This window comes from Bidens hawaiensis, unplaced genomic scaffold, assembly GCF_021521415.1.
Source record: "Bidens hawaiensis isolate Kalapana, Puna unplaced genomic scaffold, B.hawaiensis_p1.1 tig00025808_1, whole genome shotgun sequence".
Classification (NCBI taxonomy): Eukaryota; Viridiplantae; Streptophyta; class Magnoliopsida; order Asterales; family Asteraceae; genus Bidens; species Bidens hawaiensis.
In genome coordinates, this window is record NW_027494145.1 from 198919 (window position 1) to 271007 (window position 72089).

General features: G+C 34.0%; 5 protein-coding genes and 3 pseudogenes across 5 annotated transcripts; 4 read left to right on the plus strand and 4 right to left on the minus strand.

Moving 5' to 3' along the window:
• LOC143572346 (protein STAY-GREEN homolog, chloroplastic-like) overlaps positions 1–1860 on the plus strand; it is a 4611-nt pseudogene extending 2751 nt beyond the window's left edge.
• Positions 1861–3377: 1517 nt separating this feature from the next.
• LOC143572334 (expansin-A7-like) lies at positions 3378–4689 on the minus strand. The gene is made up of 2 exons (XM_077057525.1): positions 4494–4689; positions 3378–4000 (listed from the first exon to the last, which is right to left on the minus strand). Exons 1-2 carry the CDS (start codon positions 4687–4689, stop codon positions 3378–3380), a joined length of 819 nt encoding a protein of 272 aa, XP_076913640.1.
• A 9691-nt stretch (positions 4690–14380) lies between these two features.
• Positions 14381–15373, plus strand: LOC143572347 (uncharacterized). The gene is made up of 5 exons (XM_077057532.1): positions 14381–14629; positions 14699–14992; positions 15063–15119; positions 15204–15265; positions 15334–15373. Exons 1-5 carry the CDS (start codon positions 14414–14416, stop codon positions 15371–15373), a joined length of 669 nt encoding a protein of 222 aa, XP_076913647.1. The 5' UTR covers positions 14381–14413.
• Positions 15374–15475: 102 nt separating this feature from the next.
• LOC143572335 (uncharacterized) lies at positions 15476–20522 on the plus strand. Its single transcript, XM_077057526.1, has 5 exons — positions 15476–15890; positions 16514–17002; positions 18081–18230; positions 18310–18860; positions 19866–20522. The coding sequence occupies exons 1-5, from the start codon at positions 15485–15487 to the stop codon at positions 20415–20417; spliced, it is 2148 nt and encodes a 715-aa protein (XP_076913641.1). The 5' UTR covers positions 15476–15484; the 3' UTR covers positions 20418–20522.
• Positions 20523–23417: 2895 nt separating this feature from the next.
• On the plus strand, positions 23418–25413 carry LOC143572336 (uncharacterized protein At2g39795, mitochondrial-like). Its single transcript, XM_077057527.1, has 3 exons — positions 23418–23660; positions 24454–24785; positions 25254–25413. The coding sequence occupies exons 1-3, from the start codon at positions 23418–23420 to the stop codon at positions 25411–25413; spliced, it is 735 nt and encodes a 244-aa protein (XP_076913642.1).
• A 14567-nt stretch (positions 25414–39980) lies between these two features.
• On the minus strand, positions 39981–44610 carry LOC143572338 (cytochrome P450 76T24-like; annotated as a pseudogene).
• An 18108-nt stretch (positions 44611–62718) lies between these two features.
• LOC143572348 (putative steroid-binding protein 3 pseudogene) lies at positions 62719–63434 on the minus strand (annotated as a pseudogene).
• A 5407-nt stretch (positions 63435–68841) lies between these two features.
• On the minus strand, positions 68842–69494 carry LOC143572349 (uncharacterized). Its single transcript, XM_077057533.1, has 2 exons — positions 69349–69494; positions 68842–69244 (listed from the first exon to the last, which is right to left on the minus strand). Exons 1-2 carry the CDS (start codon positions 69492–69494, stop codon positions 68842–68844), a joined length of 549 nt encoding a protein of 182 aa, XP_076913648.1.
• Positions 69495–72089: the final 2595 nt, after the last annotated feature.

The window sequence follows — 72089 nt, forward strand, 5'->3', positions numbered from 1 at the left end:
GGCACCCAATCTGGAGAAATTGCACGTCCGTCTTCTTTTATTAGCATATTGTGCAATATGATGCATGCATATAATATGCTAGAGATCATGGGTTTTTTCATTGCACGAACCGGTCGACTAAGTATGCACCATCTACCCTTTAAGACACCGAAAGCTCTCTCGACATCTTTTCTTGCTGATTCTTGCAACTTCTTGAACGCCTTTTCCTTGACCTCGACAGGAAACGAAAAGGCTTTCACAAAAAACAGACCATGCCGGGTAGATACCATCGATAAGAAAGTAGCCACGTCTGTAATATCTCCCGTTGACAAAATACGGACAGAAGGGTGCGGTACCATCTGTCACGCTTTGAAACAACGGTGATGTGTATAGAACACTGATGTCGTTGTTTGAGCTAGGAACACCAAAACAAGAATGCCAAATCCATAAATTATTTGACGCAACCGCTTCAAGGACGATAGTCGGTCATTTGATATCACCCCTAACATACGCCCCTCGAAACTCCCGTGGACAATTCCTCCATTCGATATGTGTACAGTCGATGCTACCGAGCATCCCTAAAAACTGTCATCTAGCCTCATGCGCGGCGTAAAGACGTGTAATGTCGTGTCTTGTTGGTTTTCATAGAAACTCTTTGCCATACAATTTAATAATCGCGTTACAAATTGCAGACATTCACGTGAAGTTCTCTGAGACATTTGTAAGTATTTATCGAATTGATCGGGTGGGTTACCTGTCGCTAATTGACGAATAGCGGATGTGCATTTTTGAAGCGCCGTAAAACTTCGTTTGCCCCTCGCGTCGTAAGATTCTTGAAACCCGCTACAATCTTTAAAAATAAAGATTTTGACAAACGAAACCGATCCCTGAACGTCTCGTCATTGTATTTCGGCTCCTCCACAAAATAGTCGTTCCTTAGCACTTCGTGGGCATGTATACGATCACGATCCACCATTTTTTTCTTTGGATGGCTCGGGCCTTCAAGTTCGTTATATAACAATGGGAACCATTCAACAATGTCGTCGTCCGAAGACGAAGAGCTATCGGTGTCTAGCGAAAACGAGTTGCTCGGAAAATCCATATTTTTTTTGTTTTGAACTGAAGTGGTGAAGAAATAGGTTTTTGTAGTAGAAGATTGAGAGTGTTTTGAGTTGGATTTGATTTTGAGTTGGATTGAAATGGTTGTTAATTTATATTGTTTAATATTTTTTTTTAATTACCCAACCCCAACGTTCAAATTTATTGGTATTCACCCCGTGATGGCCATCACGGCCGGACCCCCATCACGCGTGATGGGGGGGGGGGGGACCGGCGGCGGTGTTCGTGATGCCATCACGCATGATGGCCGTGTATAACGGACCACCCCCACTCCCCTAAGGGGTGGCCATTTGCTTCTTAACGTGTGTGCTCGCCATAGTTTCCTCATCTTCACCAAAGAACTCCTTTTGGTAATTATTTAGTAATTCCCTACACAAGTATTAATCCATAGCGCAAAACTCTTAAGAGTGTAAACACTTTTATAATCGTTGGTAGGTACTAAAGGCGTTTGCTTATAGAGATGAGAATTTGTTAAAGAACTACCCAGAGTTGCAAGAAGCTTTGGTTTGGGTCTACTTTCACTCAAATGTTCGAGAATTTAATCGAGTTGAATATTGGGGTCCACTTATGAAAGCGTTGTTGTTATCGTCATCGAGATCCTCCATTGTCGATGGAGGATCGAGCAATTGGGAGGTACCAAAAACATGCATAGAAGAATGTTCATGTTGTTACCCGTCAACGAGTTCAATCCCTTGGTCTCATGATCTTGTGACGAATCAACATGATGATGAGACCAACCAATGGTTGCAACAAAAGTTTTGATCAAGATTCTTTGGTATTGTTTATTTGTGAAGATTATGGTGATGAATAAAATAACAATAATATTTGGTGATGAGGCCAACAAGTGGTTGTTGGAAATAATGGAAATAATGTCTAGTAAATATGGTCTTCTAGATCATTCTTTGAACCTAGCCAAATGACAATGAAAAGTCTCCATAAATTAAGTAGTTATTAGTAGTTATTTGATGGATGTAACTACATAACATGAAAGGACACTTGCTTTTTGATGCCTTGCTTGCATATAAATAGAGAAACAATCAAACACCATGACCATCTCATATATGCACACAATCTCCATCAAAACTAAGGCATCTAAAGGAAAGTAAGAAAGATTAGTATAATGGCTTTATTATCTTCAAAGATAATCATTCCTACAAGTAAGTATGGTTAATAATTCGTTTATCTAAAGTTTATGATTGAGCCTGCATGTTAGTGGTTCTTAACATTGCTCATGTTCTTACGATATAATCAACAGTGGTTGCACAAATCTTTTGATTAGGGTTCTTTGATTTGGTTTATATGTGTGTAGACTATGGTGATGAAAAATCAAAAATGAAATAACAATAATATTTTAACAAAATTTCAGTTATTGTCTAGTAAGGAGGACTATTTGCTATTAGATATATGATTGTGTCTCCAAAACCAAAACGATACGTTTAGTTGTTTGAGGGTAAAGTTAAAATGTAAAGGAAGACAAAATGAGAAGTGTGAGAAGCATTTGTGGCAACAAAGAAAACCCTTTAAAAAATTTTAAAAATAATAAAAAAAATCATAACTCAATATATAAATAAAAGAAGAAAAAAAATTTAAAAACTAAAATGTTTTCCCCGTCATTCCTGTTCCAAAAAAAAACACCGCGAAAAGACACAATGCCGAGAAAAAAGACACAATAACAACATAATGATAAACAAAAAAAACACAATAGATCGCAAAATATAACACAATGCTGAACAAAATATGACACAATGTTGAGTAATATAACACAATATCAAGAAAAAAAAGCACAATGCCAAGAAAAAAAATACACAATCAATGACGAAAATAAACACAAAACACAATGATAAATAAAAAAACACAATGATCTTTTTCATTCAACATTGTTTTTTTAGAACGAGGAAGACGGTGAAAACATTTTGGTGTTTTTACATTTTTCGTTTTTGTATTAAAATTTGAGTTATGATTTTTTTATTAATTTTTCATTATTCATTATTTTTTTGAGAGTTTTTTTTATTTTGCTACAAATCCTTTTCATTCTTCTTATTTTTGTCCCTCTTTTATAGAATAATCTGACCCGTTGTTTGAAACTTAGAAATTATTAAAATTATTCTAAAGCAAAACATTATATTATTAGAAACGTTATATATAGAACTATACAACAAACAAAAAAAAATGCATAGTTTTCTTATTATTGAACAAGTTCGATTCTTACATATGAGAATCAATGACACAATAGCAAAAAGTCACCGCCCCAAATTTTATAAACATATTGAGGTGACTGGTTAATGAAAGTTAACATTGCCTTGGTATGTCAATCCAACATTCCAGTTAGCCGGGGCGACATTGTACGCTGTTATGGTCTGTTTGGTTGTGTACGAAGTTAGTCTAAACGACAAAGCTTGACCACGAAGTGTCGCAAACGCTTGATACGACGCTCCCCAATTATGGCTCATGCTTATCCAACCCGTCTCGGTTCCTTTAACCCACATGCTCTTGATGTCACCCGCACCACCAACGTTCATCACATACACCAACAACCAGTACCCATTACCTTGGAACGAAAACCTAAGACCGCCTTTCCTCACACAAGGTACCCTACGATACATAATGGGTACAACGCCCGCTTTCCATTGGGCTATTTTCATGAAAGCGGGTTTAGCCATGTCAAAATGGGTTCTAGGCGGGTTGCACCATCCACCGTTGTTGGAATCCTTGGACCAATTTGGCGGGCAGAGGTTGGTGGCCGTAACGGTGGCTATGCCTTTTGAACACCATGGAGATTGGACACACCGTATTTGGTAACATTGTCCACACGCGTAACCATTGTTAAACATTGTTGAGCTTAGCGCGGCCGTGTTTGTACCATATCCGTTAGTCATCAAGTTCCCGTATCCACAAGCACCTCCTGACATAATCAAAAGAGTCGTTATGCGAATGCGATTATAGTAACGAAGATTTTTGGACCCTATACGGGTCCAGGACTCGACAAATAAATCACCTGAATTTGCTATGTAAAAAACTCGTTTTTGTTTAAAGAAAAGATGAGTTGAACCTCTAAAATTATTTTCGGACAGGAGAAAATTAAAGCATAATTTGTTATTTTATTTTTATTAATAACATGAATTTTAACTTAGGACAACATGAATGTTCATATGAAAACATAAGTATTTTTCTAAAGATAAGAATATTACTTAGAACAAGACAAATTATTGTTCTAAGTCTTACGCTCCCTTAACCAACTGAGATACACGGCGGGGACAAAACAAAAAGAAAAATTATGAACGTTGTTTTTGTTAGTTTTAATAATTCTACCTTTAAGAATTAGAAATTGACACTCTTAATGCATCTATCTATGTGTGTATACATTTTAATGTCATGTACACAAAAATAAGTAGTACCCATGGTTGAAGACGCAGACTCGTCTCCATAAAACGTGGCATGGGCGAGAGTCCAAGCACTTGGACGGTACACAACCGGTGCTCGTGCATGAGGGACAGGAGCATACGCAGCTCCAACTAAAACTGATCCAAATGTGACGAATATCGAAATAACAAGGAAGAGGCTAAATATTTTTGAGTGATGAAATGAAGCCATTGTTGTGCACTTATGTTGTTGCAATATTGCCTATTGACTTCAAAATTATTAAGAGATATTTATAGGCACAAAAGTTTAAAACAATGCTACAAAAGAGTTGGTTTGTGACCCTCACGAAGAGTTGTGTTTTTTTTTATAAGTCAACTTTGACTTGTTTTTATTAAATTCAAAATATGAAGACTTGTACGAAGTAAAATTTAGTGACAACGTGCGAGCAGGTTTTAATGTTATTATATTGGCAAAGCATAGGTTGTCGGGTGACAAAATCCATAAAAATGATTATCTAAAATAGGCTTGTGCTTATGTTAGTTATTAAAGTAATATTATAGCGATCATAAAATAATTAAAATCATACTTGGTGATTAAAAAACTTAAAATTGAGGTAATCCAACTTCGTATTATTTATAATAAAGAAACATAAATTGTCATAGTAAGTATATTTCTGACTATATCAAAATATTACAAGACTTGCGACACACAAATCAAATATGTATAGACAACACACATATATAGACAGGTTCATGTGTGAAATAATTTTCCCGTACAAAGCATAAGGAGTTGCTAGCGATGTGACATGGGTATTTTGGACGATTGCATATATGTTTGTATGATTACGCAACATGATTATAATTACACAATGTCATATATGTAATTAGTCGGCATATTTATAAAATTATGCATGGTTATAATCAACATCATCAATATATGAATAATTACGCAATATACTCATATAGTTAGACGACGTTCTTTTTTTTTAAAGGAAAATCATATTTAGTATAAGAATACGAATACTATACTTGATTAATATAGGAATACCAAGTTTAAAATAATTTGACTCTAAAAAGACTAAAATATATGTTCCTTTGTACAATGAACTATATAAAAGTCAATACAATTATAAAAAGAAAATGATTTAAGTTTTATTTAATCCAAGTAAAGTCAACAGTAGAGACTTTTTTTTGTTTTTCCCTTTTTAATCACTTTAACTATACATTATTATTATTATTATTATTATTATTATTATTATTGTTTTTGTTGTTGTTGTTGTTGTTCGTCAATGAACTAGTGATGAAGTGGTAAGAAAGAAACTTGGTGTTTCATATAACCCAGGTTCGATTCTTACCTCATCACTTAATTTCAACAGCACCACCAGATGATAATAGGATACTAGGCGAGTGAGTAATGTTCACTAGTTAGATCTTCGAACTAAACGAGTTTTATCTCACTACCGCACTGTCGTGCCTTCCAGCAAGTGTTCACAAACATTAACCTTATGTGAGGATTTTTTCTAGATACGAAGACTAGTGTTTCCCGATACGATGGCGTTAAAGTAGTGTTTCCCGATATGGTGGCGTTAAAAAAAAAAAAAGAAAAAGAAAGAGAAAACATGAAGTTAGGGACAACGGGGGCAAATAAATCAAAATTAGGGCACACTTTATCCACTCTCCAAATCCACTCACTCACGCTATCGTTCGTTCTTCGCTAAAGGTAATAATAATAATACTTTTTCATTCTGCAATCTGTTGATTTCGTGATCCGCATCAACATATTTGTGCTGAATTTCGTCACATTTCGATGTGTAAGTTGTTAGTTTTCACTCGAACAATTTGATAAATGTGTTGCTTGTTGTTCGAATCTAATTGATGTGTTTCACACTTTCAGTAGCAATGCGGTTAAGTAGGTTATCTGTTGGTTAGTAGGCGGTGGTACTTGTAGTAATCTAACAGTTATCATCTGCAATTTGCGTCAATTTAGGGTTTAACCGTTGTTTAGGGATTCATTAGCATTTTTACTGAATACTGGTACTGTACGGTCCGGTAGTTTTCGTTTTTCATGTTTTTGGCATCGGTACCATTCGGTTTTGGTACTTTTAATAGTGGTTGTAACTGAAAAAAGTCGGTAGTAGTGTTGTAGAACTCGCTAGGCGCGTATATATATGCATATTTTTATATGTAATTTTCAGTTTTATATATACATACAACATATACACGCATTTTTATATGTGATTTTCAGTAACATACACACACAGACAAACACATATATTTGACTTAGTTTAGAGTTTAAGTGTTGTTTAGGGATGAGCAGTTTATACAGAGTACTTGTACTGTACGGAACATAAGCAGTAGCGGTATCGGTTTTTGTTTTTCATGTTTTCTGCACCGGTACCATTCGGTTTTGGTACTTTTAATAGTGGTTGTAACTGAAAAAAACGGTAGTAGTGTTGTAGAGCTCGCTAGGCAAGCGTATATATGCTCACATTTTCGTATGTAAGTTTCAGTTTTATACATACATACATACACACGCATTTTTATATGTGATTTTCAGTAACATACACACACAAAGAGGCAAACACATATATTTGGATTAGTTTAGGGTTTAAGTGTTGTTTAGGGATGAGAATATTTCACTGAATATTGGTACCACTAATCGTTTTTCATGTTTTCGGTATCGGTGATTTTAATAGTAATGGTACCGATCAGTACTGAACCATAAAAATCGGTAACGGTGTTATTGAAGTTTTTTTTTTTTTTTTTTTTTTTTTGACATATTAAGATTTTTAGGCACAGTGTTTTTGAAGTCGCCAGGCGCGTATGTATTCACATTTTTATATGTAATTTACAGTTTTATATATACATGCATGTCATGCATACATACATATATGCACACATATATTTATATGTAATTTTTAGTATTATGCGCACACACATTTTTATATGTAAGTTACAGAGTTTGGTCGGAAGTTTGGTCCGATTAGACCTGTCTAGGGGTGATTTGGACATACTAGCGACTAATTTGGCCGTCAAGTAGGTTATGTGTTGGTAATGCGCAGTAGTTGTAGTAATTGTTAGGTTCGGAGTCACACACAAACACGAATACAATAGTAAAACCGAAAGAATAAACGAAAGAGACACAAGGATTTAAGTGGTTCGGTCACGGTGTATGACCTACGTCCACTGTCGATAACTAGGGTTTTCTTATTATTGAGTGATACCAACTTACAAGTACAGGAGAGAATATATAGACTAGACAATTAGGGTTTAACCCTTTAACTAAACTGGGCCTGATTAGAGCTTTTGGGCTTGGCCAAAACTCAAACAGCTTAATCTCCTAATTCTGTCTATTCGTCTAAACCGGACCCGACCCATGATGGATCGGAGACCACAACATAACAATCTCCCACTTGGGCTTCGAGACATCTTCTCTAAACCACCACTTGGATGCGTCAAACATTTCAACCTGCTCCCATTTGGAGACGTAAAATGTCTTCACCAGCATTGCCTTGTACATGTAAAATGAAACCCATCTGGTTTTGCACCTCCTAGTTACCCTTCGCCTTCTCAACATTATTCCTGAAGGCCTGCTGAAGCTCTGCACAGCTTCAGCTTATCCAGCATCACCGGCTTGGTGAACATATCTGCTGGATTCTTAGCACCTGAGATATTTTTCAAACTGAAAACACCATCACTGATCAAATCTCTGACAAAGTGATATCTCCTCCCGATGTGCTTAGTCTTCGAATGATAGACTGGATTCTTCGCAAGTTTCACTGCACTCTCATTGTCACAATATAAGAAGAACTCTGCCTGTTTCTTTCCCAACTCTTCAAGAAAAGTTCTCAACCATACTAATTCTTTACTTGCTTCAGCTGCTGCCATATATTCTGCCTCAGTGGTTGATAAAGCAACACTTTTCTGAAGTCTGGACATCCAACATACTGCTGTTCCCCCAACTGTGAAAACATAACCAGTAGTGCTTTTAAACGTCTTCTTACATCCACCCAGATCAGCATCTGAATAACCCCTGAGAAATGTATCCTTCCCCTTAAAACATAACCCCAAACTGGAAGTACCCTTTAAGTATCTGAGTAACCATTTCACCGCTTCCCAATGTTCCTTTCCCGGATCCGACATAAAACGACTAACTACCCCGACAGCATGAACAATGTCTAGCCGTGTACAAACCATGGCGTACATGAGACTGCCAACAGCAGATGCATACGGAACTTTAGCCATCTCTGTTCTTTCTTCCTCTGTTCTGGGAGACTGGTCTTTGGTAAGTTTGAAATGACTTCCCAGAGGTGTGTTTCTCGGTTTAGTCTTCTCATCATTCATCCTGAATCTTTCTAACACTTTCCCTATGTATTTCTCTTGGGATAGTGTTATGGAGCCATCTTTCTTTCTGGATATACTCATCCCCAAAATCTGTTTGGCTGGACCAAGATCTTTCATCTCAAATTCATCAGACAACTGTTTCTTCAACTTGCGAATCTCCTTCATATCAGATCCTGCAATTAACATATCATCTACATAAAGAAGTAGAATGATATATGAGCCTTTAAACTTCTTTAAGTAGCAGCAATGGTCGGCCTCGCATTTCTTGTACCCAGTTCTCACCATAAAATCATCAAACTTTAGGTACCATTGCCTAGGTGCCTGCTTCAGACCATACAAGCTTTTCTTCAATTTGCAGACCCATTTTTCTTTCCCGGCAACCTGAAATCCCTCAGGTTGTGCCATATAGATCTCCTCGTCAAGATCACCATGTAAAAATGCTGTCTTAACATCTAATTGCTCTAGATGTAAATTTTCTGCAGCAACAATACTTAAGATCAATCTGATGGTGGTCATCTTCACAACTGGAGAGAATATTTCATTATAATCAATTCCCTTCTTTTGCTGGAAACCCTTGACCACTAAACGAGCTTTGTATCGTTTAGACCCATCATGTTCTTCCTTGACTCTATAGACCCATTTATTCTGTAGAACTCTTTTATCTGGTGGAAACTTGGTTAAAACCCATGTCTGGTTTTTACTCAAAGAGTTCATCTCCTCCTTCATAGCATGCTCCCACTGGAGCGAATCTTTCAACTTAAGTGCTTCATAATAACTCTCTGGCTCACCATTTTCAGTTAAAAGGAGATAATTAACTGAAGGTTTGTAACGTACCGGCTGTTTAGAAACTCTGGTGGACCTCCTAACCCAGTGCTGAGGCGGGTCAGGTTCTTGTGGAGACTGTTCATCCTCAGACTCTGAACTCCCACTGTCAGAGACTCCCTCTGACTCTTCATTTCCACCAATATCATCATCTTCAAATTCAGGAACTGTGGTTTCTTCAGTTTCTGTCTCGGGTTCGGTAGCTGACTCAACTGTCTTTTTCTGAGCATCAATTTCATATTCAACCTGCTCTTTCTGAACCCTTGATTTTGAAGTGTTTCTATCTTTGTATAACTCAGCCTCATTAAAAGTTGCATGCTTGCTTCTGACTACTTTTCTGCTTTCTAAATCCCAAAGCCTGTAGCCCATTTCGTTTGACCCATATCCAATGAAAACATATTTTTTAGCTTTAGCATCTCGAGGGATGGAGAGGATGGCCATTATAGCCCTTCTTGTAAAGTTATCCTTGCTTAGCAAAGAAGCGAAATGCCCTTCTTTTCTTTATTCCAACTACATCTTTTGTTTCAAAGGGAAGCTTGTCATTTTTCACTAGATCATAAGCGCTACACCCAAAGACTTTCAAATGCTTATAATCTGCAGCTTTACCTTTCCACTCTTCTTCTGGTGTCTTGAAACCCAACGGTACTGACAATCCCCGGTTAATTAAATAAGCTGCAGTGTTAACTGCATCTGCCCAGAACGTCTTTGGAAGCCCGGCATTAAGTCTCATACTTCTTGCCCTTTCATTTAACGTCCTGTTCATTCGTTCTGCCACTCCATTTTGTTGAGGAGTGCCAGGGACTGTAAAGATCATCCGAATACCGTACTCTTCACAATAATCACGGAATTCTTTGCTAACGTATTCACCACCGTTATCCGACTTCAAGCATTTCACCTTCAAATCAGTTTCCAATTCAACAGCAGTTTTCCATTTCTTAAAAGTATAAAAAACATCAGATTTATTTTTAAGAAAGTAAACCCATACCTTGCGTGTCGAATCATCAATGAAGGTGACATAATAGTGCGATCCTCCCAAAGAAGAGACTGAAGTTGGTCCATAGACATCAGAGTGAATAAGCTCCAATTTCTGAGCTTTCGGTTGTTTTCCGGTCTTCACAAAAGATACTTTCTTCTTTTTACCGAAAACACATGGTTCACAAAATTCAGATTCAACCTTCTTCAGTTCTGGAATTTTTCCTCTAGCAACGAGCATTTTCATCCCTTTTTCACTCATGTGGCCGAGTCGTTGGTGCCACAAACTAGACTGACTCGGTCCACTGGTCACTGCATTTACCCCATCAGCTGGAATTTCAACCATGTATAAAGTGCCCTTCTTTTTACCTCTGGCGATCACAAGATTCCCTTTCACAAATTTCCATTGACCCCCACCAAACATAACATCATATCCTTGGTCATCTAACTGCCCAACAGAAATTAGCTTTCTTCTAAGGCTAGGAACGACCCGAACATCCTTTAGAGTCCATGAGGTGCCCAATGAAGTTTTTAGTTCAATATCCCCCATCCCCGTGATATCAACAGCATGATTATTAGCCAAACGAACTTTACCAAAATTACTTGTTCGGAGATTCTTCATCTTCTTCGTGCTATAAGTGGCATGAAAAGATGCACCAGAATCCATAATCCATGAATCTGTTGATTCTTCAACACAGCAGATAAGAGTCTCTTCTGAACCTTCTGAATCATCTGAACCGGTGGCCAGATTAACTTCCTTCTTAGATTCTTTCTTTTCTTTTGAAATTGAGGGGTTAGGGCATTGGTTTCTGAAATGCCCCATTTCTTTGCAATTCCAACACTCAATGTCTTTTCTGGGCTTTGACTGACTTCTTCTTCTAGACTTTGACCTACCCCTGCCATTACCTTTCTCTCTTCTCCTACCTCTCCCTTCGGTGCTCAATATAGAACTAGATGTCTCACCAGAATTCCTTCTTCTTATGTCCTCCCCTAAAATCAAATCCCTGACTCCTTCAAAAGTAAGCTTAGTATTCCCAGAAGAACTACTAACTGCAGTAACAGTCCCTGACCAACTTTCGGGTAACGAGGATAACAAGAGTAACGCTTGAACTTCATCATCAAACTTGATATCAACAGAAGACAAACGAGAAATAATAGTGTTGAAGTCATTAACATGAGAGGTAACAGATGCCCCTTCCTTCATTCTGGTGTTAACTAGCTGTCTAATCAGAAATACCTTGTTTGATGCAGAAGGCTTTTCATACATATTTGACAAGGCTTTCATAAGACCATACGTGGTAGTTTCATTTACAATATTGAATGCCACATTCTTAGCTAGTGAGAGTCTAATAACAGCTATGGCTTTTCTGTCAAGTACCTTCCACTCATCATCTTTCATACTTTCCGGTTTCCTCTCTTCTAGTGCTTCCATTAAGTCTTTCTGACATAGCAAATCCTCAATTTGCATTTTCCACCATCCAAAATCCTGACCATCAAACTTCTCAATCTTGATCTTTCCGTCCTCAGCCATTATCCAAACTGAGTTTTGATTACAGCAAACAACCAAACTACCCAAGGAATAAAGGACTGGAAACTGATCAGAAAAAACGAACCAGCAGCTGCGGAACCCTAATCAGCGGCGGCGGAACTGTAGCGGCGGCGGTACTGTAGCGGCGGCGCGGTACTGTAGCGGCGGCGGCGGAACTGTGTGTATAATCGAGAACCAGGCTCTGATACCAATTGTTAGGTTCGGAGTCACACACAAACACGAATACAATAGTAAAACCGAAAGAATAAACGAAAGAGACACAAGGATTTAAGTGGTTCGGTCACGGTGTATGACCTACGTCCACTGTCGATAACTAGGGTTTTCTTATTATTGAGTGATACCAACTTACAAGTACAGGAGAGAATATATAGACTAGACAATTAGGGTTTAACCCTTTAACTAAACTGGGCCTGATTAGAGCTTTTGGGCTTGGCCAAAACTCAAACAGCTTAATCTGCTAATTCTGTCTATTCGTCTAAACCGGACCCGACCCATGATGGATCGGAGACCACAACATAACAGTAATCTATGTGTGTGTTGATGAACAATTACTTGCATCACTTTAGGGTTTAAGAGTTCTTTTAGTAGAATTTGTTCCGTCATTGTAGAGGTGCAAACCGTGAGAAACCGGTAGGCGGTAATAACAGATTAACAGGTATAGGAGAAACCGGTTACTAACCGATGGTTAGGAACTGGAGGGTTTTTCACATAGGAACTGCTTAGGAACCAGTTAACGAACATAGGCTAATACGATTAGTGCTAATAAGGTTAAATTCAATTGGGTATTATTGGTTAACCGGTTAATAACCGAACCGGTTACATAGGTTAGGGATTTTCTACTCAAAAACCGACTGAACTATGCCTTGTTCATGTTCATTCGTTCGCTAAGATTTTTGCTGAAAAACGAACGGTTCATGAACACCTAACTGAATGGAAATTTCTTGTTCGTGTTCGTTCATTTTGAAAATGAACTTACTAATGATTTCACGAACACAAATGAACGAGCACAAACAATGTTTTATTTGAGTTGGCTAACCGGCAATGTTCAGTGCCAACGATTCAGTCATGCTATCAAGTTTGTGTTGGTGTTTTTTTAACATTCAGATTCATATGTTAATATTACATATAAGTTATCACATAATACTCGTATGCATATTTTTGTTTTATTGTTTATATTATTGCTTAAATCTATATGATAAGGTTAGAAAAGTTAGCCATTAAAATGTATTAAAAACCTTTACTGAACAAGCATAAACAAACAAACATTAACGAACATAAGTAAACGAATGCACTAACATTCACTAACACAGTTGAAACTTGAAGAACATGTCTTCTGTCTGGATCTGTTCATTTAGTTAATTGAACGAAATTCTTTGTTCATGTTCGTTCATTTATTGAATGAATGAACATTAACGAACCTCCCGCTGAACAGTTTGCCTAACGTTCAGTTCATTTATAGCACTAGTAGCAGTTACAACAGATACCAAATGCCAATCTTTGTTATGTAGTTACCTGTGGCCTAGTGCTATTAAAGGTTATAAGTTATATCACAATATCTTCTTTAAATTGAACACTTGACATTACAGTGATGCCACTTTATCTTGCTTTTGAATGCTTGTTTTACTCTCTATATGATATCAGGAAACAAAAAGGTCATGTCTGTTGATAATTCTGTTGTTGATTCTTCGGTTACTGATTGGAAGCTTGATGTGGAGAACAAGAATAATCAAGGTATCTTTACTAAACTTAATCACTTTTACAGAGAATCTTATTATTAGTTAGTCACACTTGAAAATTGTTAAAAGAGGAAAACAATTAACAAGTGTCATCTCTAATCTCATTAAATATGATAAAATTTGATCATTTATTCAACTATTCTTTTAGTAGTTAAAATGAATGAGCTAGAATGTTGTTATAGAAAGCCCAAATGAGAAAGTAGACAAGGATGCATATCTTTCTGGTGCAGAAGATCAAGACCACTCGTGTGAACAAGTTGGAACATCAAATACAAATAAAAGAAGTAAATCCAGTGATTCGAGATATTTCATCATAAAGAGTTTAAACCTTGAAAATATCCAGTTATCTATCCAGAGAGGAATCTGGGCCACCCAAGTAATGAACGAACCGATCTTGGACGAGGCTTATCGTGTAAGTTCATTATCCTTTCTAGAACCTTCCAAAATGTGCAATACTTTCTAGAACATTCTAAAACGTGCACACACATGTTTTGCAGAATTCTGGTAAGGTGATATTAATATTTAGTGTCAATATGAGTGGCTATTTCCAAGGGTACGCCCAGATGATGTCGTCGGTTGGTTGGAGACGAGACAATGTTTGGAGCCACGGTTATGGCGGAGGCAAACCGTGGGGCCGCAGCTTTAAGGTTAAATGGCTGCGTTTACAAGACTTGCCTTTTCAGAAAACTCTTCATTTAAAGAACCCTTTGAATGACTACAAACCGGTTAAAATCAGTAGAGATTGCCAGGTATGGTTTAATATCATACATACATACAAACAGTCATACATATGTACACACATATATTATTTGTTTCAGGAGTTACCTCAAGATATTGGAGAAGCACTTTGTGAACTGATAGATGGAGAAAATGGAGCGGATGAAAACCAGAGTTTTTGTGGTTTTCAAGATACGGGCCCCATGCATTTAGGACCGTTGATGTATCCTTCATTGTTTTACCAGCATACTTCACATCAAAATCCGTTTATTAACCGAAGTGTTGCTGATGTGGATACTGGTAGTGATGGTTCTATGTTATATGACGGGTGGGATATATCTGCAGAAAGAAGCTTACATGCTAATACTTTAACTGATGATGACATTCTTGAAATGGTATAATATTTTTTCTTGGATTTAATTTTCCATAGTTTATGATAGTCTCATTGTTCTTGCATTCATGCAGACATATGAAGAGTACCTTGAAGCTCATGGCCGAGGCAACCGAATTTCACATCAATCGGTTAGTCACTAAACTAGTTTAGATATACATTTAGTAAATATTATTTCCGTGTCAAGTGAGTTAGTAACAAGATGATTTGAACAGGGGAACGAGTCTTCTCGAAAAAGTCGAGATTCATCTGTTAGCAAAGCGAATGATGATGACTCGTAAGCATCTTTCCTTTTAAATTTTGTTATAAAAATGGATTTATATTAATTATGCTATGACTTTACAGCTATTCGCGGTCCCGCTCAAAGAAGAGGAGTCGTCATTAATCATCACTAAAGTGATGTTGACATAAGGAATAACAATAATGGAGTTGAATTTAATAAATCCTGTCATAAAAATATCTGATAGCAGATTTATCAGGTTCAGGTTCATCTCTAATGGCTTCCTCAAACACTAATATAGCAGTAACACAACAATATCTGTACCCGTGCCATGTTAATCCATCCGGGTTTGTTTCTATCAAGCTTTCTGGTAAAACAAATTATGATCGGTGGCGGGAACAGATGATGTGTCTCATACAGAGCCATGATATGCAAGGTTTCATTGATGGTCGGTTTAGAACACCTAGTGAGGCGAAGTATGAGGCGTGGAAACGATCGGACTCACTTGTCAAACGATGGATGTTTGGTTTGTTAACTGAAGGAGTCATGGATACTGTTGTTGGACTCCACACTGCCATGGGTGTATGGAACAAGCTAAACAATACTTATAGTACTCCGCCAATGCCTGCTTCCAGTTCAGCCCCCGCCCCAGCCACCACCACCGTCACCAACAAAGGAAAAGGTATATAGAGACTCGGGTACTGTGCTATCCACAAGCTGAACATTGGGCAGGTTATATGCATGCCACTGATATATTATCTACACATCACTGACATGCTATATGGGTCATATAATATTTTTCACGCACCATATAACCCGCATAACCTCATACAACCCGTAAAAAAAATAGGTTTTATACACGTTATACGAATTGTTTAAGAATTTAAGATGTTCTGTAAAAGTTATGCGACTCATATAACTTTACTAAACTAGCTGATGTGACTAGGGTACGCATCGGTTAGTTTTGGGCTCCAACCAAAAGCTCGTTTTTTAACCGTTCACTTTTTTGGTTTTTACAATGGCTTTGGTTCAGTTTTGACTTTTCCGGTTTTAGCATTTGCGCTTGAAACATTTGGGCGAAAGGCCGAAAATAATAAACTTGGACTTACATTCTTTTGTTAATTAATATATAACCGATTATAACAAGTTCGGACCTAAATTTTTTGGGGTAAACCACATATTAGTTTCTTATGGTTCGGTTAGGTTTTTCGGTTTTCTGAAACATAAAACTAAACCGTCAGTTTTTTATCGGGTTTGGGTATTTATAGCAACACACCAACACCCAATTCTTTTGTGTGGCACTAGATCTTGCAGAGTACATACCGCTGTACCGAGCCATAATCGAAGGCGACTGGGAAACAGCCCAAGAACATTTCAACAAAGACAGCAACACATTAAGTGTCAAACTAAATGCAGCGAGCCATAGAGCACTCCACATTGCGATTTCTCGAACCGAAAACACGCAGTTTGTTAAGAACCTTTTAAAAAAAATAAACCCAAACTCACTTCCATCAATGGTAAACAACTATGGACAGAACCCACTGCACTATGCTGCAATGGTTGGGAACACTGCGGCTTCGAAAATGCTTGTGGAGCGCAACCCGCATTTGCTATCCTTTCCAGACCGAAAGGAGTACTTACCGATCCATAGAGCAGTTTATAGTCCGCATAAAATCACTTTTATGTATTTGCTTGAGGCCTGCAAGCTACATGTTGGGCTTTCACAACATAGTCCATTTGAAGGCAAGAATGGTGCTTTGCTTCTTACTGGTGTAATTAATCAAGGCATTCTTGGTGTGTTTTTTTTTTGTTATACGTCTTCTGTTGCGGTTTTGATTCACCGTGCCACACTTTATGTTATTTGTTATATGGATATTATATAGGCCTGTAAATGAACCGAACGCTCAGTGAACTGTTAGTGAAGCGTTCGGCGGGAAGTTCGTTTATTTAATAAAAAAAACAAACATGAACAAAAAATTTGTGTTCGTTTAATTAAACGAATGAACATGAACACATGCTTCATTCGCTACATATTAATAGAAAAAATTTAAATATTATTCGGAAGAGTCAATCCACTTAATGGTTTTATATTTGTACATTTGTGTTCATTTAAGTGTGTTCATATATGTCCGTTTACGTTTGTTTGTGTTCATTTACATTTATTCATATATGTTTGTTCATCTTTGTTCAGTTTTGCTCATTTATGTTTGTTTATGTTCGTGAACTGTTCGTTTATGTTCATGAATTGTTCGTTTAGATTTTAAACAAAACAAACATTAACGAGCATGTTAAATTTTAAACAAACGAACATGAATACAAAATGCGTTCGATTAAGTGTTCGTGTTGGCTTGAAGTTAAATGAACGGACATGAACATGCCCGTGTTCGTGTTGTTCGGTTTGTTTACAGGCCTAATATTATACTTTACATGTCATGAAAAATTTTGGAGCAGTGGGTCTTAGCAATGGGTGTGAATGGTTTGTTTGGGTCAGTTTGGGTCGGTTTTGGGCTAAAACCGAAACTTTGGTTTTTTTTTTTTCTGTTTTACCATTTCAGCTTGAAAATTTTGCTCGAAATAATGAATTTGAGCCTAAATCATTTTGCAAACTAATAACTAAATGATTATTATGCATTTGGGTTAATATATTTGAGTTACATATTCATTAAATTCTTATAAATTAATTATAATAAAAGTTAAACAATAAACTATAATTTTGGTTTGGTTAGGTTCTTTTCGGTTTTTATTGCATGCAAAACCAAAACTGAACCGTAAGTTTGTCCTTTCCGGGACCGGCTTCTCTATCTTTCCCCATCCTACCCTCCCAAACCGTACACGTGAGATTTTACTAGGTACATTTGTTTGCTATTTACAGATGTGGCTTATGAGTTGATTACAGAGCACCCTGACATGGCTAGAACAAAGTACAAGGATGTCGACACTCCATTAATGCGCATCGCGGGAAAGTTGGACTTATATTATAGCGGAACACGATACAACTTCTACCAAAGATTTGTATATTCTTGTTAGTACATTCTAAATCATAAAACTATAAAAGTTATGTTGATATCTATGCTTGATCATTGTGTTATTTTGTTTTTAAGACGTGACGATAGATAGTGTCTTTGGAAATACTAATAAGGCCCAAGATATCGAAAACCAAAAGATACACAAGAATAAAGTTGTCTCAAGATGCAGCCTCTACACGGGTTTGTTTGCAGCTTTGCAGATCAAGCGGCTCAAGGACGATAAAATAAAGCACAACGCGGCTCTTACGTTACTCACAAGCATATGTGAAGAAGTTAATAAAACAAAATACAATGATATGGGAGACCACTATTTTAAGGCAACTAATGCTGCCGCCGTAAACGATACACCAGAGGCGATAGAGGAAATGGTCAAGTATTTCCCTCAAGCGATTTGGTCCAACACAAACGGTTATTATATTATTCAGTTGGCAATAATAAACCGTACTGAAAAGGTTTACAACTTGTTGGTTCATGAGATGAATATCAACATGTTTTTACATAAAGTAATGAAGGACAAAGATGGAAACCACTTGTTGCACGTGGCTGCACAGTTGGCACCGATACACAAACTCAATATGGTTTCGGGTGCTGCTCTGCAAATGCAAAGGGAGTTGCAGTGGTTTCAGGTAAAGCTGTTTAGAAAATTAGTGGCTCGGCCCGACTTGGTTTGTAAGCAAGCAAGCCTAAGCCAAGGTAAGCTCGGCTCGTTGGCTCGCTTGTTAGGTTGGTTTGATTATAATAAAGCCCGGATTTAATATGTAAAGTATAACCAAAAAGTATAACTCAAATTTAATATATAAGTTATAAATTTTGTTGTTTATTAATCCTGACAGGTCAAAGTTGGGAGTATTAAAATCCAATAATCCTTAAATATGCATTGTATTATGTTATAAGTTTTTTTTTTCTTTTACCTTTTATGCATATTGCAAATATATAAAATTAACCATTTCTTAATAGGAAGCCACTTGCCTCGAGTGTTTTACGAGTAGAGCTTGAACAACATATCAGCTCGTTAAGATAAACAGGCCGAGCCAGCTAGTTCTTTAAATGAGGTGAGCCCAAGCATTACTCGGCTCGGCTTGGCTTGGCTTATTTACATCCCTGGTTTCAGATAGGGTGCAAGAAACTGAAAAACCAAAAAAATCCAAACTGAAAAAAGCCCGACTGTTTGGTTTTATGTTTTTGTAAAACCAAACTAATGGTTCGGTTTTGGTTTTGCATGTAATAAAAACCGAAAAAACTGAACCGAACCGAATTCCTAAATTTTTATTATTTTTTATTTTTTATTTAAGTAATTTATAAGAATTTAATAAATATGTAACTCAAATATTTTTTGTCAAATGTATAATAGTCTATTAGTTAACAATTAACAAAAAGATTTATATCTAAATTCATTATTTTAGTCCAACTTTTTTTTTCGGTCTAAAATTCTCAAGCACAAATGACAAAAACTGAAAACACCGAAACCGGACGGTTTCGAAATATCCAAAAACCGAAGTTTTGGTTTTCGGTTTAGTTTTAGCCCAAAACTGCACCGAACCGCACCACGCACACCCCTAGTACTGTATTACGCATCAATGCACAAAGTTTTTGATCATTTACATGTGAAACAGTAGTTAAATGAACTACAGGAAGTCGAAAAATTCGTGGAACCGAAGTACAAGGAAGCAATGAACAAAAGACAAGAGACGCCGATAATGGTGTTCAGAAGAGAACACAAGGAGTTAAGAAAAGAAGGCGAAGATTGGATGAAAAAGACCGCAGATTCATACACGATCACAGCTGCACTTATTATCACAATAGTGTTTGCAGCCGCGATTACTGTCCCTGGTGGAAACAATAGTGAAACTGGAAAAGCAGTATACTTAACAAGTTCCAGTTTCATAATATTCGCAGTCTCGGATGCAATCTCATTGTTCACATCCACCACTTCTTTGTTGTTGTTTCTGTCAATTCTCACAGCTCGTTATCGTGATGAGGATTTTCTCTACAAGCTACCGAAAAGATTAATATTCGGCCTTGTGATGTTGTTCTTGTGTGTGACATCACTTATGGTAGCATTTAGTGCAGCTTTGTTTATTGTTTCTGGGCAGGAAAAAGAATGGATTTTGATCCCGATAGCTGCATTAACATGTCTTGCGATTGCTTCATTCGCCGCGTTACAGTTTTCGTTGCTTGTTTAGCTTGTTTCTTCAACTTATGGTGGTGGAATCTTTGGTAAATTGAATGATCATAAGAAAGCAAGAAGTTAGTTGTCATGCAAAAAAGTATATTCGAAATTTGACACGAATGACACAGTGGGTCTTCCAGTCTGTCAAATTTCGAACAGTAAACGTTTTCCTTTTTATGATTCCAATTATGTTACTATTGCTCAGTTTGATATTAATTATACATTGTGATATGTGGACAACTTCACCAGATACTATTGAGTATATCCGTTGAAATTTCGAAACGTTTACTAATGCTGCTAAATTTTATACACACCCAAACACAATTCCAACAACAAATTAAGAGCACTTAACACGACTTATGGGCAAATTCGATAACCATGAGTTTACAAATTTTGCAGTTACTCATGGACTTGTGTTTAGCTTTTCATGTTCCAAAATGGCAAAGCCGAAAGAATGATTTGCCACACATTAGCCACCCTCATTTTGGGTTGAGGCACTTCACACTGCCACATTCCTTCATAACATATTACATATTTCTCACAAAATGAGTTAACTTTTACACAACCATATTCGCCCCTTCCTTTACACACTATCGTATGATCACCTACGTGTTTTTGGTTGTGCGTGCTATCCTAATATGTCCGCTAACCAACCACACAAACTCCATGCAATTTAAAGGATGATTTTGGAGTCGAATCCCGCCTTCTTGTCTTCTTTTACTCTTTGTGGTTTCCATTTGTTCGTTTGATAAGTGTATCTTCTTTTTTTCAATGAACGGGGCTAGCAGCATATGGTGTAATTTTGTTTTTACAAAACGAGGCGATCAGGAACTCATGGGATGATTTTAGAGTCGTATCCCGCCTTCTTGTCTTCTTTTATTCTTTGTGATTTTCATTTGTTCATTTGGGCTTCTATTGTTCGTTTGAAAAGTATAGTTTCTTTTTTCAATGAGCGGGCCTAACAGCAAGCAACCGGTGTAATTTTGTTTTTGCTGAGCGGGGCTATCAGGAACTCATGTGATGATTTTGGATTCGAATCCCGCCTTCTTGTCTTCTTTTACTTTTTGTGGTTTTCATTTGTTCGTTTGGCTTCCACCTGTTCGTTTAAAAAGTGTAGCTTCTTTTTTTCAATGAACGGGGCTAACAGCAACTGGTGTAATTTTATTTTTACTGAACGAGGCTATCAGGAACTCATGAAATGATTTTTGAGTCGAATCCCGCCTTCTTGTCTTCTTTGACTCTTTGTGGTTTCTATTTGTTTGTTTGGGCTTCCATTTGTTCGTTTGTAAAGTGTAGCTTCTTTTTTCACTTAATGGGGCTAACAACGACTCGTGGGATGATCAACGAGACGAGTCCCTCGTTCTAGTCTACTTTTACCCTTTGTGGTTTCCATTTATTCATTTGGTATTCCATCTATTCCTTTGAAATGTCACTTATGTTTTCTCTTAACAGGACTTGTATCGACTCGTGTGAATTACTAATATTAATGAGTTAAAGCCAATTAGTTTTGATATAAAAATTTGGAATCCTCCATGCTCATCCAAAAGTATCCAATTCCACTATGTTACCAAACGCACCCATAAAAATTAAATTATTTTCAATAATTTTAAAATACTCTAAAAGTTTACAAGTTTATAGCAATTTAAAATTCTTAGATAAAGATTATTTTGAGTCTTCCTATTTTGACCTCCGTTAATTATAATTTGATCCCATAAAAATTGGTTCTATATCGAATATAATTATGGATTATTTTGTATGCATTTTGTTCCTCTAGATATTTAGACAGAATATTTGATTGAATGGTGAATTATATGTGCTCACATTCTATTCATGATCGGGTTATTCAAAATTTATAACCGATTTCACCTCAGTTAAAGAGATTTTTACATATTTGTAAATTGTAAATGTAAAATTTCCGGATTATAATATGTAATGTAGTTTTCTCACATAAAGCATGTACGCATTGCTTTAATTATTTTTTTTATTTGTATCATATGTTCTATCCCGTATAGAACTTGAAGTGTTACATACAGATGTGCAATTTCTTTTATTAAATAGCGCAGATGTAATACATTTTTTCATTTACGTTGTGTACTTATTGTTTAAATTAATCTTTATTTAAACTACTTGAATCATTCCGTGTATTACACAGGTTCTAAAGCTAGTATTATATAAATAATAATTGTGTTACTTGTGATTACAAAGCCAATATTATTACCGTAACAATCTAAATCTGCATGATTTTTCTTTATAGTACAAAAACCAATATTAGTATCATAACGATGTTCTAGCAAACCGTCCAAAAATACCGGACTCTAAATACCGGTTTTGTTATAAAAATCCGGTACGTACCGGTTTTTAAAACATTGAAAAAACAAGCCAAACCAATGCCACCAAATTCCCATCGGGTTCTATTATTTTTGTCACTTTAAACCGGTACACTTTTCAATCCTTTTTATCTCTTAAAACACCAAATATCAACAATATCTAACCTTTTGATGATTATATATCCACACATTAAGAGCATATAATTATATTCCTCTTTGTCGTCCCGTTCTAAAAGAGGTAACATCTTATATAGGCGCGTAAACGAACCCAAAAGAGCATGTTTATGTTTCGTTCGTTTAACTTTAACCGAACAAAGCTCAAACACGAACAATTGAATGAACATAAATCTTTTGTTTGCGTCCGTTTAGCAAACGCGTTTTGTCCGTTTATGTTCATTCTTTATAAATAGTTCACAAACGAACATAACTAAATAGATAAACGAACATAAACGAAATTTAGAAACGATTTATGGACAAATTTAAGAAACTTAGGTTTTTGGTTGTCAATCTTTACCATATATATTATCACATAATATAACTTGTTTCGCAAGCAACCCACTATAATATTCCGTGTATATTCCTCATAATAAGCTAAAGTTTAGTATATAATAATAATTGACACTTATAATTTCATATCATCAACACAAAACCTTAGTTCCAAAACCCTAGCAAATCCATTCAATCCCATGGCTTTCAGTACCGTCATTCGACGTTCTGCTCCTCTGGCCCTCCGATTATTGGCAGGCCAAAGGAGCTTCCACTGCAGTGGTGGCGCTTTGCGTATAGCCACTCGTAAGTTTTTGGTTCCTTTGGTTTCTCCAGCTCGCTATTCGACGTCTACTGCTGTTTCCACCCGAATCACTTCCGACGGCTCGTTCCTCCAACTTATCAATTCGGAGATCGATTGTTGTCAACAAAGCTACGAAGAGGTTTGATATAAACGATTTTTTTTTTAATTTTCGGTTTTGGTGAATGCATGCCTTATTGTAACTTTTTTAAATATTCATGCATGCATTGTTTATTTGCTAATGTTGATGGGCAATTTGTACGTGCACTTTTTAATAATATCTAGCGTGTGTGTATGGTTCGGTTTGGTCGATCGGTTTTGGGCTAAAACCAAACAAAAGGCCGAAATTTGGGTTTTTGGAATTTAAAACTGTTATTTATTTTTTTCTTTTTGTCGGTTTTGGTTCTCTGTTCAGTTTCGGTTTTTGCCATTTGAGTTTGAAAATTTTAGTCTGAAAAAAAAAAAAAATTTGCCAAGAATAATATTTGAGTTACATATTTATTAAATTCTTATAGATTATACAAAATAATAAAAAACAAAATATAGAAATTCGATTTGGTTTTTTCGGTTTTTATTACATGCAAAAAGAAAACCAAACCGTAATTTAGCTTTTACAAAAACATAAAACAAAATCGCCGGTCTTTATTTCGGTTTGGTTTTACCGCTGGTCGTTGTTTCGGATCGTTTTTTTTGGTTTGGTTATAATATCATCTAATTGGTTTGAAAGCCTCAATATTTGATGAATTTAGCGGTGTTTTTTGGGTTTTTTGTGTCCGGAAGTTTTCGGGTTTTAAAGTTTAAAATCTTGACTCAAAACTCAAACCGATATCTAATGGTTTTTTTTTTTGGGTTGGGTTACTTAGGATTTTGGTACAGGTTTTTTTGGTCAGGTTTCGGTTAAAAGTGACTGTATGAATTATGATATGTTTTTATAGGATGAAGGTGTTCCCGAGGGCTTTGCCTTTCAAGTTAAGGATAATCTCGGTCAACAAGCAGTGTTGTTGACCCGAGAATTCGAAGGCGAAACAATTCGTATTGAAGTTCGGCCATCAGACCTTTTTACTGAAGATTCTGATGCTGATGATGATGATGATCAGGCGAGCAGTCAGTCGACTCTCCCCATGGTTATAAAAGTGTCTAAACCGGGTGCACCCGGTTTAGAAATTGAAATCTCTGTCTCCGATGAAAAGGTCGTCATCGATAGTTTGACGGTCAAAGATCCTGAGTTGACCGAAGGTCAAGAACCTTTTGAAGGACCCGCATTTGAGTAAGTTTTGCTTGTATGTTTATGTAAAAGCTGAATTTTTGTTCTGTTTTAGTTTTGCGTGTAATTAAAAGCACAAAACTAAACATAACCTGATTTGTGGTTTTCATTTTAATAATCCGTGTAAATCACAAATATTTTATCTCAAATTTATAATAATCAATTAACGAAAGAAACGCCTTTATATTGGGGCTATTTTTCTTTCAACTTAAAAATTTTCAATCCCAGAAAAATTATCAAAACTGAAAAACTGAAATTGAACTTATTTAATTAGTGTAACGTTTTAGAATAAAAAACAAAAGTGATATTAATTTATCAATAATCTTTGTTTTTGGGACCAATAAGAAAGGTTTATGTATTAAAAAATGAAAGCACACTTTAATCAATTTTAGACATTTTTAATTCACATATTGTTTAGTTTTTTATAATGGTTTTAAGTTGACACAACTATGGGTTGAAATTTATGTGTAGTGAGTTGGATGGCAAAATACAAGAGGCATTCTATAAGTATTTGGAGGTGAGGGGCATAACAGCAAGTGCTACGAATTTTCTGCATCAGTACATGGTGAACAAAGAGCACAAAGAGTATGCGCACTGGCTTAAGAACCTTCAGAAGTATGTAGCAGCATAAAACTTATCAACTAGTATCGGTTTTGGATGGTGGTTTTGAACAAACTATTATTATTATTAGGATTGAGAATTTTTATGAAAATTATTATGATGTTTTAAGAATTACTTATTTAATAATATTATGTGTTTTCTGAAGTGTGAGCATCTTATTATATTTTATTATTTACTAGTTTTAGAGCCCGTGTTACACACGGGATAATTCAAATTATAAAATTATAAGTAAAATAAATAATTACATAGAATATATGAAAAAAAATGTATTACATCTATGCTTGTATCTATACAATGTGTACATAAATTGATTTTATTTATATCACAAAATGATTTTTTTAAATGAACTTAATAAAAAAAATATCCGTCCAAAATCGTACCCGATAATGCTTCTTTCTATTGGAACATTCATTCTCGGTGTCATATATGTATAATTGAAAGAATTTTGGTTCATAACCAATTTCAAAAATAAAACTTCTCATACGATAGTAGTTCTAACCACTCAGCCTAAATACAAAAGAGGCGTTACCTTTATTGATATATTTATCAATTTACCACACATTAAAAGAAAGTAGAATTGTAGCAATGGATGTTCTTCAAAAGCTATGTTTTTCTGAGCTACACCATAAAAATAATTTTGATAAGTTTCAGAGGGCTTCTCGACTTTGTCATGATGACAACATAAAAAATAACATGTTAACCCATTCAATTTTGTGAATATTTGTTTCATTTGAGCATAGTTTTGTATGGCATGCTTCCCATACAACGTTCTGATCATTAATGTTGAAATAAATATTTCAAATTTGGTAAAAGTTAGAAGCATTGATAGGCATGGGGGTGGCATGTCGAAATGGTTCGCAATCTTTTCTTAAAATTTAATAGTTGAGGGAAAAATAGTCAATTTGCCAAATTCTGAACCTTTTGATTATTTAAAAAAATGCCCTTAAAAATAAACTTCAAACCCGAGTCACGTTTAAAATTATAACTTTCATACTTTTGACAATTTAAAGTCAACACTTTGAACCCATAACAAATTTGACGATAAATCTATTTCGCATTCTCAAACTTTTAAAAATACTCAAAATTTTCATTTTTGACCCGTAACAAATTTTGACATAAATGTAGTTAACCGTACCAAACAATCTATTTACCAACTTTTGACCCGTAAAATCAAATTTGACTTCCACAAAAAACCCGAAACAATTTTCATTTAAGAAACATGATTTGTTGTTGATTTTTGGAATTCACCAAGTATTTTAAAATATATAGTAAAATAATATGTTAATATTTATATTTATAAAAATATATAGACATTATACAAATATAGTGTAAAAGAAAAGTGAATAATTATTGATTTATTACATATATTAGGGTATATTAGTTTTGGAGGGAAAAATTGTGAGAATTAACCAAAGCATGACAAGTGTCCACATTTATTTTACTTTATTATAATAGGTAGATTTAAATTTAAAAATGGGCTATTAGGTCTATTGCTGAAGGAGCTGTTGACTTGTAAAAGATAATAATCGTAAGCGTGAAGCTTGTCAACCGAATATCTTAGTTCGGGTTATTTGATTATGATCAATTGTTTTTGAGAATTAATCAAGATTAATTGGAATTAGTCTAGATTAATTGACAAGCGTAAAAGCCCTGGTATTGGTATGTTCATTTTCTCTACAGTGACGTATCCATGAATTTTTTCTAGCTAGTTAGTTCATTCATTTTAGATACCTAATGTCATATAATTGAACATAAAAATTTTCGGATCAGTTCGATGATTTGTGTTGGGCAAAGTTCACATAACCAAATACGATACAATACGTGTTTTAGCTATGATATTACCCGACATGTAACCATTGTTGAGTACTCAAAACATAAACTACAAAAAGAGAGTGATCAGGTTATAATAACAGTATCCATCTGGACACCAACTTATTCAAGAGAAAAGAACACAAGCACATAATTTGGAAAAAAAAAGGAAGAAAAAATGTTGAACCTTAAAGACAAAAAAAAAATAAAAATAAAAAATAAAATAAAATAAAATAAAATGTACAGAGATGAATTTAAAATTCAAGCAATTTGTAGAATGAGACCCTCGTTGCTACACCCGTTCTTGGTATGTGAAGTTGGGATTTGCTCTCATTAGGGTGAAGGGAGGTCTGATCTTGTGCGGACCTTACTGAGTCTCTCCACCCCTTCTGTCGGGCTTAGGACATCGGGTATGTTGTTGGGCAGGCTGTGTTGAAGACAGAATCAATAAATGTTGTTATAATCACGAGAAGGCAGAATCAACACATCTTCATTCCATATGCTTTTGATACATTTTAGTCCATTGCCCGCGAAGTTGCCACGTTTCTTAAAAGAGCTTAGCAAGTCGTGCATGGTAACTAATCGACGTCGAAGAACTATAAATGTGTTTTCATAGCTTGTTGTCCGTTTACCTGCCTCTTTATTACAATTTGATCCTTTTGATCATTATTTGAATGCCAGTAATTGAAATTTGACAATAACAAAAATAATCTCATAGTTGAATGAACTTTAATTCAGTCATTAACACCCACACATGAAAGCAAATAAACATACAAGATAAGTTAACGTGGTTCAATCTAGATTAGTTTGCATCCACCAGCTGCAACCAGGGTTGTTATTTTATTGCTCTGCCTCGCTCATGAAAAATTACAAGTACAATCTAATTACTATATTAAAGTAAAACACAGTTTCCACATGACATTTAATTAAGCTATTCATATAGGATTTCACCTCAACAATTTTCAAAATTATACTTACCAACTCAACTAGAATGAATTGATGTCAACCTTATATTTTTCTTAATTGGTATAGATTCAAAATATATGTTATTATGTATATTATTAAATTTAACTTTTTTGTTTTATTTCTTTAGCCACTCGTGTATCACACGGGCTCTATCCTAGTGATTACAATATATGGAGACTAGTCTAAGGCTTGTAGATTAGGAAACAAGAAAACATAAACAGATCCTAATAAAGAGATATAGGGCTAGCTAACAACCTCCCATTATTAAACCCAATTAATCAATATTCAAATGATCCAAACCCAAACATAGCCCAAGTCTCGACAAACTCAACATCAAGCTCGTTTAAGCTCGACTCAATTCAAGGGTTTAATGAGCTAATCCCAAGTAACAAAAGAATGGATTGACTCGATTGCAATCCACCCCCACATGCATGGTTGTAAAAATGCTTACTAGGCGTCATCGATTAATCGTCAATTAATCTAGACTAATTCCAATTAATCTTGATTAATTCTCAATCAGTCCCGAGTAATCGCTAGTCCCCACTCCACCCCACCGTCCGACTAGCGATTACTACAACACTACCTTTTGATCTATCTCTGATCATGTAAGGCCCCGAACCCGGTAGCCCTACTTTAACGTCGGATTTACTCATAAACACAGTTCGTACAAATCAGAGTTCATTAAAACTTTCGCGGAATATAAAAACTTTCATAAACATTTCATAACAAAACACGTCTTGTCTTAAAACATCATTTTGTCTTTCAAAATAATCGAAACATTTAACTTAAACGTCTTGAGTCTTCCGATGCCAGCCTCTTATTCAGTGCCACGTGTCTCCTCAAGCGAGCTGCCTCATCCTACTCACCTGCGTGCATACTAAAAGTCAGCTACGCTGAGTGAGTTCTAGTTAATCATACACTATACAATACATACACATACATACATATCCGAAGATACATATCCATACTTAACTAGTTACCCTTCTGTTCTACATACATACTTACTACCATACATACATACATATCTACAATCACTAACCTCAGTCTACCGAGAGTACGTTCATAGTCCGCCGTCTATACCTGTACTCAAGGTCGTGAACACGTAAAAGGTCCGCAGTCCTTACCTATGTTCACCATTCATGGTACGTACAAGGTCCGCGATCCTTCCCTATACCATCATACATCCACAACACGTACAAGGTCCACGATCCTTCCCTATGTTGCAACCTAATTCATAGCACGTACGAGGTCCGCAGTCCTCCCCCATGCTAAAGCACGTATAAGGTCCAAAGTTCTTTCCTGTGCTGACGCCTACCTGTATTACGTATAAGGTCCGCAGTCCTTATCTACGTTACGTATAAGGTCCGCCGTCCTTATCTACGTTGGCGACTATCTCCTATAACACGTATAAGGACCACCGTCCCTATCTACGTTTACATCTATCATCTACATCACGTATAAGGCTCGCAGCCCTTAACTACGCCATCACCTGCCAAGTCTATGTCCAACAGAAGTTAGAGGGATTTGCCATCCTAACTTACTATGTCGAACGTAGAACTCATATACCATTCGTGTACCAGTATACACATACTTCACATATACAATAATTACATTATAGCATAAAAACACTCTAGGTGTTCTTTACATCATTCATTAACAACCATACCCCTTGTCGATACGTGCAATATCCGAAGATCGTTCACGCCCCGACAAGTATTCATTTGTAATGTTCATACATCTTCGATATATAGTATTCGTACATTTATTTTTAACCTGACAGTACGCGCAATATCCGAAGATCGTTCGCGTACCGACAAGCAATCATTCATATCCATCACATATATCACATATGGCATACACTTATCACTTAGGATAAATGTATTAACAAACACATCGAGTATGCACACAGCCCCGAAAACATAACAAGGAATGAGGCTAGAAACTCACCTGAACTCTGCTTCTTCCTCCGATAGTTGTAAATCCCTTCTTTAACTGAGCTCGGCTGACTGTATAAGTTACACATATCAATACTCGCCTGATCTAATCTGGTGGCCTAGTATTAGCTTACTTTTACTTATCGTTTTAATCTATTCTCTAATCGAACTTGACTTTAGGCGAAGTTAAACCTTAGGCGAACTTAGCTTTAGGCGAAGTTAAACCTTACGCGAACTTGGCTTTAGGCGAAGTTGTCATCAGGCGAACTTGGCTTTAGGCGAAGTTGTCATCAGGCGAACTTGGCTTTAGGCGAAGTTGTCATCAGGCGAACTTGGCTTTAGGCGAAGTTGTCATCAGGAAAACTTGGCTTTAGGCGAAGTTGTCATCAGGCGAACTTAGCTTGCAGGCGAATTTCATCAGGCGAACTTAGCTTGCAGGCGAAGTTGTCGTCTGCAGCTACTGTTCGTTCTTAAATCCCTTAATCACCTTCGTTTCTTAACCAAATAACTCGATTTAGGTACCCACGGGATCGTCTGACCAGCGCCTACAAACCCCAACCATCAATTCGACCTAACATCGATGTTTAAAGGGTGCGATTTAGGCATATAGGTTACGGGTTCTTTTTATCAATCGATTAACCCATCAAATCATAACCATTTTCAGTAAGATTAGCTTTGTTGGATTCGTTTTTACCATACAAACTCAGATCTATCATTTCTCAAATCAACCCGAACCTACACGAACGATTTCTAACTATAAACGTACCTTGAACGAGTCGAACTACGAACACGGTTAAGCCTTGATGTTGTTTTGGTCCGTCACGACGTCCCAGCACCAACAAGCTCGGGTTTTCGCCTTCGGATCTTGGTTCGGGTTGTGTGTGTTTTGGGTGTGTGTGTATGGAAATGAGGATTAAATGGTGGTTAATGGTATTTATATTTAGGGATCATGGGCTTAAGCCCATGGACTCTCCTTCCTTCTTTCATAACCGAAGTCCATAACCCATATCCATTACCCAACACTAGCCCGACCCATACCAACTCCTACTCTATTTATTTATTTCCCGATAACCCGAGTAAACTTTCCCTCTATTATTAAGTAATATAATTAATATCATTTTGGAAATTTCGGGATGTTACAGATCATTTTGAAAAAAAAAATAATAATGTTTAAAAAAAAACCGGAAAGATTTCTAATTGTTGTCCAAATTCATAAAATTTATTTATTTATATGCATGCTATTGATTCATGGTTGTGTTTGGCACTTGGCATGCGATGTTAACGAAGAAAACCCCACTTAAAACAAGCCCAATACCATTTAAGAGTCCATATAAAAAAATAACATGATTTTATGAAAGCTTCATGGGTTAATGAAAGCTTCTTGGGTTAATGGCCCATAGATCTTGCTGCTTAATGGGTTAATAAAAGCTTCATTAATAAATCATGAAGTTGTGCAAGTTATGGAAATTATTTGGTTTGATAGGTAGTAGGCTAGCTATCTCGATACTTAAGTACATGAAGCATTAACTAATTCATGAAGTTCTGCAAAAAGTTAAAGAAATATTTGGTTTAATAGTTGATAGCTTGTGCTAATTAAGATATTATCAAGGCAAAGATTGTAAGTATAATACAACTACACTGATATATGGGCAGAAACACTTTTGTTGAGCGGGATATGTTTTATATTCATTTTTGGCCCGACCAACTTTTTACCGACCTACCTTTGACACATCCGATTTCCCCCTCCTATAAATTCTTGGATCTGCTTCTGTTAGTTGGTGTGCAACATAGTCGATTATTTTATTTAGCTATGAAAGAAATAGAAGATAACGCGTCTAGGATTAAAATTCCAGAGCATTAAGGAACAAGAAATATATCATACATTTTTAAATTCGTTGAATCAAAGTTGTGTTTGATATATAGATCATCCCATATTAAAATTCCAGAGCATTCTCAAGGAACAAGAAATATATCATACATTTTCAAATTCGTTGAATCAAAATTGTGTTTGATCTATAGATTATCCCATATTAAAATTTCGTGTAACCTAGGCAATCAGGGTCGATTGTTAATTTAGGAAAGCGTCTATATCACGATCTATCAAATTATCCAGGTTCGGTTCGTCATCTGATCTCGTTCCTACACTAATTTCCATCAGTTGGTTATGCAAAAGAAACGAAAAACAGTGGTGAAGGTTAGGTGAGATTAAATAGCTCGAAAATTATGACGTGGGTCGATCTCTTTGAAATGGGTCGAATCTAGTTTACGTAACGGCTTTAAATCGTTTTGTAAGTATTGTAAGAACATGGGGGTGACTGTGATGGCTGCAACCCAAATAAATGAAATAATGAACCATTATTATTGATATTGTTGGAAGTTTGGAACATCCATAGCTGCATAATTTGTCAATTAAAAATGGCAAGTGGGATATGATAGTCGACTTCAATTATTAGTAAATTATGGAGCATTTATGGTTTATAATGCACACATATTTTAGTAATCTATCTGTACTAATAAACAAAAATAATGAGAATGATATGTTTTAACCACATTCAATTTTAATTTTAATTTCTCTCATAATTTCTAATATTTACTCTCCTTAATTCATGCTATCCATATGCCATGAGTTTAATTGATATGACCAATTAGTTGTAAGTTATAACCCATATGAAAAAAAGCTATTTAATGTAATTTAAATTATACTAACGTTTACTAACCCGCTACATCTAATTTTACCATTAGATATAAAAACTTTGACCATGATTTAAAAAAACATATGAACTATTGAATAATAACTATAATAAGTTTAAAATCAAACAGTGAATTATTAAATTAGTTATATAATGATTTGCGAGCTATTATTGTATAATAAGTTGTGATCTATGTTTATAATAGATATTTAATTATGTGTGTACTTCAAATTTTGTTAAATAAATAAAATATTTATAATTAATACACTATTTAACTTACATTCGTATTTATCATATAAAATATCTTTAATATTATGTTTATGCAATCATCAATATTTTATTTTAGGCATCTTAAAACATTATTTCAATCTTAAGAAAATGTAAAATTTAAATATGTATCATTTGAAGTTGTTTGATAATATTAAAATTAATCTATAAATTTAAAGAAATCCTAAATTACGTATGATTAAATACTTAAATTTCGATCATTTGACAAATCTCGTGTAATACACGGGTTCAAAAGCTAGTACATGATAATATAAACCGACACAATGTTATAATAGAGTCTCTAGAATATATTTTATTGATTTAAAATTTTATATGTTTAAGCAATCCACAAAATTATCGAACAACGGAAATGGTTTTCTATACATATATTGTCATCTAAATTATATAATCCTAAAACTTAAAACATGTTTTAGAAAATTCATAAAATAATATATATTTTATGATGTTGTAATTAGAATTCAAATTCTAGCGCATTATCTATATACAGTAAAGTGAAAGTTGGTGTTGCAGAATGGTATTAGGTCTGAGATATTGATTTATTTTAGATATTTTCAAATGAAAACAAGATTAAAATTATGGCCGGGTGGCTATTCTGTTGTTTGTTAAATGGTTCTCTTATCATATCAGTTGTTTGTGCAGGTTCGTTTTAACTAAGAAACATAGTTCAAAACCATACTGATGTATTTTCCATAATTTAAAATAAGAAAGATTATTATTATTATTATTATTATTAGGGATATTAGTTTATAATACTTTAGGTTTCCAACGACGGATCCACATATTAAATGGGTGGTTTCCTGGAACCATCCGAGTTTCGAAATAATAGTGTATGATATATAGAAAATATAAGAAGGACCCGCCTTATAAATTAGGAAGGAACCCACCCTATTTATAATACAAGTGATCGTCTAGTTGGTAAGTTGTTGGTTTTGTAAACTGAATATCACGGGTTTGATTCCTTCTAATAGTGAACTTTTTGAACTTTTTTTTTTAAATATCAACCTTATATCAATTAGGGTTGTATAAACACAAAGTTACATAGCGCCTGCCTCTCTCACTCTCCCCTCTTTATACTCACGCACTCACATCACACCACTACCCGACCACCACTGCTGCTTTTCTTTTCCGGCCAACCACACACCATCGTGGCATCGTTGGTCCGTTGCTTCTTCCTCTGGCCTACTCTTCCTTGAATCCTCCCATTGTGAATGTAAGTTCAGATTCATTTGTTAAATATTTAGTTATTCTTAATGTTGTTAATTGTTAAGTTATTTATTAAATTTTTGATTTAGTTTATTACTTGTTAGTTTTTTAGTTTTAGTTATAAATTTTAGTTCTATTAGAGACCCCGTAGAGTGGGTTAGGCTCCAAGAACTAGAAGAGAGAGCAATAATTTTTTGGAACAATTTTCCGATCTTAATTCTCAAAGTACGAATAGAACATTTCAAAAGATAAAGACTCGTAGGGAACAACTATAAGTATTTTTTTAATTCGTAAAGACTATTGTATTTATATTATGTGTCTTTTACTTTCTAATGACGGTGTCTTTTTTTATTATTTTATCGTAATTTTATTATGTAATGAACTTTGCCCGAACCATCGAACCGACTCGGTATTTTTCATACCCGACTCTATGAAATTGAAACATTTAAAAGTAGTGCACCACCTGAAAAAAATTCCTGAATCTGCCAATGTAGGTTTCTCGTGTTCACTAATATCACTCTCAACTTTTGATTTGTTACCTACCACTCCCAACTTTCACCCTATTTGTTTTTCGTACTCTTGAACTTAACGAGAGCTAACTCCTTTAGTTTTTTTTGCTAACGTGACATTTTTGAGTGATGTGGCCTTTTCTTTAAAACATGTGGGTCCCACAAAACCACTTCATCTTTCTTCTATCAAACCCTAACTTCATTACCACACCAACTAACGAACCACCACCTCCACCCCTCCCTATTTTCCAGCCACCGCCGCACCCCTTGGAGCCGCCGCCACCCATCTTAGCAGTTCGAATTAGATTACCGGTCTTCAATTTACACTTTCCAAATCCCCAATTTCATAACCCAGCTAATGTGAAACCCTAACCATGTAATAAGAAATGCAGTATGTAAGGCAAAAAAAAAAAATGTGACTTACGATATCAAAAGAATGAAACTCGTTAAATATATTATGGTCAGGAAAATAATTAAAGTGGACGAGATATCCGAATACGAGACGAGTGCTTCGGTGCACGCGCTTAGTTTCAACGGAGAGGAGATCTTCTAGAATGTTTGGTTTTAGCTATAAATATGGCTTCATTGTTAGTTTTTATGTGTGTTTTCTTATGGTATAAATCATCCACCCAATGGGAGCTTACCTTGGGTAGGGTCGGTTCGTTTATTATATATATAATCTTTTGCAACCGATAATGAGATTGTTTATTATTATATTATTCGTTTATTATTTACTCGATCGTTTGATTTACCGCACCCGTCTCGATCGTTTATCAAGAACAAAATCCGTTCGTTTGTCGGATTCAGTGTTGGGGGACCAACATGATATTTCATGAATCTATCTACACATTTTGCATAGATGAATGTAATTTACAGATCGAAGGGTGAAAATAGAAAGTTAAATGTAACCGAGAAGTCATTCAACGATGAATCGCTCAAATTTCTCTAGTCTAACTTCGAGAGTGGGAGCTGAAATTTTAAGTGATATAGTTGAACCATTAATGTTAGATGATACTGAAGGAGTTTGAGAAAATAATCTGGTGGTGTGAGTCGTGTAAAGATTTATAACAGTTACAAGGAGTTTGAGAAAATGTGAATTGATTTGAAGATTTAGGGTTAAAAAGAAAGGGAAATGACGGGAAATGGTTTGATGGGTGGCGGCAGCTCCAAGATGTGCGGCGGGTGGCGGGAAAAAACAGGGAGGGGTGAAGGTGGGTGGTGGTTGGTTGGATGGTGTGGTAATGAAGTTTGGGTTTGATAGAAGAACAATGAAGTGGTGTTGTGGGATCCACAAGTTTTAAAGATGGCATGCCACATCACTAAAAAAATGCCAAGTTAGCAAAAGAAAAACTAACAGAGTTAGGGTTCGTTAAGTTTGAGAGTGCACGAAACAAATAGGGTGAAATTTGGGAGTGATGGCTAATAAATCGAAAGTTGGGAGTGGTATTAGGCAACAGGTGAAACTTGGGAGTATCTAAGATCAATATCCCAAAACTTAAAATAAAGTGTTCCATGTAAATAAGACAGTATACTTTTTAAATAGGACATTATATGGATTTTCATATACTATAGATCTAAACCATTAATCACTTTGATCCAAATACCGTGATCTATTCCTAGACTTTTTAAGAAACCATCTATTCTTACAATAACCCTATCCTCTCTCTCAATACACACACACACACACACACACACACACATACATACATATCTACCTATTCTAATAAAGTAAAATAAATGGAGACACTTGTCATGTTTTTGTTAATTCTCACAATTTTTTCCCCTCCAAAATTAATATACCCTAATATATGTAATAAATCAATAATTATTCACTTTCCTTTTACACTATATTTATATAATATCTATATATTTTTATAAATATAAATATTAACATACTATTTTACAATATATTTTAAAATACTTGGTGAATTCCAAAAATCAACAATAAATCATGTTTCTCAAATGAAAATTGTTTTGGGTTTTTTTGTGGAAGTTAAATTTGATTTTATGGGTCAAAAGTTGATAAATAGATTGTTTAGTACAAGTTAACTACATTTAGGTCAAATTTTGTTACGGGTCAAAAATAAAAATTTTGAGTATTTTTAAAAGTTTGAGAATGCGAAATAGATTTATCGTCAAATTTGTTATGGGTTCAAAGTGTTGACTTTAAAATGTCAAAAGTATGAAAGTTAGAATTTTAAACATGATTCGGATTTCAAGTTTATTTTTAAGGGCATTTTTTGAAATAATCAAAAGGTTCGGGATTTGGCAAATTGCCTATTTTTCCCTCAACTATTAAAACTTAAGAAAAGATTGCGAACACTTTCGACATGTCACCCCCATGCCTATCAATGCTTCTAACTTTTATCAAATTTTAAATATTTATATCAACATTAATTTTTCCTTCAATGGTGATCAGAACGTTGTATGGGAAGCATATCATGCAAAACTATGCTCAAATGAAACAAAATATTCACAAAATTGAACGGGTTAACATGTTGTTTTTTATGTTGTCATTATGACAAAGTCGAGAAGCCCTCTGAAACTTATCAAAATCTTTTTTATGGTGTAGCTCAGAAAAACATAGTTCTTGAAGAACATCTATTGTTACAATTTAATATCCTACTTTCTTTTGATGAGTGGTAAATTGATAAATATATCAATAAAGGTAACACCTCTTTTGTATTTAGGCTGAATGGTTAGAACTACTATCGTATGAGAAGTTTTATTTTCGAAATTGGTTCATAACCACAATTCTTTCAATTATACATATATGACACCGAGAATGAATTTTTCAATAAAGAACTCAAGAAGCATTCTCGGGGACGATTTTGCACGGACATTTTATTAAGTTTATTTAAAAAACCATTTTGTGATATAAATAAAATCAATTTATGTACACATTGTATAGATACAAGCATAGATGTAATACAATTTTTTTCATATACGCCATGTAATTATTTGTTTTAATTATAATTTTATAATTTATAATTATCTCGTGTGTAACACGGACTCTAAAACTAGTTATTCTAATAAAGTAAAATAATTGTGGACACGTGTCAGTTTGTGGTTAAGCCTAATAACTTTTTTCCCTCCAAACTAATAACTATGTCATAGATCAATAATTATTTACTTTCCTTTTACACTCCATATATATTATATATATAACATGATTAAATTATTCACTTTTCTTTAAACTTTATTTTATTATATATATTATACATTTTTACAAAAATAAATATTCTTATAAATTATAAATTATTTAAATCTATCCATTTATTTTTTCAATTAATTTACTAAACTATATATATGTTAAACTGTAATAATATATACCATTCACTTTTATATACAATAAAGTTTATCATAGTTAGTTTCTCAATTTTTTTTTATCAATGATTGTTTCAGATTTTTTGTAAAACTTAAATTTGATTGTTACAGGTCAAAAAGAGGTAATATGCGTATTTTTAAAAGTTTAAGAATGCAAGTAGATTTATCATCAAATTTGTTACGGGCTAAAAGTTTTGACTTGAAAATGTAAAAAAATGAAAGTTAGAATTTTAAACGTGATTTAGGTTTCGAATTTATTTTCAATGACATTTTTGGAAATAATAAAAGATTTAGGATTTGGCTAATTGACTATTTTACCCACAACAAATAAAATTTAGGAAAAGACGACAAACACTTTCGACATGCTACCTCCAGGCCTATCAATCCTTCTAACTTTTATCAATTTTGAACAATCTGTGTCAGCGTTGACTTTTCCTTGGTGATTAAAATGTAGTGTGTGAAATGTCATACAAAATTATGTTCACAAAATTGAACATGTTAACGTTTTATTTTTATGTGTTGTACGTCATTATGGCAAAATCAAGAAGCTCCTTCAAAATTATAAAAATCGTTTTCATGGTGTAGCTTAAAACTATTATTGTATGAAAAGTCTTTTTTGAAATTGGTTCATAACCATATATATATATAAATGATAATGAGAATCAAATTTCCGATAGATAGACTGTTCTCAGGTATGTTTTTACACTTGCATTATTATTATTATTATTTTTTATTAAGTTTATTTTTTTGAAAAATTTCATTTCTGACATAAATAAAATCAATTTATATACACATACTGTAGATATAAGCATAGATGTAATCATTTTTTCATATACAATATATACTTATGTGCTTTATTTATAACTTTATTATTTGGATCATCTCGTGTGTTACACGGGCTCTAAAGCTAGTATATATATATATATATATGAGAGAGAGAGAGAGAGAGAAGGGGGTGGCCCGACTTCCCCAACCATCTACCGTTTGAAGTCCCAAACCCACCGCCTTAGACGAATGCCCACAACGCTGGTCGTTTAACTCCTCTCATTTGTTGGCTGTCACACATGGACGAACGAGCATCCACAAACGAAAGGTTGTGGGTGCTCTTAGGGTTCAATCCAATAATAGATAAAAATGTTGTATAACAAAATAAAGACAATGAGTACATACAAGTTGCTATGCATAATATCAACAACAAACACTTATTAATACTTAATAATAATATATAAACTGTTACAACTTTATCATTACACTCAAGGTGTATTTGTTATTACTACCCTTATATATATAACGGTAAGAATCCTAAAAGAACTTTTTGAGATTGACAAATTTAAGAATCATTTTGGATCACAAAAAAACTTTTAAAAAAAAAATATTAAAAAAAATTAAGAAAAAAAAACAAAAATTTCAAAAAGTAAAAAAACCAAAAATTATCAATTTCCAATTTCCATCCCGGTTTCATAAAAAAAACCTAATTATACACATATGCATATTTTTATTTAATATCCATTTACATAATAATATACACATATGTACATTATCATTTATCTTAATTTATACATATGTGTATAAAGAATAACATATATAAAATTTAAAAATAAGTATTATACATATGTATATAATTTTGCTAAACCGATATTTTTTAATCTTTTTTTTATGAAGCCGGGATGAAAAATTAAAAACTTCTTGATTTTTTTACTTTTTTTATTTTCGTGTTTTTTTTTTGTCCAAAATGGTTTTCAAAGTTCTTAATTTCAAAATGATTCTCGTATCATCCTAATCATATATATATATATAAAGATGGTATAACATAATTGAATAATAGCAAAAGTATCGACTTCATTTTTTAATTTATGCACTTTGTATGACCGGAGTAGGAGTAGCAACAAGAGGTGCTGCTTTAATCAGCGTAAGACCAAAAGAGTCGTTCATATCCATTTCTTCTCTAGCATGAGGCAACTTCCAATCAAAATGATACACAAACGATGCCACCATTAAACTAACAACCCTTTGAGCCAAGGGTATTCCAGGACACATCCTCCTACCTGATCCAAAAGGTATGAATTCAAAATTTTGACCCTTGTAGTCGATCTCGTTTTCTAAAAATCTCTCTGGCTTGAACACTAACGGTTTTTCCCCAATACCTAGGATCTCGTGCCATGGCCCATGCGTTCACCAAAATTTGTGTGTTTTTTGGCACATTATATTTACCTAGTTTAACGTCGGTTTTGGTTTTGTGAGGCACTAGTAAAGGCGCAGATAAATGAAGTCGCATTGTTTCTTTGATCACAGCTTGTAGATAAGGCAAGCCAAGTATTTTGGCTTCTTGAATTTGCCCATCTTCTTCCACTATTGTGGCGACTTCTTTACGCACTCTTGAGAACATATCAGGGTTAACTAACAGTTCAGTCATTGCCCATTCTATTGTGTTCGCAGTAGTTTCCGTTCCAGCTAGAAACAAGTCCTATAATTAAGTATCATGTTGCTGATTGACAGGTTCTAATATTGTAATTATAATATTGAAGAAAGTTTACAATTTAAACGAGTTACAGTCTTTCATTACAGAAACTATTTTTCTGGTGATATTGCTTATCAAAATGATATGCATAGAATTATGACAACAATAACCTTTTTATCTATGCAGTCAATAGTGGTGGGATAGTAATTAGCGGACCTTTGCGAAATAGGGGTGCCAATAGCGGTCTAGAATAGCGGAATCGCTATTAGCGGCGCTATTGACCGCTATTTGACTGACCTTTTATTCCTAGGATAGTGGTCATAGCATTGATTTTCAAGGTTTGTATATTTGGGCTAAATTAAGAAAAGACCAAAATAGCTCAAACTTCAAATTTGATCTTTTATTTGTTTATAACCAATTTTTTTATCCAAACCCTAGAAAAGTCATGTTCTCGCTCTTTCGTCTACCAACGATTCCTTGGTTGATGTAGACTCGGAGGAAGATTTTATTGCTTATGATTGAATCATGTTTCAGTTATTGATACTTTTGTGTTTTTTACTTTTGATATTACTATTAACTAGTGAATTACCCACGCGATGCGTGATAAAATTGATTGATAAACTCGGGTATCCAATGGCGAGTCAACGCGAATTTAGTCAATATTAGGTACGTTCGTTACGGTATTTGAACTAAAATAAATTGGAAACAAAAAACAAAAATAAAACTTGAGGTAGGCCAATGGGGTGGCGTCGGTTGGTCCCGGACGACAACAGCGAGTCAACGCGAATTTAGTCGGTAATGACTACGTTTGTTATGGTACTGGAACTAAAACAAAATAAAACCAAAAAATAAATAAAAATTAAGGTGAGCCACTGGGTGACGTCGGTCGGGCCCAGACGCTGAGGCAGTGACTCAACGACACTTGTATGACATATTAAAATTTTCTTGTTAACATATTTAAAACAATGTTTATTCGGTCGGTAAACCAGGTCGTTGGTAAAACTTGATCAATGAAACGACGAATCGACTCGTATTCGGGAGTTGTGGTGGTGAGTTGGTAAAACCAAGGCGCTAGTAAAAATTCGAGCTTCTCAGCAGTGGGTCAACACAAATTTTGTCGATTTCGTTTACATTTGTACGACACTGGAACTAAAATGAAGTTCGGTAAAACCTGAGCGTTGTCGATACTGAACATTGCGCGGTGAGTCGGTGAAAGCCGAGCATTGTCAGGCCTAGATGTTGTGGTGGTGAGACGACACGAATTCGATAAAAACAAAAAACAAAATGTACATTAAGAATCTAGAAAAAAAGAAAATTCGGTTGGTAAAACACAGACATTTTAAGAGTTGATTTATAATAAACATGCTTTATAAATAATTTAAATTTATGTTATTCAAGACATGTTTTTAAAGTTTGATGGCCCAATAATGATGCAAATGGAAAAAAAAATTGAAAAATACATTTTCATGGGAAAATCATGAAAACACCAACTTAACAGCATCACCAAAAGCCAACGGACCAGAAGTAATCACTTAATTGTTTTAGTTGCACAAGTATCTTATATATATAAAAATCCTAGAACCTATATTAGTTTTGTGACACCAACTTTGTTCTTTATATATATATATATATATATATATATATATATGGGAGATTTCAAATGAGAATCGCTTTGAGTTTTAAGAACTCGAAAGAACTCAATGTAACAATTTTGTTTTTGAAATTTTTTTACACATACGTAATATATGTAGGTTACATCTACGTAAAAAAATTACAGAATTTTTTACGTACCGAGTCAACTTTTTACATATGTGTAACGGACGCAAATGTTAGTGTAACCACTTACATCTTTGTCTCTCTCCTACTTTGACTTTTTAATCAGATTTAATATCAACCATATAATCTAATCCATTTAATTAAATGTATTGCCAAGAATGTAGTTCTTAAGAGCATTCCCAGCACATTCCCTACCCTATATCCATATATATTATATAACTACAATAAAAATCACCGTTTTTTCTCTCTCCTGTTTAATTAAATAATACTTTTTATACCTTTATCATTATAGTTTCTCTTTCCTTCACTCACAACCACTTTTAGAAAATATTAAAAAATTATACGGTATGAACAGTGAAATCTCAAATTTAACTTTCCCCTATAACATTTTCTCTCTCATCTACTCACAACCACTCATAGACATATTATATAATTACAAATCTTCCTCACATATACTTTTAGGGAACGGGCTGAGAATGCTCTAAGTTCTTAAATTCAATATAGTTCTCAAATATATATATATATATATAGGGAGATTTTAAATGAGAACCCATTTGAGCTTTAAGAACTCGAAAGAACTCAGTGTAACGATTTTTTTTTCGAATTCTTTTTACACATGCGTAATATATGTAGGTTACATAGACGTAAAAAAATTACAGAATTTTTTACGCACCAAGTCGACTTTTTACACGTGTAACAGACGTAAAAGTTAGTGTAATCAGTTACATCTTTATTCTCTCTCCTACTTTGACTTTTTTACCAGATTTAATCTCAACCACATATTCCAATCAATTTAATTAAATGTGTGGCCTAGAATGGAGTTCTTAAGTTCTTAAAACTCAACATGGTTCTCAAAAAATCTCTCCCCTATATATATAAAAACCCACTTGAGTTGTGAAAACTCTAGAAACTCATTCTCAATCACATGTTTTTAATTAAATATTAAATCTTGTGGTCCACAATTAAAGTTAATAAAAAAATATAAAAGTTAATTTACATTTTCTCTCTCCTGAAAACATATATAAAAATTAGTAAAAAAATATAAAAAAATAGCAAAACATTTTTTTTATGTTTTCGATGTTTTGTATTAAATGTAACAACATATATTACATGTAACAAAAAAAAACGATGTTACATAGGGTTTTCACAACTCAAATGAGTTTTCATTCTATACTTTGCCTATATATATATATATGTGTGTGTGTATGTGTGATGCATTATATTAAAATTAACGCTTTCTCACCGCTATCTCAGTGTGATAACCTATATTTCAAATAGCGGCCTTGACCGCTAACCGATTTTTTACCGCATTAACTGCATAGGTTTTTATGATACTTTGAAAATAACAAAATATTCTCTGTGGGTAATAGTTATTTTTTGTGACCGTAACGAACTATATTTGACACCAAATAAATTTATTAAATATTTGCTAAAAAGAGTAATTACCATAAGTAAAATCTTGATGTGTTTGACAGTAAACTCAGCTTCATTAGCTTCACTATAATCCAGCAATGAATCCAACATATCACCAAACCTTTGAAGCTTTGATTCTCTATGCATTAGCCTCTCACTTATGTAACCATCTGCCACATTATCCAACCACTCATAAGCCGCCTTGGCGTCTCGCCGTATGTTCTGCGGGTCCCACGGCTTCAACACCGGAAAATCATCAGGCTCATAGTTGGCCACATTTTGTGACATGCAAGTGTTAGACATCATATTCAACGCCACCGCGAATGCCAGCTTTTCAATCTCTATGCCCGCTTTCTTCTGGCGAAGAAAGTCTAGCACTCCCTCCATCACCTTCTGCCGAAGTTGGCGAAGGGTGTCGAGTTTGTGTTGATGAGTTAAATGAGTGTTAAGAGCTTTTCTAATGGTTCGCCACGATTCGTTTGCTGGAATCCATGCAACTGCCACGTCATTGTCAGGTAGACAGGAGACTGCGTCTGGGATAACACGACCAGAGCATGCCTCGTCATTGCGTTGGAGGATTTCTCTAGCGGCGTCAGGGGTAGATGCCACCACGCTGGTGATGCGTCCCAGTCGGATGGTCATAAGTGGGCCGTGCTTTTTGGAGAGTTTGTCTAGGGACTCGTGTGGCTTAGGGCCAAGGTCAAGGAGGTTGCCGATGATAGGGAGGCCGGGAGGGCCGGGCGGTAGCCTCCGTTTTCGGTGGAGGTCAATGGCATGGAGGAGGAAGAAGAGGATGATAATGAATGAGAGAAATAGAAATAGAAGTTGATCCATTTCTCTTGTTTGTGTTTTAGTGTTCAATCTTGTGTCTGCTTATATTGAGACAACACCACTTAAATGGGGATCGATATATAAAAGATAAAACGAGCGTGTGACGTTCGAGTTAATGAATTAATTAGTTTCATTTGTAAACTCAAAACGGACCGAACATGAACCGCCCCATTATTCCAGTTCGGCCTAACTCGTCTTATTGACTCGATCAAGGACAGGAATTAAGTCCAACAAGTTTTGTTTAGTCGGTTTTCAGTTTAATTATTGCTCACCTCTTGACCTAAACCACACATATCTGGAACCAAAGAGGTTTGTAGATACTATTTATGATTACTCCTCATAATAGGTCTTTCTTTTTTCACGAATATTTATTAAGAGGAGAGACTTGGTGTTTTATGTGATCAGGGTTCAATTCCTACACCCAACATTTAGCTTCTGAGGCACCAAGGTGATGATGGGAGATTAGGCGAGTAGGTGGTTTTCACTAGTTGGATCCTTAAACTGAACGAGTTTTATCTCATTACACTATCGTGACTTCGGGCAATTGTTCACGAACGTTGGCCGTAGGTGAGGGTTTTTTCTCCGGATGGAAAGACGAGTGCATCCCTGTATAATGTATTTAGCCAGTACAGCTCATGATATGAAGGATTCTTTGGCCGTTTAAAATAAATACATATGGAAGGTAGCATTAAATTGCATGTTGATTTGTTAGCATCTCTTTGAATTATGAGTTGATAACATTAAATTGCATGTTGATTTGTTAGCATCTCTTTGAATTATGAGTTGATAACATTAAATTTCGTTGCAATTTCACTACGGAAATTGATGTATTTAAAAAATTAAAACTCATTAACAATTTCATTACGGAAAATATTTGGGTCTCAAAAAAAAAAAAAAATCGAAAGTGTATTTTTGTAGTTAATTGCTTGGTTGATTCATATGCTTGACTTCTATTACGTCATTGGTCTTTAAAGTTTAATAATTACGTACTTAATTATAGTGCTGTGTATCATGTATTCATATTCTAAATACATGATACACAACATTAGCATCCTCTTGTGTTTATCATGGCTTGCATGACTCCACGTAATTCTTTTTTCTCTTCCAAACCGCTTACAGCTTCTTCATTAATTTCATATTTCTTCTTGTCAAGTATCTACATCTTCCCATTATAGTAAATTAAGGTGGTCAAACCGAACATTTAACACTTATAAAGAGTGACTGATCAACAAAAATAACTTTAACGGTGGTTAGGCACAAATACACGTGATCTTGCCCGACCAAGAAGATGTTCGCAAGTACATCTTCGTTACAAATTATAAACTAAAATAGAAAAAAGAAAAGAAAAAAAACTCCATACTTTAAGCAAATTTATGGTATTATCAATATATTGTGCACCTATGGTTTTGTAAAACTAAAATCGCTTAGGAGCGTTGGGCCATACGTGGTAGTCTCTTTCAAGCATATAATTGCATGAATAACAATATATAGCCCACTAATATCTATTGAGATATTTTGTGCTATCTTTCGGTCTATAATAACCTTTATAAAGTCACGTGGTAATAGGGTTAGGTAGAAAACTGAATTAACCGAATCGAAACCGAATAAATCGAAAAACCGTATTGAAAAAAACCGAACCGAAGCATTAACCCACGGTTAATTTTTTGTTTTTTTGAAAAACCGAAATTTCGGTTTCGATTCGGTTATCAATTTTTAAAAAACCGAAAAAACCGAACCGAACCGATTGATGATGATAAGGATTATCAAGATTATGAGGAATGGACTAAACTACTAAGACAAATATATAAGATGATGAATGAAGATTGGGAGTAAACATTTAATGTTTTTTAATTTTTAAACTCTATTTAGTAACTTTGTATTCGTATAGTTCCAAGTAACACGTGCCTATTTTTGTTTTTTTGAATTCAATATATATGTGGATTGTGGTATTCTGACACGTTCTTATACAAGGTTAAAATATGCATTTTCATTTTTTAATTTTTTTCCAATGTCAACCCATAATTGAAAAGAAACCGAAAATAACCGAACCGAAACCGAAATTAACCGAAAACCGAAAAACTGGAAAACTGAAAACCGAACGGTTTTGCATATTCAAACAACCGATTACTTCGGTTTTGGTTTGGGTTTTGCCTAATAACCGAACCGAACCGTACTCAGCCCTACACAGTAATAGCGCTCAGAGGTGAAGCCTGGACCTTTTTCTACGGGTTCAGAATCTTTTAGTACTTGGATTTGTTATTATCCGGCTTTAAAATTTTTTGGATCGGGACATGTCCCGTCGGATCGGGTCACATAAAAAATTACAATGTCATTATTGGTCAACTTTCTTTTAAAAAGATCGCCAATAACATTTAAATGTACAAATTCAACACAATCAACACATAATTCTAAACATAAACATATAATTCTATACATAATTTTAAACATAAACATATAATTATAATCAAACATAGACATAAATAATAAATGATAGACATAAACAATTAAACAAATCTAACCTTGATTTTCTTAAAACTCTATACTGGGTTTGAATGTCGAAATCAAAGATGGATGATTATTACTTTTTTTATTTGGCGAGGGGGGGGGGGGGGGGTGCTAAAATCTTGTAAGGCCCTAAACTCGGGCACCTTACTAAAAGTTGGATTTGCGCTTAAACATAACTTAAATATCAGAGTTTACAAAAACTTTTGCGGAATAAAACTACACACACACATATATATATATATATGTGTATATGTATATGTATATAAACTTTCTTTCTAAACAACTCTTTGGATGCCGACACCGTGTGGATAACGTTGCGTGCACTCCAAGCTCCTTTACTTTCTTTAATCAACTACCTGGGTGCATAATAAAAGTCAGTTACGCTGAGTGAGTTCTAGTTTACGATTCTACTTTATACACCACATAATAATTCTTCACTTTTGACATACTCATATATATATAAATGATACGATTTACTCATCTTACGGTACATACCAACATGACATCTTACTTGCACTGTAAGTACGTAAAGGTTTGCTTTTTCTTATACTTAAGTCCTAACACACGAAAGCACGTAGAGGCTTGCCCTTACTAGCACTTAAGATACACAACTTATACACGAAAGCACGTAGAGGCTTGCCCTCGCTAGTACTTACGTGATGTGCTAAAAGTAGTTATATAAAAACACGCTAATCTAGACACTAAATAATAAATTCTAGACTCTTAAACTTAAATAAACTACTAACCGGCAAGTGAGCCGGTCGACTCTAGTACAGCTAAGTAAGTCCGGATATCGAACCCACGAGACTCTTTAAATTACGTTTACTAGCTAATTAGACTCAACTACAGACACGGCTATATATTTATTATTTTTTTAAGGGGGTTTTACTAATAAACTAATTTTAAACTAATTTAAACTAATTAAGGAAACTAAAGACGACTAAACTTAGAACTTGTACTTAATTCAGATGATGACAAACAACCACCTAGGCTAGAATCCCCGAAGTTTCAGTTATTAATTAACCGGGAGAATACTTAGTTATGAAACTGGGATCGTAAAATAGACGCTTAAGAGAAAACCCGAACAGGACCCCTGACCCTTCTCAAGAGACACCTATGGATTTCTAATAAGTTTTAATGCACACCAGTATTAAAAATCAAGTTTCCTTATGGTCACCTAATTAATTACAAACTAGTTCCTTTATGCGAAATCCTACCTTACAGCGCGGAAATCAAAGGCAGTCTAATATATTCTATTGACTCGACAGACAAAGTTAATCAATCAAACCTAGACGGACTCCTTACGAAGAACTAAATCTAGCAATCCTGATCAACAAAGACCTATCAATAACCTAGCACCTTACAACTATATAGGTTAGCAGCACACTTAGGTTTATTTAATTAAATAATATTATTCCTATGATCTTATTCGAAATCAATCATAAAATAGTCAAAAACACAAAGTAGATGACCTAATAGAAACCTATCATAATGACAAACAATAATCAAGGCAACTATGGAATAATAAAACTCAACAAACAATCCTAAGCACGCATATGCATCAATTTAATATAATTAAACCTTTTAATAGTTCATAAAACCATAACGATAAATAAATCCCAAGTCAAAATCAAATATCAACAAAGGTTCATCATAAGCCTAGGCAGTCTATATAGTTTAGCCTAGCATGGTAAAATCAAACAAAACAATAATAAAGGAATTCATGGTGAAAAATAAAGGAAACGAAAGATTAAAGGTGATAAAACCCGTGGTCTTCGTTCTTGATTAATATGCTCACCACCGTATGATTCCAAGCCTCCAAAACCTCCAAAAGATCACTTCTAGAGCTCCCAATTTCGTCCCAAATGGTTGGTGGCTTCAGATTATTCAGGTTATGATTAGGGTTAAGTTTATGGGTGTTTATATAGACTTTCAAGGCCCATAAACTTAAAATTAGTAGAAGATTCTGGAAATCTGAGCCCATAAATTTAATACTTGTAGAAGATTCTAGAAATCTTAGCCTATAGACTTAATATTTATAGAATATTCTAGAAAACTGAGCCCAAAGTGCCGCGCGACGGGTCTTCTCCCACTTTACTTATTTTTGCCCTCTTTTTGACATGATTGTAACCAGGAACCTAAAATATTCAAATGAATTAGTAATATACAAATTCTAATAAAAACCGAACGAAAACTAATAAAATATTATATTAAATATACAAGGGATTTATATATATTTAGCCTTATATCATTACGCCACACAACTTATAATGAAAGCACATAGAGGCTTGCCATCACTATTACTTAAGCCACACAACTTATAAACGAAAGCACGTAGAGGCTTGCCTTCACTAGTATTTACGCCACACAACTTATAAATGAAAGCACGCAGAGGCTTGCTGATGTGGTCTAGAATATACATATTATTATGTATATCTATATCTATATATCTATTAAAAAAATTCATTTTGCTCAATTCTTATTGGTTTCATTCACTAATTCCCATATATATCTTAAAATCTTAGAACTTATTACCATTTAAATAATTTAAAACTAAATTCAAAATATCTTTGTAACTGTTTTTCTTTACCCTAAATTCTAACCCTAGAAATTCTCTGAAATTAAATCTCAACATTATAACATAACAGTTATAGTGCAGTTTCTCTCTACGCTCCCACTCATTTTCTCACGCTGATTCTTCTTCTTCTTCTTCTTCTTCTTCTTCTTCTTCCCTATAATTCCCATTCACAACACCTTGTTCCTTAAATCGTGATGCCCACCATCAATTCTTAGTCTCTTCCAATTCATTCAATTAACAAACAGGTAATGGTTCTTATTAGCTCTATTCTTTTACTTTTCCAAACCCTAAATTCAATCTTCTGATCATCGATCAATTAGCCAATGATTTATGTCGCTTACATTTTTGCTGCATAAGTTTCATATTTTCTTACTTGTATTTGTTATTTTACTGATTTTCATTCTTTTTAGTTCAATCAGGTACATGGTTTTTAACAAACATAACATTATTCATGGGCACCATGTTAGGGTTTCTTTATTTTCTAGCTCTTTTTTTTTAAATCAAGAAATCTATATCTTTATTAAAGAAATAGAGTTTTTGGATATATGCCTATTTTCTATTGGTCCATTTGAGTAGTCTTCATAAATATTAAGCATTCCTATATATGATTTATTGGTAATATAATAATTAAAAAATAAATAAATATTAAATTACCAAAACAAAAGGTTATAAATATTTAAATTATGATCATTAAAGGGTATCTTAATTTAAGGAAATAGTTTAATAGGTGAAAATCATTTAAAGAAGTTTGACCACCGTTTATTTTGTCAACCGTTTTACTTGGTAGTCAAATATTTTAATTGTCACATCAATTGAGATCATTCGGTTTCAATTATTCAAGAAGGTATTATGTATATATGTATATCATATTATTACATGGTTCTAACTTATTCATTTTTCTTTTTACCCTTTTCAGAAATTAAACCAAGTTTGTATAACCGATTTCCAGTTGTTGTCCAAACCAGGTCAGCTCCATTGCAGGTGCCATTTCGGGACCTTAACCATTTTTTTGTATGTTTTTTTGTTCATAAGTTACATAACATCATAATGGATTTTATGTTTTTTGGAACTTACTGAAATCTTTTGATATGGTTTTCTGGATGGTTTGCTGATAAAATAGTGATTTATAACAACCAGGTCAGCTGCATTGCGGTTGTCGTTTTGGCACCATAACCATTTTGCTTTTGTATGATTTTTGGTCAAAACTTACATATAACATCATAATGGATTTTATGTAATTTTTATAGAATTTTCTGAAATTGTTGATATGATTTTGTGGGTGTTCTGTTAATAAAATAGAGATTCAGCAATATGTTTAATAATGTCGTAAGGAGTCACTGTCACACCTTGACCAATGAAGGCGGAAACGTCGAGGGGCGCGACATGATTGCTCATTGCACAACGACACTATAAAGTTACAATATTTAAACAACTCATTTAAATCCATATCATCATAAATAACACAACAATTGTTCATACAAAATGCCAAATAGATAGATAAACAAATAACTTGTTCTTTCACTTTCTAATATCCTAAAGCCAAGATGATAAGTTTCTTCAAGTAATCCAATCAAGCTAACATCAAACCTGTAACATTGCATAAAATAGAGTTTGTCAACACAAAGGTTGGTGAGCAATTTTCATAGTTTTGGACAATAAGTATATAGTATGAAATCCACAACTAGTATATGAAAACAATAAATAATAGCAACAATTTAGATAATAAAACCGTCAATAAGAATACATTGACGAACCGTCAATAAGAATACATTGACGACAATAATGAAATCGTCAATAAAAATACATTGACGACACCTTTCTATATGGGGATACCATACATACTCGGAATTAACGCATGATCATACTTTGATGAGGCTACCCGCCTTAGCATTCAAGAATTTGCACATAATCATGTAAAGCATATAACACCAAATCGAGCATTTATTTAAGTAAACATATACAATAAGTGTTGTGGTTTAAGACTCAAGTATAAATCATTTGAATTTGAAAAGTATGCAATGCCACCCCCAAAATGAAAGATGGAAAACGGGGAATGAGAAAGTACTCACATTAACAAGTAACTTGAAAGATAGTGTCGTGAATAATCAAAGAGATCGGTTTAACGAGCAAGACCTATATTAAACGGGTCTTGTGTTAGTAGGTAGTCTTGGAAAGGTTTAAAATAAAATACATGACAAATAAAGTAAATAAATAAAGTTTAGGGTTTAAAATGTAAATATTTGAGAAATTAAAGAAACGAGTTTTGTAAAATAAGTTTACTCGAAACCGGGTCTCGGTATTCTATTCATTAGTTTTTTATTTTTTACTCAACCTATGTTAAGTAATAATGTGGGTTAAAATGCAATATTGCAAAAACCTTGGTTATAAGAATACCAAAACGAGTTTTAAACGAGTGTTCGGGTTTGTCGGTTCGAGACTTGATAATTGACCAAGCTCAAAGTTAACTTCCCAAAATAATAAATGTTATGAGATAACTCCATAAAAATCAAAATAAACTTAACCACGTATGTAGTTCTATTGTGAAGAACCTTAACGTTCGTTAAGCGAGTATACGACTTTATCGGTCCGAACTTGTTATAAGATCAAGTTGGTTACCGACATGCCAAGTATGTTTAGAAATTAACTAAACTTGATTTAAAATATAATCTTGAAGAAAAATATGAGTTTTGGTGGCTAAAAACACACTTGTGTGTCTTAAGCAAGTGAACTCGGTTTAGTTCGGTTTTTTTGGTTCGGTCCTTGACTCGAAATAAGACCGATGATGGTTACCACATACCCAATTACCATGGAACTTGTAAAATAACTTATAAATAATAATACTCAAGTTTTACATTCAAAAAGTTAACAATAAAGCTTTTAAACAAAAGTTCGGTTTTTGGGTCGGTTCTCAACTCGGGATGAAACCGAGGCTAGTCACCACATACCAAATACCATGGAACTTGACAAATATGAACAATAAACTAAAATATGCAGAAGTTAAGCAAATATAACAAGTTATATGGTTAGATTTGTTAAATATATAAACAAGGACTACAAAGTCCTCCATGTAACCTTGCCTTACTAGCCCGACATTTCAACCGGCCGAGACCGGAGAAATGAAAGACTAAAGGTAAACAAGGAGTGTATATTATATATATGTTGTAACATCAAGCTTTAAGTATTGAGAAGTTAGTTAAAATGAAAGATTAGCTTATGAAGAACAACCTTAGAATTCAAAAATTTGAGAGAGAAATGAGGAAATGAGCAAGCACAAATGAAGAAGATGGGTGTGTATATATAGGGTAAGTTGAATGGGTCTTTCATAAAGGGTGTTGCATGAAAATGGGTTGGTTATAGACCCAAGAAAGCACAAACTATAAATGGGTCCTTTAAGTCTCCATTTTGGTAGTTTTAGTCCATTGAGTTCGTTTTGAGCGTTTTCGGGGCATTTTAAGAACCGAAAAGGGTGTTTTTTTTAGATCCATCAAATATGTAACATAAAATTCATCATTTTGATAATATCAAAAGGTTCGGGATACAAAACGGGTCGGGTTTACATTAAGAATACAAATATAAAATAACCCGAAATTGACAAATGTCACAGTCACTGTATGCATGATTAACCAAATGATAACGGGTCAATAGTGTGGACGTATAATATCTTTAGTGTAGTTAGTGTGATATGTTTATTTAAAAAAAATATGCATATGAGATGTAGAGATTGATTTTTGACCTTTTGTATGATTTGGATTATATGGAATCAGGTTATGAATTTGGTACATTATGTGTTAACTTTACTTTAGAAGGAGGTACGGGAAGCTCAGGATCCAATGGGCAAGTTACGATGAAGAAAATGGAAATTTGGGACCACATATAGACGGCATAGCCTAGACCAACTTTAACGTAATTTAAGTTTGTATATATTAGTTACCTGAAGACACGGTTTTTACACATGACGAACTTTATGTAGCTTTGTCAAGAGTAAATAATAGCGATGATCTTAAAATGCTTATTTTAAATAAGCAAGGTAAAGTTACAAACAAAACAAACAACAAATGTTGTTTATAAAAATTTGGTAGTTTATTAAGTTTATATTTTAAAACTTTTAAATTTGCTTTGTAAACGTTCTATCATGTAATGTCATTTTTTAAAAGTTTTATGTCTTTTAAGATTATGTTTCTGTTTTAATATGACTTGCAGTTATAAAACATTTTGTCTCAAAAATACATATTAATATATATATGTGTGTGTGTGTGTCAGTGTGTGTACTATGTCTTTTTTTTGTAAATTTGTGTTTAAGTACTTTGTTTACATACAAATCTGAATTGCAATTATATCAAATAATTCTCTCAACAAATATATAGCAAACACTTGTCATCTTAAATCATGTCTTTAGTTGTCGATTTTTATATTTCCACCCGTGTCGTACACGGGTTAATAACCTATAACCTAGTATATATTAAAAAAATTCATTTTCCTTCCATTCTTATTGGTCCATTACCATAATTTCCTAAAATACTAAGTCATCTTAGAATTTCTTGATAATAAAATAAATCAAAAATAAATTAAATTGCATTCAATTACCATGATATCAATTTGTCTGTTTCATTTTTTCAGCACCTTCATTTTTGTTCTATTCTCTTGTTGTTACAAACACAAAATTCGCCCTTTCTACAAACATCAAATGATCATCTAAGATTTCATACAATCTATGTGATAATTAATTGTAACCCAATTCACAGTCGATCTCTTTTCATCAACTACTCATAATCGGTTTCGGTATGTTCTCCTTATTATTATTATTATTATTATTATTCATCTCTGCTTTAATCTCTCGCACCCTCTGTTGATGTTTATGTCATCGTCGGTATCTTGCTTTTAGGGCTTCATTATTTGATTTTATATGAATTGGGTTTATTTTATTTTTTTGTGATTTTATTCTCATAATACTGTCTATTAAAAAACAGAGATTGAAGGGTGAATGGAATAAAATCAGGAACATTTTCTTCTTGTGATGTTGATGTAGATTCGAAGAACAAATAGAAGAAGTTACAAAAACTTCATCATGTGTATGCTAATTGCTTTGTAACCTTGAACAATTTTTTTCCTTCAATTAACTATATTGACAAATTTACTGATTTTGTTGTTTGAAGAAAATATGAAGAGCCATTCTACCAAGTGTTTAGGAATTTTGTTTCATCACAAACCATATTTACATAAAATCAGAGGTTTAATTTCTATAATTACTTCACCTTTTTTTAGCTAATCATTAGGGTATTTTAGTTATGCAGTTTTGCAGGTTATGAAAATTGATTGACATGAATCATGTCAAATATGAAGGATATATATATATATATATATATATATATATATATATATATATATATATATATATATATGGCTAATCATTTTAATTATGTCAAATATGGCTCAAAACGCACTACTATAAAAAATGCTTTTAATGACACGCGCACTATGACACGTGATGATTAATGACATGCAAATGTGTGAGTCATTATAAAAATGTCATATTTTTAAAAATATTAGGCCTGTAAACGAACCGAACGTTCGGTGAACATTCGTGAACCGTTTGGCGGGAAGTTCGTTTATTTAATAAACGAACGAACATGAACAAAAAATAAAATTAAACGAACAAACATGAACACATGTTCCGTTCGTTCATTTATGTTCATGAACGTTTGTTTATGTTTGTTTATGTCTGTTTATTTATGTACGTTTATGTATTAATAGAAAATAATTAAATATTATATGGATAGGTCATCTGTATTGTTAATTTGTGTTCATTTATGTGTTCTCGTTTAAGTTCGTTTATACTTATGTTTATTTATATTTGTTCATACATGTTCATTTATCTTTGTTCAGTTATGTTCGTTTAGATTTTAAACAAACGAACACAAATGTCTATTTTTAAATAAACGAACATGAACATCAATATTTGTTCGATCAGTGTTCGTGTTCTTTTAAAGTTAAATGAACGAACACGAACATACCCTTGTTCGTTTTCATTCGATTCGTTTACAGGTTTTCATTATTTACATTGATGAATACATTGGTCTTAATCTCTAGGCTCTGCCGATTTTATTTGTGTTCGTGAACCGTTCGTGAACGCATTAATTTCCTTAATGAACGAACACGAACATAAAATCTCGTTTGGTAAGCGTTCGTGAACACATTTTTTCCTTAACGAACGAACATGAATAAGGCCTTGTTCGTGTTCGTTCGGTTCGTTTACAGCCCTAAAAAATATGAAAGATTTATGACGTGTATTTTTGTGTGTCATGAATTCAATGTCAACGAAACAAAAAATAAGATTATGCGTGTCGTCCATATTTTAAAATATTTATAACAAACCTTAACCCTAATTTAATAAGGGGAGGGGAAGGAAAAGAAAGTAGGAGAGAAAAGAAATGATATGAAAGGTTTTATTTTGTGTTCCAGAGTTTAACGGGATGGAAAGGAAAACCAAGGAATTTAAATATTTTATGTGTTCCTGAGTTTAGAGGAAAAGAAAAGAAAGTTATAATTTTACTATTATACCCTTTAAATAAAACTAAAATAGAAAAAACATGAGATAACATTCGTTGGCTCTTCTCGTTAACAAAATTTGGTCAATCAAATGACACTTTGATCAAATTACAGTATCTCACTTTTGAGCATAACTCAAGTCTGGCAACTTCATAATTTTTCCTCAATAAAGTATTTCACATTAACTTCAAGTCCCACAAAAAAAATATTCTCATATATTGGTAGTCAGCCAAGAAAATAAAAACCTGCACAGGAAGCTTTTTGAAGAGTTATCTGAACAAAAATAAGCCATCTCACCACACATGGATAACCATAAAAGCACCAAAGATGTATTCTTTTAGTTTAGAGTTAAAGGTTAAAGATTTATACGGTTAAACGGGTCGTAAATATTTAAAACTATTAAATGAGTCGGATATGTTCTGTTGGTTGAACTGCTTCTGCACATTTTATACCAAAGCTGCTGTCAATATTAACAGGGATGCAAAATCCGAATTGACACCGAGCTTGGCTCGTTTAACTTACATAGAGCTCGAGCATGGCTCGTTTTGATCTTTATTTCTAAAGCCCGAGCTTGGCTCGTGAGGAGTTGTTTAAGCTCGAGCTCGGCTCAGGCTCAGCTCGTTTATTGTTTATTATTTAATTTTCATATTTATAACTATTTATATATTTTATTTTGCAGTTGTAATTTTATATATAACACTATATATATATATATATAACATTTAGTTTTTTTTTCATAACTTTTAGAACCTAAAATACATTTTAAGATGCTGCACATTCTAAACCACAAGCTGCATCTGCACATTTTATACCAAGCTACTGCCAATATTACTAGGGATGCAAAATTCGAACCGACATCGAGCTTGACTCGTTTAACTTACATAGAGCTCGAGCTCGACTCGTTTAACTTACATAGAGCTCGAGCCTGGCTCGTTTCGCTCTTTATTTCTAATACATTCGTACTTCATTCACTTTTGGAACAACTGAGCTTCTGTTCATAGACCTTGGAAGCATTCTATGTCAATGTAATACACAGAATGGTATTATCCATCCCTTATGTTCACATGGTTTAATATATAAATGCCAATTTAATGCATAGCATTCTATGTCAATTTAATACATAAATGAGCTTCTGAAACACTTTATTATCCATCTCTTCTGTTCACATCTAATACATTGTTTTTTTTATTATTTTGACATACGAATAAAGATTCACCAACAACAAACATATACCATGAAAGATTTAATAACTTCATGCTGCATTCTATGTCAATTAGATAAAATTATATTAATTCGATAACTTGAATATATATCATCAGATTAGGGCAAAACATGGAAAACTAGATTAGGAAGGAAGCTAACCTGATTCAGGATGAAGTTTGATTCTAGGAATATGTTCAATTGCTCTGCAGATGTATATTTGCGCCAAAGAAAACTGCTGTAGTCGTGAGACATCGTGGGGTAATTTAGGAATTGATAAAGTCTTTCTTTTTGTTATGCGTAGATATCTGTTTGATCAAGATATTGGTTTAGAAATTAGTCAAGGACTGATATTTTTCCCCCTTGAGGAAAGTTGTAGGTGTTTCATTTTCATGCACACCAACTGTTTGTTTTAATGCCTCAATGGGAGATACTTTTTTATGTTAGCACTCAAGTGTACCTGGAGCCCATAGCCTAAGCTCTTCTACTCATATTTACACTTTTAAGTTACTAACTCAATTAAATCTCACTACAACCTGTTAGTTTTCTTTTGAGTTTTATATTATGCTTTAATAATTAGTTGTATTTTACATCAACGATATTGTTATCGTGTACTTAATTTGATTGAAAAGCCTGAAATAGCATATTAGATTAATTCTATTTGGTTTGATAATTAAAACCTGATTTCAAACATCTTTATCTTTTTTGCATTAGTAAATGTTTGATCAGTCCTTGTAAATTTGAAAATTAATAGGTTGAGGAAAATAAAATTGAATACATTATTTATTGAAACATTTTTAGCTGTATGCTTGTATATAACGTCTCGATAAATTTCAAACCATGAAACCAAACCATTAGTAGCGGTTTGGTTCTATTTGAAGTTTAAACGGTTCATTTTGGTTTTTGATTACAAAAACCGTTACCAACGGTTTGGCTCACGGTTTAACCCCAAAAGCCGTCATAACCGGATCTGAACACCCTTATTTCCTGGAAAATATTGAATATAACAAGAGAAAATTATAGATGAACGGGGCTCAAACAATACCAAAACTATGAAAATGTCCTCTTATCGAGTGATGCAGTCGATAAGGTAGAACCTTGTTGCTTGTATATATATAAAAATGATTACTGTCCACTTTTTATTTCGTTGCAATTTTTTTATGCTTGCAGATATGCAAACAAAAGCCAAATGGTGGTAACTACTACGAGTTTTTCATAACTCAAGAGAAGTGCAGTTCCTCATTTTTAGGTTTGTTTTGTTGCATTATGTTCGTTCAATCATTTCAAATGTGTATTTTCAAACCGCATGTATTGTGTATAGTTAAGGAATATGGTACGGGCCACCTCAAAGAATGATGTGTATCTCATGTCTGACCACTCGATCATGCACCAGTCATTATTATCACAAAACTTAACAGAAATCCTTAATTTCTCTAGGCACGTAGCAGTTAGTACCTATTGAGGTACTTTATTTTGATTGTAAAATCTTTAGGAGATTTTGTTGCGCTGATATGCTTATTTTGGGTCCACAGAAACATGTTGGAAGGATTTACACAAACTCATATTATTACATTTGCAGTCAATGGTGGGTTTCAAGGAGAGCTTGCATGTAAGGTAATTTGGTCATACAAAACTTGCTTCTTTTGTCAAAATTATAATTTATTATATTTTCTGCTTGTGTTATTAAAGGATACAGAAATTGGATAAACAAGTTGGAGTTGGCTTTTGTACAAATGCTATTGAGATATACGATGGCTTGAGGTACTTATGAATTACGATGTGTATATATGTATTACAAGTCATATTATTGTCAGCGTGAGACATGAGTGAGAGTTGAGTGTGATAACTATTTTATAATATTTGTCACCTCTGCAGCGGCTCACGCCTCATAACTTTTTTATGTATATTACATGGCGTCTTAGGTAGCGGCGGAATGCATTTCATGGCATCAAACAATGATTCTGGTGCGCGGGATTATGATATGCATGGATTTCAAATATGAAGATGTTAGTTCGGGTTGTAATAGTAAAGACGTTAGTTTGGGAAGTTATTGAATATTACTGTTATTTTTATACATGTATAAATTTGTAGTAAACTTTTTTGTTTACTTGAAACATGTTTTGTATATTTGAAAGGTGCTTTTTGCATTTGAATTGGGTTTTATATAATATTTTCATTGCATTTTCTAGAAATTATTCGGTTCTATAATATTATGAGAATTTAATTACATTAATGCAAAAATTAGTAATTTTACAAAAAAACAATATATATATTTTCAGAGAACACCTAAAACTATGACACGCATAAATGCATGTCATAAATGCATGTCGTAAATGTGAGTCATAAAACTGTGTCATAAATGCGTGTCATGAGACATGACACGCAAATGTATGTCATATTCATTTTATGACTGGACTATCATTGACACACATTTGCGTGTCATCTGTGCCCTTTAATAACACGCATTGCGTGTCATTAAAGCCATTTTTTCTAGTAGTGACGGGTCATTTGTGTAAAAAAATATCGGTTTGGTTCGGGTCAAAACGAGCCATTTTAAAAAATTATTTGTTTGGTTCGGCTCAAAACAGGCCACTTTATAATGGTATCACTTCTGTAGCACTTTTTGATCTAGCCAAAAATAAAAATAGCATTGTCAACACCCTGATAATTTATATAATTATTATAATATTTATTATGTATATGCTTTGTGTTCTTTCAGGAGATAACAAGTAGCATACACTACAGTCAAAATGTCAACATCCTTTATAATCAAGCATAAACATGTTTATATTGACATTACTAATTATAGTTAGTTCTTTTGTGTTTGCCTTTTTCTTATTATTCTAAAATATTACTTATTAGTAGTTGTTCTGATTTAGTAAGAGAAAGTAAAGGAAGGAATCTACCTAATACTATTAAACTAACATCTTTTTTAGACACTTGGCATGTTTCTTTTGCTATATTGTTAGAGTTTCCATATATACTAAGCTATATTATAATATCTTTATAATTAAATAATTTAAAACTGAATAATTATATTTTCTGGACGACCTGCATCTCTTTTTAATAACCCGGATCATCGATTCAAGTTAATCGAATCTACCTTTTAAATTTAAAAAAATGTTCGACTATTAATAACAATAATAATTACATAAATTATAGGTTTCAACTCTTCTATTCTTGTTGCGTCTTTATGAAATCATTTTTACATTAAAAACCGTTTGACTATTAATAACAATATTAACTAGATTAACTTTCAAATTTCAAATTTATGTGCCAACTGATTACCTTGAATGAAATTGAGAATAACTTTCATTTTTAAATTAACTAACAAAAAATATTTATGTTATTACTCCTCTCTATATACTTTCAGTTTTACATAATAAATTTTACACCACATCTTTTCATCTATCAAATTCTGCAATTTCGTATTTCTTTGTAAGTTTCATTTGTATTACTCAAATTATTTCATTCATTCATATTATTGATATCGTTCATATATTTTAATTATTATCAATTAAATACTTTGTTTGCGTTCTTATTATTTTATTACAAACAACACAATGGAGCCAAAAAAAAATACAACCATGTTTAATAAGTTGGATACACTTAAGAATGATTGTTTTCTCAAGGTCTGTATATTGAAGTTATTGCGTCTAAAGGCCAATAACAAACCTGGTGAATGTTGATGAAGAAGCGATGTTTGGCACCTTAAAGGTTGATATGTGATGGACGTTGGAGGCTCAAAATAAATGCAACACTTGAAGACCTTTTTTTTTTGCCTTTTAGTTTTAGTGTGTTTTGTTTTCTAAGACAATTTCTTCATGTTTCCAATTTGGTTTGATTTGCGTTAGATTTTTATATATCGTCTAAATTTATGGTTTGCTTTATAATTTAGTTATTTTATATTCTAAGGTAATACGTCAAAATCTAAGTCTTTAACATACCCGGTGTTTGGAAAAGTAAATGCTTTTTAAATTTGTTATACTTAATTGTTTTAATTATCTTACTTTTCAAAACATACTTTTATAACATTTGCATTTTGTTGTCTTTTTTGTGTGTTAAAAATTAGATTACCCATGGTATATGATTTTCCAAATCATTAATAATATTAAACATTTTATTAAAATCAATATAGTGATCACCTCGATTATTTGTACTCAACATGTTATCTACTATTTGTTAATCAATAAAAATATTTTTATATTCACAAAAACCATGAGTAACGAAAATGGATTATTTATCAACTATAAGGTGTGATGTTTATAACAAATTATTAATTCATGTTGGTTAAATATGTAGTCCATTGAGCCTTAGTCAATTTTTCTTATCAAACGTCTCTTTGATTTCCTGGTTGAATATGAATGAGGGGTCATGGTAGACACATGCCTTGCTTTACGCTTACTACACACTTATTAGTTTATGAATTTTAATTTTTTAACTTTTAATTGTGTTTCTAAATATTGTACTTCGTATCTTATTTTGGTTTATCTTTATGTCTGACAATAATTTCCTTTCGTACCAGTATTATTTACAACTAAATATCATGTTGTCGTCCTAGAAAACGTATAACAAATTACAATATAATATAAAATTATATATGTTTGTTAGACGATTTCTATACATCCACCCGTGTCGTACACGAGTCAATAACCTAGTTCCCTACTATTTTAAGTACTCTTAAGCTAGGCTTTTATTGAATATTATTCATAATTGGTTCATATTTAAAGTTTAAAGGGTTTCAAAAGACATCGAGCTAAAAAGATATATAATTTATAGACAAAATGGTAAAAGACGTCCTTTACGCTTGGCCTGGTTTTCATTAGACGTCCTTTAATGAAAGAAATAGCAAAAGACATATATCATGTTTCAAATTCCTTTCACATTACGTCCTTTGGCACTAACCCAGTTAATTTTTTTTGTTAAATCTGGTCATGTGCCTTGCACATGAGGGTAAATTCGTCTTTCTACTCGTTAAGGGACTATTTGTGTAGATTATTTAAAGTTTAAGCCATGATAAAAATATACAAAACATACTCTCTCTCTCTCTCTCTCTCTCTCTCTCTCTCTCTCTCTCTCTTGCTTTCAACCTGCAAATCCCCAATCAAACCCTAAGACACAAATCCAAATTCCCCCTAATTCTATTACAATTAAAGACCCAACCAGTCCCCAAATCAAACACACAACTTCCAAACAATTAACCTTTCGGTTCATACAATCGATTATTAATAACAATAACAACCACATATAATAACAATAATAATAATAATAAACCTGATTAATTAACCAGAAGCAGCAACCGATCCAACAACCGGATACTTAGCTTCGAACTTCTTCTCCCAGTCATCGAGAACACCGGTCTCCTTCTCCGTTAGTCCATCGAGCGATCCAATAACATCCTCTTCGTCCTTGCTCATCTTGGCTATGGCTCTGCTGGCGTCTTTGCATGCGAAGATGGCGTAGGAGCCGCCTGGGCCGTAGAAGGATCTGCCGGTGGTGACATCGAAGATGCGGCCCTTGATGGCGACGTATATGGGTTTGGAGGAATCGGTGCCGTCGTATTGCTTCAGCTTGTTGAGTGTCAGATCTGTTTTACCATAAACGAATATTTCAGATCTGCTTTACCATAAACGACTATTTATCTTTGACCACCAACCCACGACGGCCACCACTATGCTCGTTTCAGGCGGTGGAGGAATTTGGATTTGTGTCTTAGGGTTTGATTGGGGATTTGCAGGTTGAAAGCAAGAGAGAGAGTGTTTTTTAAAAGGACAACTCCTTAGTCTAATTACATAAATAGTCTTTAAAAAGGTAAAATGACCACACTGCCCTCATGTGCAAGGTACATGACCAGATTTAACAAAAAAAATTAACTAGGTTAGTGCCAAATGACGTAACGTGAAAGAAATTTGAAACATAATATATGCCTTTTGCTATTTCTTTCATTAAAGGACGTATAATGAAAATCAGGCCAAACGTAGAGGACGTCTTTTGCCATTTTGTCTAATTTATATTAAAAGAAACTTGGTATAAAGAATTAAAAAATAAATTGAATTTTGATATCACATCGTACTTCATGCCTTAAATATTTATATGTGAATTAAGAAAATAACTTAAATGATGATACTAAAGTTAAATGAAAAAAAAATCGGTGGTTTATTAATATTAGTTAACTAAATTTATTTGTTTTACTTAGATATTAAAAAAAAGAACAAAGGAAAGGTTGGAGGCTTGGAGCTAGAGATGTTCAAAACGGTTTGGGACTTGGAACCAGAACCGGTTCCTAACCGGTTCCTATATTCAAAACCCCCTTTGAAACCGGTTCTAGGCTCGAACAGGTTAGGGAACCGAACCGGTTCTCCCACCCTCGGACCCCTAACCTATGGAACCGGTTCTTACCGGTTCCTAAACCGGTTCCTGCACTGGAACCAACCGGTTACAGTGTAAAATTTTTTTTTTTTTTCGTTTTTCGTTTGCGATTTGGATTCTAAACTACGATTCGTATTTATATAGCATGAAAAATAAACAAAACAATTAACATAAAATTCATTTTATTTACTTTAAGAAGTTCAAAAAAAAAGGTTACATGTTTTAAAATCTTCAAAAACAAACTAACAAAACATTAAACTTATAAATATAAAGTTGTGACATATTGTTTATAGAAAAGCCTTCTTGTTCGTAGTAATTATTGAGCGGCGACTTCTTCCTCGGAATTACTTGTAGAAATGCCTTCTTGTTCGTCGTGCACTCGAACATCAAGTGGTGTTTCATCTTCGAGAGTGGTTAAGTGTTGAATACGATCGATTGAGTCCAAGTGATCCTTTAAGCAAATGCACATCTCCACCAACTCCGAATTTAGTCTTGTTCCTCTCACCGATATTACCCTGCCACTAAGAGTAAAAGCGGATTCCGAAGCTACCGTAGAAGCTTGGACGGTTAGTAAATCACGGGCCATGGTGGCAAGAATCGGAAACTCGGTTTCCTTTACCTTTCACCAAGCCAAAACATCAAAAGTGCCATATTCCTCTTCGGATAAACCGGTAGAGTAATCATTTGCACTATACCTTCCTAGTTCGCTTGAAGGGGTGTTACCCCTTTGTTTTTTAGCCGTTACGTTGCGAACGGTGTTCATAAGGCTAATAATGGGATCTCGTACTCTAGTAGCACTTAAACTTGATGAAGACCCCCCCGGCATAGGCATGTGTATGTTTGACCCATATTTATTTAAATAAAAGTCATACATAATTTTAAAATTCAAGTTAAAATAATTTTTTGCCTCTGTTGAAAAGTTTGGGTCAATTTCATGCATATCTAAGGCTGAAAAAATTTCGTCTATCACACATTCAACCCCCGTAACATTTAACATTGGGTTTAAAGCGGCGGCGCAAGTAAAAACCGGTGGCAATTCAAGAAAGTATTTTTTTAATTTAAACTTCATTGGTAATATGATGTTTGAAAACATTGGACTTTTATTTTCAAATTCTTTAAGATTGTTAACCATTAAAAATAACTCCGAAAGAACCAAGGGACTTGTCGGATAATACGTTCCCGATAGTTTCGTAGTTGATGTTTTAAAAACTTCAAGAAAAGTCGATAAGTCATTGATAATTTCCCATTTCTCATTTGAAAAGGGGATTGCCAAATCATTCTCGGCAAGACTAGAATGAAACATTTGTAAAGTTTCTCTTTGTTCCAAAGCACTTTGAAACATTATGCAAGTGGAATTCCATCGATGAGGTACATCCCAATTAGCTCCCAAAGCTTTTCTTCCCGTATCTTTACAAAATTTTCTATAATCCATTTGTCTTTTTTTACTTTTCTTAAAAACTTCATGTATCATTAGTCTAAAATCGTTTATAACCGATGTAACCTCATCCGAAGCAAGTCCGTCTTGCACGATTAAATTAATGATATGTGCAACATACCTTGAGTGAAAAAATACACCATTGCAAATCGGCGTATATTTTAATTTTAATTTATCAACCGCCGATGTATTATTCGACGCGTTATCAAATGCCATTGAAAATATTTTATTTTCTAGTTTATAAGTTTTTATAACATAATCTAAAATTTCAAACAAATTATCTCCCGTATGTGGATACTCAAAGAGTTCGAAAGCAAAGGTGCGTTTCATCATTTCCCACGATGACGGGTCTACCCAATGAGCGGTGACACAAAGATAAGATTCGGGTAGACCATGTGGAGCCGACCAAACATCACTAGTTAAGTTTATTCCCGTATTTATATTTTCAAAATATGCAATTAGTACCTCTTTGGCCTTCTTCCACAATTTTAAACAATAACGTTTAAGAGTATGACGACTTACGTGAGTGTATTGTGGTTGAAGCGTATCTCGAATCATGGCGGTTAAGCGAGGGTTGTCGAAGTGGCTAAACGGCAAAGCTTCTTGAATCACAAACTTCGCCATACGATCTTGAACTCGATCAATTTGGTATGTAAATATTCCGCCTTCACTATCCATTTGCGTTTGTTGCGAATCGACGTTCTTTTTCAACGCCTTGCAATACGGTTTTTCGATGTGTTTCTTCAAATTTGAATTCGAAAATGGGTTTAAATAAACCCCACAAAACTTGCACCGAGCCTTCAATGAATGGTCACTCAATTCAACCAAATCCCAATTGCACCAAATCTCTTGATTACGATTATGAGGTACAATACGAACGAAACTTGGTTCGGCGTTGGAACCTTGACCAACCGATGATTGTGAGGCAGCCATAACAACAAATATGAATATAGAAGAAGAGAAAACAAGAGATTAGAGAACTCAAAACGTTGTAATAGCGTTTTTTTGTATTTTTTTGCGTTCGGGTTTGCGTTTTGAGTGTTGTGATGAACCCATGACACCAAATACCTATTTATACTAGTAGTGGGGTACTTGGGGAGCCAAAAAAACGGCTATTTTTGACCCCAACGGTCAAAAAACGGCCAAAAAAATGATTTCCAACGGCTATACTCGATCCAACGGCTAGAACCGGTTCCTAACCGGTTCCGGATGGAACCGGTTCCTAACCGGTTCCGGTTCGGTTCCGGTTCCTACCCGCCCCCACTCAGAAATGCAAGAACCGGTCACGGATCATCGGGTTGAATCAGATAGGGTCCGGTTCCTAAAAAATCGGGTAGGAACCGGTTCGGGTCCGGTTCGGTTCCACCGGAACCGGTTTTTTTTGATCATCTCTACTTGGAGCTGTGCTAAACTATGAAATCAAGTGGGCTTTAAAAGAATCAAGTCCGACCATAATGTAATGTTGGGCTTATTGAAACAAAGCAGCAGGTCACAAGGGATTACAACTACTATTAATAAAGAAAAACCCCACGCAAATGTGATAGTAACCGGATTCGAAATCGGCGGTCTCCTAAGATATGACCCTTTAAGCAGGTTAGACTCCAAAGAAATAATAGAAAGAACAAGTCATTTTACTTCATAATTTTCTTCTTCCAAAAACATAAACAACCAGGCCTTTAAGTAGGCTTATGATGACAACTACAAAAGAAAACTACCTGGTACATGCACTAACATAAAACTAACAACCAACTAATGAAAACATGAATTATGGAATAGTAAAGATGAGGGAACGTGGCTAGGCAGTAGGCACGTATCAAAATGTATGATTGACTTTTGACGGCACAATATTATTCTTTTGGAGTCTTTAACCTACTGTGCCGCAAGTCAGAAGAAAGACGAAGCAAACAAGCACGTTGGCTGGTGAAAAAGTCTACGGAGAATTAGAGGTTTAGGCAAGCACCCTAGCTCGTGAATTAATTTAATCAGGCAGGCTAGTAGCTGAACCTATTTTATTTCTTTTTCAATGAACTCTTTTATAATTATGTTGGTTGTTTTGAACATGATTATTGGCTAAACACTTTTTGTTACTTAGGCTTGGATGATGTTTTGTTGATTGGTTAAGGCTTTAAACGGTTTTGGGAATTGTTTATTGGATTTGGTTAATTAAAAGTCTTAATCATAGTTGTCAATAGCGATAAATAGCGACGGGTCACCTATATGCTACGTAGTGAATAGTGGTATATAGCGACCGCTATTTCGTGTTTAACGATAAAGTAGTAGAATATTTTATAAAAATTTAGAAATACATCAAGTCAACTATTTTGGCAACTACAATCAACAACAAAAGCATTCAATCCACCAAAATAGCTACAATACCTACTAGTTAGCAATTTAGCATATTATGATCAAGTAATCAACAAAAAAACCTTCATAGTAAGAACAAAAATAGCTAATAACCAAAATAGCTAATAATGCTAATATGCTATCACTAATCCCTTAAAACTAAATATTCCGGATCGTCCTCATCGTCGTCTCGCCGTCGTCGTCATCATCATCATCGTGATCCACATCATCTTCAAAATCTTTAAAAGCCCCAACATCATTTTCTTCTTCATCATCAACCACATCAAAATCATAATCGGGTTCATTAACTAAACCTCTTTCTCTAGGCCTTGAGCTCGATGAGGAAGTCTTGGCCCTTTTACTACTTCTTCTTGTCGCGTAAGGCGCCTCATCCGCCCCGATAGCCGTTGCAACATGACCAAATGTCAAATCTTCACCCTCGAACACCGGAGCATTTTCTTCATCCTCGTCTAACTCCTCTAAAGCTTCCATCAACCACTCATGCAGATAGTATCGGGTAAATCGTATCACGCATATCGTACCTTCTTTTTAGAGCCCGATTATACTTAATGTACACAAGATCACTAAGTTTTTGTTGATCAAGTCGACTTCTTTTTTTGGAATGAAGCTACATAAATGAAAATATAATTAGTTAATAAGTTTATTTTTATATATATATTTAATATCAAATAAAGAGCTTCTTACATGTTCAAATATGCTCCAATTGCGTTCGCACTCTAACGAACTACACGTTAAACTAAGCACCCAGATGATAAATCTTTTTAGTGTCGGTGCCGATGCTCCGTATTGCATCCACCACTCCGCTAATTTAATAATAAAATACTCAAAAATGAGTTAAATTGAACTTTTTATATTTAATATTAATATATATATAGGGGAAGTATAAAATGAAAACTCACTTGAGTTGTGAAAACCCGTGAAAAACATATGTAACATCGTTTTTTTTTTGTTTTTTTTTTTGTTACACACGTAATATATGTTGTAACATTTAATACAAAACATCGAAAACTAAAACAAAAAATGTTTGGCTATTTTTTAATATTTTTTTACTAATTTTTATATATGTTTTTAGGAGAGAGAAAAAGTTATGTTTTATGTTTACATTTTTTATTAACTTTAATTGTGGACCACAAGATTTAAACTTTAATTAAAAACATGTGGTTGAGAATGAGTTTCTAGAGTTTTCACAACTCAAGTGTGTTTTCATTTTAACCTTACCCTATATATATATGTATATTTAAAGCATACCCGGCGCAAGAGTTGCTCTCATTTTCTTGGAAAATGGAGTTCCAAAAATCCCTTCAGCATGTCGATATAATGGGATCTCAAGGTGAATCTTTGACTTTACTTCTTCAATCAATGCCAACTTATCAATGCATGAATGTAACCCGCCTAAAATCTCACTATCATCTTCCACATCTGGATTGTTGTAGTACAAACTTGGATTCAAGTAATAACCCGCTAAATGCAATGGTCGATGTAACTGGCAATTCCACCTTTTATCAATTATTTTGAAAATTTCTTTATACTTTTCTTGTTTGTTCTTAAAAGAGGCGGCAATAATCTTCTTTGCCCTGTCCACGGCCTCATAAATATAACCCGTAGGAGGCTTTCTCTCTCCATCAACTAAACGAAGCACTCTAACAATGGATAACCAATTTTCACCGCAAGATTTACATTGTTCCAAAAGCTAGGGAATAAAATAGTATTGGCGATTTGCCTACCTCTCGCCTCCTTTGCAAACTTGCTTTTGATCCACGCCGAAGAAGTGAACATTTCTCTTAACTTCCTTTTGTTTGCTTTGAAACAATTAAGGGTGATAAAAGCAGTGGCAACGCGAGTCTTTGCGGGCCTAACCATGTCTTTTTGCCCCGTGAACTCTCTCATCATGTTCAGTAGCAATGTGCGGTTGTACGTATATATGTGTGTGTGTGTGTGTGTGTGTTCACCGCAATTGCCCTTTAAAGAGTTCTTTTTAAACGGGGCAATTTAAAGATGTCTTCAAACATCAAGTCAATGCAATGGGCCGCGCAAGAAGTTCAATAGATGTGCTTATATTTCTCTTCCACAAGTTTGCCTAAAAATGAGAAAAAAGTGTTAGGATTTAGGACTTTGGGTGAAGCCTAACTGAAGTTTCGTCCTTTTTTTAAGCCTAACTGAAGTTCATCCTTAGAAGAAAATCAAGTATAGAACAAACCCTCAGAAATTATACTAACCGAAGTTCTACCTTTTTTTCTTGATTCTACTTCAAAAGAAACAAAAAACTTGAAACCTAATTGATGGAGATTTAAGAAGAATAAAACCTGAATTGAGGACCAATTGTGTTAATAAGTGGAGCAAGCAGAAGAATTGAAGACCTGAGTCGCCACCGTCGATGGTGTTTTGAAACAGGAGAGAGAATGTTTGAATAAAAAACCCTAATAAGCCAAAAGACCATTTTATATGGTTTTTTATTAAAAAAATAAAAATAAATAAAAAATTCCGTACACAATCGGTACCATCGCTATATTACCGATATATACTATATAGCGGCCCATAGTCGCACCGCTACGTAGCGCGCTATAGCGGCCGCTATTTCCGCTTTTGATAACTATAGTCTTGATTAGATTTATTGGATGTGTCTCATGCGTATTTATTTGTTATTTATACTTGCATGAATGTTTTACATGTTGCTTGATTAAATGTCTTTCGATTATAGGTTGCATGTTAGGTTGTTAATTGTATGTTTTCAACTTGTTTATGGTTTATTAAGCTCATTCACCGTAGAAACTAATTTTGGCACATTATTGGAAGTTTATATTCTTACTAGCTTAGATATCGAACGGGTGATAAGCTATCGGGTTGGTCTTTGTTGTTGCCTAGTTTACCTTATTGTTTATTCGTGTCCTTTAGATTTCTTCTAGACCACCTCATGTACTTAGGTGCATTGAGATAGTAAAACCAATGGGTTTGTTGTTTTTTAGGGTAATTAATCAAATTGGTGAACCGACTGGTGAACCAATAAGCCGGTGTGTTTATATGACCTCTAGGATTTCCTTTTATGTGACATCTTGAGAGTGATTAGGGATCTATTAGGTCTCCTAAGGTTTCATATCTTTAGATCCCAGTTCCAGTAGCAATTTCCCGTAACCAATTAAAGGCTGAGCCATCACAATTCGGATTCCATGCCTAGGTAACCCTCGCCCATATTTGAATTTATTAAAGTCTTATTCAATAATTTAATTTACTAGTTTAAAATTAGTTTAATTAATTATTAGTTTTAAAATAAAAATAAAAATAAAAATCCAAAAAATAATCTTTCTCTAAATTAATTAATTAATTATAATTAATTAGCTTTTAGAACTAGTTTCGTTAATTTAATAAGTGTCTTTAGGGTTTGATATTCCCGGTCTTCCCATAGCTATACTACATCCGATATGTTCATTTGTATGTTGCTAGTGGTTTGGTTTAGGGTATTCTAGGTTTTTATTGCTCGTTGTGCTTGGTTGATTATTTGCTATATTTTATACACCACTTGTTGCACATAATTTGCCCTCGCTAGTACTTACATCACACAACTTATAAACCAAAGCATGTAGAGGCTTGCTACGCTACACAACTTATATACGAGAGCACATAGAGGCCTGCCCTTACTAGTATTCACGCCACACAACTTATAAATGAAAGCATGCAGAAGCTTGCCCTCATTGGCGCTTACGTCAAACCACTCATCCACATAAACATATAGAGGCTTAATCCTCACTAATGTTCATGCCACACATCATCTACGTCCTACGCGAAGTTAGAGGGATTTTTAATCTAAAATTATAAGTTCATACGCATAGGGCTTGTTAAGCCTGGCCTCGAGAAAGCAAAAAAAACTTTTGGGCTGAAGACGAAAATACTTTTGGGCCTTAAGTAAAAGGATTATTTTATTGAGTTTAAAGTTTAAATAGTTTAATTTTTCTCTAGGCTTACTTGGTTATAATTTGGCTTGTGTAAAAAATTTTTGCAAGAAAAAAGAATTAAAGATATCTCAAATGAGGCTAGAACCCATGACCTCTTGATTGTAAGTAATACTCATTTGCCACTAGACCAAGCTAGTGGTTATATAATTATGTTTAAATACTAAATATACATATTGTTTTTAATAAAAATACATATAATTTTTTTCCAAAAAAAAAAATCGGGCTTAGCGGGGTGTCGAACCTGTGGCCGTCGACCACCCTACCACCCCAAGGGTCGGCCTTGGGGCTTGTAGATCACACCCGCTTTTTCTTCACATTCTAGTATGTATAAGAGATACGTATACTTATATACTTCATCTCATATATATATATATATATATATATATATATATATAGGATTTGGTTCATTTCAGAAGTATTTCTTAGTGCGGAAGAGATTATGACCAATCACATGATTTATTTTTTAATTTCTTATTATTTAAATAAAAGGGTATGTTAGTAAAATATAAAATGTTTTATTTTGTAACTCATACTCATT

Excerpts from the sequence above, each read along its gene's own strand:
- LOC143572334 (XM_077057525.1), bottom strand. The coding sequence starts at position 4,689 with ATGGCTTCATTTCATCACTCAAAAATATTTAGCCTCTTCCTTGTTATT. Across the intron at positions 4,001-4,493 it reads GTCTGCGTCTTCAACCATGG|GAGGTGCTTGTGGATACGGG; the intron begins GTACTACTTATT and ends TGATTATGTCAG.
- LOC143572347 (XM_077057532.1), top strand. The coding sequence starts at position 14,414 with ATGAGTGGCTATTTCCAAGGGTACGCCCAGATGATGTCGTCGGTTGGT. Across the intron at positions 15,120-15,203 it reads ACCGAATTTCACATCAATCG|GGGAACGAGTCTTCTCGAAA; the intron begins GTTAGTCACTAA and ends TGATTTGAACAG. Across the intron at positions 15,266-15,333 it reads AAAGCGAATGATGATGACTC|CTATTCGCGGTCCCGCTCAA; the intron begins GTAAGCATCTTT and ends ATGACTTTACAG.
- LOC143572335 (XM_077057526.1), top strand. The coding sequence starts at position 15,485 with ATGGCTTCCTCAAACACTAATATAGCAGTAACACAACAATATCTGTAC. Across the intron at positions 15,891-16,513 it reads CGTCACCAACAAAGGAAAAG|ATCTTGCAGAGTACATACCG; the intron begins GTATATAGAGAC and ends GTGTGGCACTAG. Across the intron at positions 18,231-18,309 it reads CCAAAGATTTGTATATTCTT|ACGTGACGATAGATAGTGTC; the intron begins GTTAGTACATTC and ends TTTGTTTTTAAG.
- LOC143572336 (XM_077057527.1), top strand. The coding sequence starts at position 23,418 with ATGGCTTTCAGTACCGTCATTCGACGTTCTGCTCCTCTGGCCCTCCGA. Across the intron at positions 23,661-24,453 it reads GTCAACAAAGCTACGAAGAG|GATGAAGGTGTTCCCGAGGG; the intron begins GTTTGATATAAA and ends ATGTTTTTATAG. Across the intron at positions 24,786-25,253 it reads TTTGAAGGACCCGCATTTGA|TGAGTTGGATGGCAAAATAC; the intron begins GTAAGTTTTGCT and ends ATTTATGTGTAG.
- LOC143572349 (XM_077057533.1), bottom strand. The coding sequence starts at position 69,494 with ATGATGAGAGAGTTCACGGGGCAAAAAGACATGGTTAGGCCCGCAAAG. Across the intron at positions 69,245-69,348 it reads TCGGCGTGGATCAAAAGCAA|AGTGCTTCGTTTAGTTGATG; the intron begins GTTTGCAAAGGA and ends ATCCATTGTTAG.